The sequence below is a fragment of the Malania oleifera genome, chromosome 13 (genome assembly GCF_029873635.1).
Source record: "Malania oleifera isolate guangnan ecotype guangnan chromosome 13, ASM2987363v1, whole genome shotgun sequence".
In the NCBI taxonomy this organism is placed as follows: domain Eukaryota; kingdom Viridiplantae; phylum Streptophyta; class Magnoliopsida; order Santalales; family Ximeniaceae; genus Malania; species Malania oleifera.
Window position 1 is genome coordinate 20,805,113 of NC_080429.1, and position 62,767 is coordinate 20,867,879.

Sequence of the window (62,767 nt, forward strand, 5' to 3'; positions counted from 1 at the left end):
TATAACATTGGACTAATTTGCCTCTTATCTAAGTTTGCTCAACAAAAGAATCAAGCACTCAACATAATGCCCAGGAAAATTCAATATACACTCAATTCTATTGTGCTTGCATATTCTAGAACTTCTAACTTGCCACATAATCAAAATTAACGTCTTTAGAGGAAAATTTGTCCTCTACAGTAGCAATGACAGATGGCTCTAATTGCCAAGTGATAAAATGGCTAGGTATTATCGTTAACTCACTTGAATTAGGTAAGGTGTCGCTTTGAGAATCATATATGAAACTTCATAGGATGAGAGGAAACCCTTTAGATCCTTATATTCATTCGTGCCAACATTAAATAAACAGGAGATTCATATTATCAACATCTCAAAGCAAATAATGGGTTCTTTAAATGACCATTCATGATTAATCAAGAACATATTCACCTACACTCAACCGTGAGTGTAATAACCCCAAAAAATTATTATACAAGATTAGTGGGGTGATTCCAAAAAAAAAATAAAATTTTTTTTAAATAATTAATTAAATTTTAAAAAATAAAAAATAATTAAAATTTATTTTTATTTTTATTAATCAAATATATTATTATTAATATTAATTAAGTATATTATTATTATTATTATTTTATATTTTATATATATATATATATATCTAACCATCTTGAAGCTTCTTTGAAGCTTCAGGATCCATTTGAAGATGCAGAGAAGCATCTTCTGCGCAGGCCACCACCCCCCCCCCCACAGACACTCTCTCTCCTCTCGTTCTCTCTCCCTCTCTCCTCGATTTCGTGGCGGATACTCGCCTGTTCGAAAATCGAAAGATACCGCTGGACTCTATTCTCCGCTGCCGTCATTCTACCGGAACAGATTGGTTGTAGGAGCGGCATAGGCGTATCTCCTGGGGTAATCTAATTTCCCTTTTTTTCTTAATTTATTACAAATTATAAGCTCGATTGACGATCAGACACCACCACGAGAATTTAGGAATGATTCTCTACAAATCTAGCGGAGTGAATTTCTCGTGGGGCTGTCGTGGTTATAACCTCAAATTTGGGATATGGGGGTTATCAAGGGGTTTATTTTTAATTAATTAGGATTGATTTAGAAATGCTAGAATATTGAGCACTTGAGGTTGAAGTAAAATTTTAAAAATTTAGGACCCCGGTGAGCGTTGCGGGTGTAATTTTGGGACCCGCAGGCATAATTTGAAAAATTAAGTTATGGTGTTAAATAATAGTTTAAATGTTAATTTGGGGTATATGAAGCCTAGGGAAAGTTAATTGGGTATTATTTTGGGGAAATGAGTTAATTAATCTAGGAAAAATGCAAATTGCAGGATTTGAGTTTCGGGCGCCAAGGGTGTAGGATTTTGGGTCGAACGAGACTCTCAGTAAGTCAGCTAAGGAGAATAAATTACAACAGTATTTTTAGAACTACTATTTGAATTAATATGTGAAAATGAGCATATGATATTTTGTTTGGAAATTATTATGATGTAAATATCAGATAAATTGTGTGGCATTTGAGTAACATTAAATTTTGATATTTTGGTATGTGAAGTTAATATGTTAGGAATATTATATGAGAACTGTGTGGCATATGACGTGTGTTGAAAAATTTGAAATATAATGATGAGTAATTTTTTAGAAAATATTGAAATGAGAATTATTGTTGTGATTAGTGGAAAATAATGAAATATAGTATTTATATGTGAGTAAAACTGATTTGCATGAAAAATGAGATTTTGCAAATTGCTGAAATGGGTATTTTGTGAAATGTTGAAATACATGAAACACGATATATACTGTTATGAAATGATGAAATGTGCACAGAAAATGATGAAAACATTTATGTTGAAATGAACTGAGATATACTGATATGAGATTAATTATGTATATTGATATGGAAATATTGAAATGTGAAAATGAGAACGTGAATTCTGAAACGTATATACTGATATATGATTGATGATATGCCAATACCGCATAATAATTGCGGGTAGGTGGTATTCCTTTCCTACTAATGTCGTTGGGGAGGTATGCTCAGTATGGAAATTGTGTGGTGAAGTTCCTACTGATGTCGTTGGGGAGGTATGTTCAGTATGTGTTAGAAAATGTGTATTCCCAAAAGGGGGGGGGGTGAATTGGAGTTTTAAACTTTTTCTCCTAGGTTAATCTATCCAACAACAGTATATCCACAGCCTAGGGTCTGTCTATGCAATTTCCAAATGCGTAAATAAATATAATGTGGAAATTAAGTCATACGCATCATTCACATAGTAACATACACGTACGGTAAATATAAAGTGCGGAAATATAAACAAACACACGATATGTTATTGGGGTTCGGCCAATTGTGCCTACGTCCCCGCCTCTAGCTCGCAAGCCGGAGGATTCCACTTATAGCTCACGTAAGGGTGGAGTGGCACCGTTTACAACAAGGTCAAATTAACACAAGGCTAACCTCAACCATAACCAGGTCAATTAATGGGGCTGACTTCAACCTACACGCCTTAACAGGACGACGCACTTAGCTTTCCTAACCGGGTCTAAGCCAATCCAGGACTATTCCAGGGCTAGTCTCCCTCTTCAGGCCCGTGCCTGGATATACAACAAATGTGTATATAATCATATGGTATAGTGATTGTGCTTTCGTGTAAAACAGATATGTACCCAAATGCAGGCAATAACATACACCATAATATGATTCAATATGTAAGTTCAATGTGGTCTAAATGGTTCAACTCTCAAAGGTATTTTCTATTAGCGTAATGCATACGTGAGAGTGTCAAACAAGCAATCCTTGTATCACAAGATATTCAACAAATAAGTTCACACAAAGATGTCAAGTCTACAGTATTTCAATCAGTAAGATATCTCAAGCATGTTGGTATTAAATGATGTATATGCTTGGTTTGCAATGTGTAATCTTTATATTCAGCAAATAATATATGAGTGAATGAATATTGCTACAAAGACCACTATCACACAAACAAATATTTCTTCAAATGTATTTATCGATATATAGCACACTAGATATTTGAAGATGATTTTGAAGAGATTTTGCAAACAAAATACTATATGATCTTCTCAAGATATTGCAATGAAAGTGCAAGCTTAGAAGATCTAACAAGGTCTTCTTAGGATAGACTTATCAACAAAGCCCCCTAAGAATCCTTAGGCTTTGCTCTCTAATAAAATCATGCCAAACAAATAGAACAAGAAGAGCAAACCTATTCAAACACACTCAATCCACTTACAAATGATGTAGGCAATGATAGAAGGCAAGTATGAGTGATTTGAGTAAGAGAATGAGTAATATAGGATTTTTATTTTTCAGAGAATTCTTCCCTAATCAAGGTGGCTAATCACACCTAATTTTCTTAAATGAACTTATATATATAGACATGGGAGAAAATATGACCATTGAGGACCTATTGGGTATTATTAGGAAAGTTTAATGATGTTTAAGACATTTTAACCCTGTTTAAAAAATACTAACTGCTGTAAAAAATCAGGGCAACTCGAGAGGTCTGGTCGACTAGAACAAGTTCGGTCGACCAAGTCTCATATGGTTCGGTCGACCAGGGAAATATTGAACTAAGGGCTCGGTCAACCAGGAGAGGGCGATTTCTCAATTTTTCGAGTTTCGGTCGACCAGACCATTTTGAACTGGCTGGTTCGGTCAACCAGATCGCTGGGAATTCTCCCGAGGACCCTCCGGTCGACCAGGTAGTTGTAGTACAAAAGTGGTCGGTCGACCAGATGGTCAAACTTTTGACCCAAGGAGGTTTCGGTCGACCAGGGCCTTTTGAACTACCTGGTTCAGTCGACTAGGTGGTCAAAAAGTTGACCAAAAAGGGTTTCGGTCGATCGGGGCTTTTTGAACTATTCTGGTTCGGTCAACTAGGTGGTCAAACTTTTGACCCAGGAGGTTTCGGTCGACCAGGGCCTTTTGAACTAACTTGGCTGGTCGATCGAAAGTGCACCATGTGTGCATTTCGGTCCCGTTTCGAAACATACAAGCCCTATTCAAGTACCTAACAAACAAATGTGTAAATGTGTGTGTCCTATTGTCACTTGAGGTGCACTTTGAAGACACCAAAAAAAAGTCCGGTGTCGGTTGACCGAAGGGAAAACCCTAAGGTCTTTCTAAAGTCCATTCTCATTCATGGTTTGTTTGAGCTTACGTAGGAAATCATACATGTGATGTGTTTGAGCTTATTACAAACCAAATACCTACTTACTATTACAGACCAATATAACTATATTACAATGTTGAATAAAAATTGGTCTTCAAGCTTTTCTTGCTTTGTGCACATCTTAATCTTAACATTCTTAGTTCCTGCACAAAAACTCAAACACTCATTAGATACAATGAGTATTTATCATAATCAAAACCGGGCATGACCAATAAGGTCAACAGTATGAAAATTGTGTGGTGAAGTCCATACTGATGTCGTTGGGGAGGTATGCTCAGTATAGAAATTGTGTGGTGAAGTTCCTAGTGGTGTCGTTCGAGAGGTATGCTTAGTATGGAAATTGTATTGTGAGGTTCCTACTGATGTCGTTGGGGAGGTATGCTCAGTATGAAAATCGTGAATGTGTTGAGAGTTGGAATTATGTGATCTATTGTATTATGTAAAGTACATAAATGTGAATTTATGTATACATAGATATGTAATAAGTTAGAATGAGAAATGATTATGAGAAATGAAATAGTGTGTGTTTTATAAAATAAATAATTGGGGCGAACTGAAACTCTCCGCCTGAGGGCTTACTACGTAAGGTGAGTGCCCTAATAGGTATCAGATGTGGCCATTCCTGACAGTATAACGTGTTAGGGTAGAGGGAAGTTACATGTATGGGCAGGCAATCTTCCCTATTCTTAGGAACTTCGCAGGTAAATATGTGTGTTAGAAATAAATAAACTTAAGAAATGGTTTTAAAGCTTATAAAAGCTTGTATTGTATATCTATAAGATTATGAGAATATGTTTATTAGCATATTTTCCTCAGATGAAATGTTGATTTGATAAGTAAAGTGTGTTCTAATTGAACTCATATGGCCACACACTGTAAATAATTTATTCCTTCTTACTAAGATGTATCTCACCCAAATTATCTAAATTTTTCAGGGAATAGGAATAGGCCAGGTGATATAGCTCTGTGACCATAAGGAGCTGAAACCCTGACATACAGGGTGAGTTTTTGGATTAGGGGAGGGGTAATTCCCCTAGAGTGAGTTGTTTTTTAGTATGGGGTGGTGATGTTTATACATATGTATGTTGATACTCTGGGTATTGTATTTTGACTATTATGTATATACCATCTTCCACTGTTAGGTTGTATAAATGAAATAACTTTTTACCCGGTACCCAATGCAGATCAGGTCATATGAATGGTAATAGGGTTGTTGATGTGGCCGATTTATATTGAGGACAAGTGAATATTTATTTATTATTGTAAAAAAAAAATTTGTACAAAAATCAAGGCGTCACAATGAGCATCAATGTTTTTGTGATATGCAATTTGGTTTCGAGCATTCACAAATTTTATGGTTGACTGAAAAAGAAGAAAGTTTCTTCTTATACTTTTATTTATCCATTGTTGAAATATCCTTTGTATAAGAGTATCTATCCACACTTCATTATCAGCTCTCAACCCTTGATAAATCAAATAGAGCTTGATATTATAAGAAATTATCATTCATGAATAAGTATGAAACTAATCTAGGCAAAACAGATGGTTTGGTTCTACACCAAACCATCAACGAAAATCAACCGAGAAGGTTGATGCTTACGTTCAGTACCACAGTTTTCTCTTAGTATAAAATCTTCCAAAAACCCTCAAATGTCTTCAAACAACACTAGTAATATGGCTCCCAAAACCAAAATAGGAAGTTCCTTAAGGAGACAAGACAAGGAACCTATTCGAGATTCCACTCCTCTTCCTCAAACTCATGCATGAAAGATTGATAAATTTTTTTTGAGGAATGGTCTATATGATTTGTATCAAAGGAAGCATATGCACAATTCAAAAAGGATATATCCAAGAAGAATGTTATAAGAAGCAAAGTCACACTAATAAAATTCCCAAGGATAACTTTCCAGTGTTCATAGACAAATTTAGGACTATAGGCTAGGAGTTCCTAATGACCAGGACAGTTTGGTAACCCCCCAAAGGATTAATGCTCGTCTCACCAACATAAAAACTAGTCTTAATATGCTTTTAGGGCATTTTAAGCTAAATTTATTGTTCCACTCTTTTTGATGATGATCAAAGGGGGAGACGTAGGTTGGTGTTGTAGATTGGTTACTATAGGTAGGTGTATTAAGTACAAATTTGATGAAAGTTCTACTCGTTTGATGTTTTATCTTAATGAACTATCTAATTTTTGTACTGAGCGTTATAGCTCCAATAGATATGAAATATCTAGTTAAATGATTTAATTGTTCCTTATATGCATATAGTAAGGGGGAGTAAAATTTTCATCTTATTCAATAATATGCATAAATTAAGAGGGAACTTGTAATTATATCCTGTAAGAACACCAACGATGTCATCATCAAAAAGAGGGAAATTGTTAGCCTTGGTGGTTACATGATCTTAATTGTTATGTTTTGATGATAATAACCCATTAGTTCTAGGTAAATTAATATTTGCATATGTGTTGGCTTTTTTAGTCCAATCCCTGTTTTGATGCTGACAAACCATCAGTATCTTATATTTGCATTTAGTGTGTGAACAGGTTTTCATTTCGGCACGAACATAAGATACCGAAAAATGGAAGCCAGCGGGGACATAAAGCTAACACATTACTGGCGAATTCCATGGAAAATGAAGAGTAAAAGAAGAACACATTTTTTATTTTAGCTGTAATGCATTTAATTTTCATATCTCTGGTCTGTAATAATGCATGCATCTGCATGATATGGATAAAATACTTAGAATGACCATAGACAGACCCTAGGGACCAACACACTTCACAGAAAACCTTTTCCTAAAAGACTAAAATCATACAAAATATTTAAAAATAATTTAGGGTCAATTTTGGGGCAAAAACAGGGTCGACCGACGTTGGATTTTTTGGCTTAATTTAAAAGCCCGGTTGACTGAATCCTTGGCAGTATAAATGCCTTGGTCGACCGAACCTAAGCCTGGTCGAACAAAACCTCTAGTTATAATCAATTCGATCGACTGAACCACTGTTTGCCTATGGAGTCAATTCTTTGACTAAGCCTAAGTCGACCGAACCCACCATGCACAAATTAGCTTGGTCAACAGAACATGTCAGAAGTCAACATATTGACTTTGATTAGTCGACCATTCTAAAATGAATGTATTATCCTTGGTCTACCGAACCATAAGTGTCTGACTCCCCAACTATTCAGCCGACTGTTTGTGTAGTTCAAATTTGCCACGGTCGACCGAACCATATGAGCGATCAACTGAGCCTAAGCCATGGTCAACCGAACATACAAAGGGATCAAAATCGCCCTGAGATGGTCGACTGAACCTATAGTTCAAAATTACCACGGTTGCTCGACCAAACCTTTTCCTCGGTCGACCAAACCTCTTGGGTTCCAAATTTTTTAAAAGCTTAAATGTAATTAACTTTTAATTAAACAATTTAAAAAATACCCAACGTATCCCCAACAGTCATAATTTTCAGAAAATCTATAAATACCCCTTCATTATTTTAGATTAGCAACTTTGATTAGCCTAAATTTTCTCTCAAATCATTTGTTAATCAAAGTTCCCTCAAATTATTTTTATTGTAAAATTCTCTTCTTTGGGGCAATTTTTTTCAAACAAAACTCTCCAACTCTCTTTCACTCATTTATTTCAAAAATTCTTTTGAAGAGAGTATATTTATTTTTGGACATTTATTTCTATATCCATATGCATTTACTATCACTTTGCTTTTATCTTGAAAATTGTTTTTGAGAGTTGCTCTATGGTTTCTTCCGATTATTTTTTCTTCATAAACATTTTTTGGAAGAAATTATTTATTGCACAAATATTTCTTTGAGCTTAAATTTCAGATTCTCCAACTATTTTTATTTGCAAAAATCTTTGTTAGAGAACATATTTCTCATTTATAAATATTCCTATATTTTTATTTGTGCAAAAATTGTTGAAAAGCAAAACCCTAGGTTCTCCTATATTGTTGAAAGTTTCTCATTTATAAATATTCCCATATTTTCAATTCACATTTGGAATCTCGAGTTAACAATGATAAAAACAAATAAACTTGATGTTAGGCGCCATAATACCCATCTAATATATATTCCAATACAAGCCAATTTAAGAGTCAACTTGTAAACTAAATGCAGCAGATGGTAAGAGAATAAGGCCAACAATGTCTTTGACTAATATGATACATATAACTGAATATGAGCTACAAAGGATAACAAACGAATTTATCCTTATATGATAAGCATATTGACACTTGAACTGTTCAATATGAATGGTGCCACTTAGCAATTTTCAAATTTTGAATCAATTTTGGGATGTTTTTGCATTGCTTGCAGCAGAGTTTGGGAGTTATAGTTTTCAAAATCACAGGACAGATATAGAATTATAGCCAAAAGGGATGGAAGTAATTTATCCAAAATAGAACCATGTATAAATATGGTTTTAAATTTCAACAAGTCAAAATTTCTACTACAGTTTCTAGTTTTCACCATCATCAAACAAAAAAGGTCAATTTTATGTTACAAAATTGCCTTCAAGATGTCCACAGATCATTCAAATTTTATCAAAATCTTGAAGCATTAATGGAACTCATCAAAATTTTAATCAAAATTTTGAATATGAGACAATATTTCATAAAAATGAGAATTTTGAGTAGAAATGCTCTCTAACGTTAAAACTCAATATAGTAAATGTCATGTTAGATATCTTCCAATTGTATAGAAGCTTCAATAATGTATATGTAAATTTAACATATTCAAAGAATTTCATTGAAATGATAGCTTGAATTAGATGAAATTTTTCAGTGTTTAAAAAAAATAAACTTGATTTTACAAGATTCTCTGTTTCAAAAAAACATTGAGACTTTTGAGAATAAATAAATGTCTACTTTAGGTTTTGGGTTCTTTGAAATTGCTTTACTCATCGAACACCTTGCTCATATTGAATTACAATTTCACCAATTCAAAGACATGACGCATATATTTTCAATTTAAGTTTATAATTATTATTTTTTTCATCGAATGATAATATTTTTTTGATCTTTGTTGTTTCAGAAAACTCTATCAGTGTTGCACTTTTTGGATGCATCATCCTTGTGAAAGCATCCTCCTTGTGGATGTGCTTATGCATCCTCTCTACGGATTCAACCTCCTTTTGGATGCATCCTCCTTGTGGATGCATCTTAGTTTTGGATGCGGCTTCCTTTTGAATGCGTCTTCGTTTTGGATGTGTCCTTCTAATGCATCCTCCTTATGGATTCATCCTACTTTTGGATGTTGTTATCTCTAATTACTTGATATGGTTGCATAATGCGTACATGTTTTTTTTTTATTGTTATCATAGTTGTATATCATGTTTAGTTGGGAAATTTTCATATGATAGATATTCATCTTGTACAGATGATAGCTTTACTTGTTAGCATTTCTGCATTAAGCGGTGGTTAGGAAAGCTGAAATTTGACACTTGTTTGAGATAAAATGTGCACTTAGTTGGGATAACACTGCTATATTCGGGAAAAAAAAAAGTGTAAATGTATGTTATTTGAATGTTATGTGATGGTCACTTTAGATGAATAAATTGCCTAGAATTAAAAGTGTGTTGATGCATATTGTTTTGAATAAAGAGTGTGTTTGTGCACCTTATGATCATGCATACATGTAAGACAGCATGTGTTAAGTATTAAAATCCTTATTTGAATAAGGATGTGTAGAGCTTGTGGTTGCTCATTCATGTCCAAATGCCAATATGAATAACAATACTATACTGAACTCAATACTATCCACTGTTCTCTGCTATTTATATTCTTAATTTAATGGATAGATTATATATTGTGAATTGTTGATTTCTATCTGATTGCATGATAGTCTATAATGCCTCTTGCATGATGGATGTAGTTGATGTGTATTGCAAGCTGGTAGTGGATATAGGTTCTCATGTGTCTTGTACTGAATTATAAATGACTTATTTGAACTTATCAAGCATAAGATTTATGGAAAAATATCCAATTTACAGATGACATGCTCTCAAAATTTCTTTAAAATTTTCCCAAAAAAAACCATGTATAACGATAATTATGATAAAATGAATGTAAAATATTTTTAAAATGATGAGTGAAAGTTAAGAATCATAAGAAATGAGACAATATAGGCTTAATTCATTTAAAGAAGCATTCATTTATATATTTTTGGTCCGATAAGCCTAAAACATTCATTACCGAACCTGAATCATTGAAAACATTAAAAACACTTGGCTAAGGATTTGAAAATTAGAAAAGAACATAAGTTGAATATATACATAACTCAGAGGGAGCATCATCTTCATAATTCTTTAAATTAAATGTTCTCATCATCTCATAGCATTCATGTCCATATGCCTAGATGAATAACAATACTACACTGAACTCAATATTATCCACTGTTCTCTGCTATTTATATTCTTAATTTAATGGATAGATTATATATTGTGATTTGTTGATTGCTACCTAATTGCATGCTAGTCTAGAATGTCTCCTGCATGGCGGATGCAGTTGATGTGTATTGCATGTTGGTAGTGGATATAGGTTTTCGTGTGCCTTGAACTGAATTATAAATGACTTATTTGAACCTATCAGGTACAGGTTTTATGGGAAAATGTCCAATTTACAGACGGTATGCTGCCGAAATTTCATTAAAATTTTTCAAAAAAAAAAATCATGTACAACGATAATTATGATAAAATGAATGTTAAAATATCTTTGAAAGGATGAGTGAAAGTTAGGAATCATAAGAAATGAGGTAATGTAGACTTAGTTTATTTAAAGAAGCATGCATGACTAAACATGCCTAAAAGACTTTAAACACTATCACAAAAAAAAATAAAAAAAATAGTGACATTTTATAATAATAATAATCTAGAAACTAAGATTTCTATTTATCTTCTAATAAAAGCAATGGTGGATGGTGAATTATTACCAATGCATTTTTTTTATTATTATCTTTTGTCGCCAAGAAAATTAATTGAAATCAAGCAAACTATCCAAGAATGATTTATTGAAAACATAAATCAAAATTCATAACTGCTAGAAGTGCTTTCAAGAATCAAGATTATTAAGAACAACCATTCCATATAATTTTTTCAAGTTGTATACAAATTCACAAGATGCAAAACACATTGCAAGTAACTTATCACACTTGTACACCAAGCCAAATGAACATGTTTAAGCCAAGTGTTAGAGGTTGATTTATTGTTTAGTTCCTACAATAACTAGTCAAGAATCATAGAGGCTATACAAAATAATACTCACGGGAGATATAAAATTCCCATTGAAACTGAATGGCTACAATGCATTTTACAATAAGGACATTTATGGTTTGGAGAATGTGATTTCTCCCTATACTGTTTGTGTTTTCTGAAATTGAAGGCAATGAAAAATCTAAAGAATAGTCATTATGTGATTTCATTAAATAGTCCCCTTTCTAAACATCTTTAGTCAAAGTAATTTCTGCAATTGTACTGAAACTTCAGATGGTATGAAAAATTTAAGGTAGTGCACTGATCAAGGGGCAATGTGCAAACACCCATGGTTCACAATCTTTGAATCCCATATTTACAAGTGAAAAGCCAAGCAACAGGCGAATGTCATGGTGATGCATCAACATAGGGAAGACAATAGTGCAGCTGATTTTCTTGCTAAAGAAGGAGAAATGGGAAACAATGTAATTTATGAAGAACAACATCTTCTATCACGTTATCTGAAGGGTATCCTACGGATGGATAGGTGGGGTCTCATTTCCGTTCGTCTTTAGTTCAACTCTAGAGTTTCGTTTGGTGTATTTCGTTTTGTTTTTTGTTGTTTTTATGTTTTTATCTCCTTTGTTAGTTATGTTTAATTTTATTTGTCCTAGTTTTGGTTGGTTTGTTTTAACTTATAACCACGGTATTCCTCTGCCAAAAGTGAGGTATATTAATAAATAAATAGAGGTGCCGCCCTCTTTTAGAAAAAAAAAAAACAGGTATAATGCATAAAAAGGTAGGATGCAACCAAGTCAAGAAAATAATAAAATGAAAAAGAAAAAAAAAATGAGAAACAACTGATAATAAATTGCAACTCACGTTACTTCTCCCACAAAATCATCTTGAGTAGCATTATCGTTGTCCATGATCTTCATCCTGAGTTCGAAGACCTCACTAGTTATAGTGAATACAAAATTCTCATTCCATTTTGGCTAAGACCCTTGCCTGGCCTATATCAGCCCTTTGTATATAACAGTGACCAAACTTGTATAATATACATTACAATGATCACTTTTACCATTAAGCACATTGCTTAAATGTCCATTGTAAGTACACTTATCCAACTATCAACAAAAATTGTTTTCACTTTCCTTCTATAATTTCTTAGGCATAAATTCAAACTGATTGAAGACCCACCTGATGCAATGCTGCTTCTCTACTCCTGAGTACGTCAAAGGAGGATGACATAAGGATTCATGTTACCTTCTCGTAAGCACCTAACCTCATCAAAAGGGCAACAGATGACTCAAATATTAGACATAAATTTATTTAATTAGAGATTAGGGTAGAAGGACAGACTAACCCCATGTCCTAAAAAAATTAATCAACTATTTGAAAGGTCTTAAACACCATCATAGAAAAAAAAATTATAAAATAATTGTCATGACTAAAGATGCCTAAAAGACTTTAAACACTATCACATAAAATAAAAAAATAAAAAAAAAATGATAAAACAACCTCCATAACTAAAGGTGTCTCAATTTTAAGATAATAATTACACGTATGGTTAATGAACAATATCAAATTCTCGGTGGTTGATTCAGCTGCTTTGGCATTTTCTATTATTGGTGTTCTCTTCAGTTTTTTTGTTGATTTGTTGGCTGCTCACTGTTTTTATTGCCTTGTTGGTTTCCTGTTTTGGGTCTTCTTGCACTTTTGTATCCTCAGGTCTCTGACTTTTTTTTTTTTTTTTTAATGAATTCACTTGGTTTTACCTTTCAAAAAATTAAAAGGTAATTACACATAATATATATACATATAAAAGTAGTTGCAAGTATAGTTGTGTGTATTTTCTCATGGTTATTCAAAAACCCTTTCATTCCTTCGACTTTATAGGCTATCTTTCAAGTGTGCAACTCAATGGAAATATGTGAACTTAGTATTTAGCTTTAAATACTGACATTATTTTTTTTATTATTGATATTACTACTGTACAAATTGTGTAATATGCATGATTATGAAATCTTTGCGAATTTGTTATATCATATAATTATTTTTCCTAATTATACTGAGCTTCAGCTCTCTATTTTTATACTAATTTTTTTTAATGACTCTAATTTGTAGGGTTCGCGGCTATCATAACATCAGTACGATGTCGTCCATGCATGCACTACAGTCGTCGGATGCAACTTTTGATTATTTTTTTGTAATTTTATTGTTATTTGAACAAATGAATTTTTTTTATTTTAATTTGAATTTGTTCTAGTATTTGTATTTGAATTTTGAATATTTTGAAATTTTTTTATTATCTGAACATATGTTATTTCTTTATTTTAATTGAATTTGTATTTGAATTCGAAATTTTGAATGATTTACGAATTTTGTAGTAATTATGGTTTCAGGTTATATATGCAAAAATGTAATTACAGATTTTTATAGGAATTGATGATTAAAAAAAATTAGTATTAAAATTTTTTTAATTTTTCTAATTATTAGTGAAGGATTCAAATTCGTCACTAAGAGTAGAGTATTAGTGAAGGATTCAAATTTGTCACTAATAGTAAGGTATTAGTTACGATTTCTAGATTCGTCAGTATTAATATAGTATTAATGACGAATTTGAATCTTTCACTAATACCCTACTATTAATGACTAATTTGTAATTGTCACTAATACCCTGCCATTAGTGACGAATTTGAACTCAACCAATCTAGAATTTATAGTGACGGTATTAAGGTTTTAGTGACGGTTATAATCCGTCACTAATACTCCATTATTAGTGACAAAATTTTATATTCGTCACTAAAAGATAATAGTAACGGTAGATATAGCAACTATTTTAAAATCGTCACTAATACTCATAGTGACGAATTTATAAGTATTAGTGATGGATTTGATCCTTCACTAATACCCTGATTTTTTGCATTGACAAGTTATGTTTTATTTAGAAAATTACAGACAGTTTTATCAGTTATGATTTATGTATTGTTTATATTTATCACACATTAATACTCATGTTACAACACACTAATGTAAGTTTATTTCCTTTACTGAGAGGTGTCTCATCCAAACATTATAAATATTTCAAGAAATCCAGATAGAGGGGCGGATAGAGCTCCGCGGTAGTAGAGACTGATTTAGCTACCCTGTTAAAAGGGTGAGTTACTGAGCTAAGGTCAGATGGGCTTTTGGAGTGAGACCCTAGGGGTACTTTTGGGACATATATATATACATATACGACAAATTTAGTAGTACTCTGGTATGGTTTCTGGTGTTTTATGGCATATATATAATTTTATGTGTTCTGCTGCTTAGGTATCAGAATTGTATGACAGGTATATCCCTGGTATCCATGGGTCCAGGTTGATCATGATCTTGATAGTCGAGCGGGATGATAGAGTTATTATTATTATTATTATTATTATGAAAAAAAATTTATGGTCAAATAAGCAGGTTGTTACACATCAATACTAAGGTTATAATTGATTTATAAAATTTTTATTATTAAGATCGAATAGAGTGAAATAAGATTAGAATGCAATAAAAATTATCTAGGATATAATAGTTCAAAAATTAATAAAATGGTAACTTGTGTAAATTTTTTGAGAATTATTATAGCTTATTTATTCTAAATTCTAGATTTAAACAATTTTTTGCATAGTCATTAATTTACATCAAAATGACGACATGTTTCTTTTTATAAGTTATCAAAGTTTTATGTTAGGTTCATTGTTGACGCCCCATTTTGTCTAGGGCTTATATAACACAATTGGGCAAAATTTATACAATAAAGTGAGAAAATACAAAGAAAAAATAAAATTATAGGGAAATTAAATTTTTTTACATTGAAAATGAAAAAAAAAAAATAGAAAAGAAAAAATTGAAACAAAAACGCTAGATTTTCCATGCTTGCACCAACACACACATAAATGAATTTTAGTTAGAAAATCAAAATTGAAAACTAGTTAGTTAATTAAGATTGATCGAAAAATTAAAATTGACTAATCAACTTAATTAACAAATTAGGTTTAAATTTGATTGATTAATTTAAATTAATTAGTCAATCAAATTTAAGTTAGGAATTAGAAGCAAACCTATAAATAGAGAATTTTTTAGGTACATACACTAAGATTGGAAGATAGACACTGAAATTGAGACACACAAGGAGAATTAGAAGGGAATTACTTATTGGAAAATTGAGAGAGGATTGTTGAAAGGCTGAGTGGATAAGATTGAAGAAATCAAAGAGGTTTGAGGACTGAAGAATTTGAATTGTAGCAGGGGCTTGGAATTGAAAGGCTCAGTCAAAGAAGAAGAAAGGATAGCATAAGATCATAGGCATGGAATTGTAGGGCTCAAGCGAAGAAGAAGGAAGCATAAGCATAAGAGGTTGGTTCCTTAAATTTGTATTATTCAACATCAATTTCAAGCATGATTTATAGTTTAAATTTGAATAACTTTTCTTGAACCAAAAAACAAAGTTTCAAACCAAAGTCAATTTGAAAAGAATGCAACAGAATAATACAAACAAATTCGAGTATTTGACCCGAATTTAGAATTGCCCAAACCCAAATGCCCAGACCACCCAGACCCAAATACATATACCTATATCCGGATCCAATAAATTGGACCCAAGTCAACTTGACCCGAATCCTATTCAACCAATCCAAAACTTGGACTTGGGTCCATTGGCCCAAAACCCAAAGCCCAAAATTCAGTAAGGTTGCAGCCCAATTTTGAGTCTAGACCCAAATGGGTATGGTCCATTTTAAACTCAATTGGCCTAGAACCCATTAACCACGAATCAAGCCTAACCAATCTTAACTTGAGCTAACACAAACTCAAACCTAACCTGGGTTAATGTAAGGTCAACCAACCCTATTTTGTTCCTCGGAAAATGCAAGAAAACTAAAAAAATCTTATAATAACATATCAGAAATAGGGGGTTAGTACTCATTTTTGGAGTTTGGATCTGTTGCTCTTTGTTCCTATTTTTGAATCAAAGCCTGCAAATGGAAAAAAAAAAAAAAATCCATATGAGAATGCAAAAGAAGAGAAAATATAAAGAGACAAAAAGAAAATAGAGATAAGAGAATGTGAAAGAAGAGAAGATAGAAAGAGGAAAAAAGAAAACAGAAAGCAATCTATAGGAGAAGTGAAAAAGAGAAACAAAGAGAAAAAAGAGAAACTGAGAGAGACGAAGATTGGTGAGAGAGAGAGAGACGGAGAGTTGTGAGAGAGAGATCTAAAGTGTGGAGTAAAGAGACACGAAGAATGGTGAGACAGAGATGAAGAATGGTGAGAGAGAAACAAAGAGCAAAGAAAGGAAAGAGAGAAACTAAGAAAGACAAAGAGTGGTGAGAGAGAGATCTAAAGTATAGAGTAGAGAGATATGGAGAGTTGTGTGTGTGTGTGTGTGTGTGTGTGAGAGAGAGAGAGAGAGAGAGAGAGAGAGAGAGAGAGAGAGAGAGAGAGATCTACATGAGAAAGTGAGGGAAAGAGAGAGAAAATAGAGAGAATGAAAGGAAGAGACAAGAAGAGAAGCGAAGAAAAGAAGAGAGATAAAAAAGGGGTTATATATATATATGTTAGTGGGACATGTGTCACTATCCGTACGGTGACATGTGGCACAATTAGAGCTACGTATCCAGAAGGCGAAGCGGCAAAATCTTGGTCGTCTAATCTGTACGTTTTCTCTGGACGGCTAGATCATTGCCATGTCAGTGATCCACATCAAATCCCTAGAGCTAACCAGGGCACACCACTTGGCGAGTGACGTTATGATGACGTCACCCTGTTGCAGAAAATTTAAAAAATATATATAAATGAAAATAATAATAAAAAAAATGCCACATATATGTCACCACCGATAGTTGACATGTGGACCACTCTTCTCAACTAGGTTAGATCCAATTCAAATCGATTGAGTCATTGAACTAACGATTCATTTATTTAATTTTAAAATTAATTTTTCAAATTAATTTGAAATTTTTAAAAATTGGAAAAAATAGTAAAAATCAGCAAAAATATTTTTAAAAATAAATAAAAATTATTTGATTTATTTTTACTCTGATAATAAAAAATGGGAAAATAAAAATACTAAAAATAAAGAAAACTTATTTAAGAATCCTAAAAAATTGCAACAAAATGTTAAAAAAAATTTAAAATTATAAAAAAAATTGAAAAAATCTAGGAATGTTTTGAAGAGCTTTTTTTTTTTATTATCAAATTTGATGAATTTACTTTATTATTATATGTATATATTATATTTTTGTGTGTGTGCATCCCAATAATTAAACAAAGGGTAAAAGTATTTTATACCTCACCTATATTAGTTTTGAGGGAGATTATCTAATAAGATCCCCTTCTTTGGAGGTCTTAATTGATATTCCTAAATCGCACCTTATTTTTTTACCTTATTTTAAAATTTTAATATTTATTTGATTTTTTAAAGGAGTTAATTAAATACCATTATATTCAATTTAGGGATAATTCATGGTTAATTAGATACCATTCATAGGACGGACGTGTAGGGGGTGCTAGTACCTTCCCCTTGCATAACTAAACCCATGATTCCAACTCTAGTAATTAAATGCAGGTTGAGACTATTGGTTGCTTGGCCTAAAGATTAGTCTAGAGATCAATTAATAAGTAGTAATTAGATGAACTAACCGCACCTAGGTAAATAACAGGTTAATGGTGACTCTATTAAACTTATAATATTATTATTTCTCGTTATTCTAGATCCTTATCCAGGGCGTTGCGACACTCATACTATTCTTAAGAATAATCTATTGTAAGCCATGGTGTAACATTTTTTTTCCCATCAAATGAATCACCACAATGGTCCAGGCTACAAAATTGCATGTAATATTTTCCCCATCTTATACTCATTCTCACTCCTTTCAATATTGAAATTAAGACATCTAACATCAAATTAATTCTCAAACTTTATGGATTGGTATCGAGGAATGGACCATTCCTTCGATCTAACATATTCTTTTATCTTGAATAAATTCAAGTTGTAATATGGCATCCATCTATGATTAATTGCTTCATTACAAATCCTACATTAGGAACCAAAAAAAGGGAAAATAAAAAATAAAAAATAAAAAAAATCCCAACCAACCATCACCGGGTTATCAGTATTACACTTCCAACCACCAATACACCCTACAAAAAGCCTACACTTTCCAACACTAATCCTCAACTCTCCTTGCATTTCCTCATTTTATTAGTGAATAGCCTCTGGTCACCACTCTAAATTAACTGCATTTTCTTCAGATACATACCATGGTACGTTCCAAGCCTCCATTCTCAGCTGCCTTTTTCCTCTCCCTGCACCTTCTCCTCTCTGCAGCCCTAGTCCCTGCGCACTCCTGCGGCACTTGCACCGCCGGAGGTGGCAGTTTCCCCTACGGGCCACCGGGTGGCCAAATTCCCGGCTCGGGATCCTCTGGCGGCGGCAGTGGCTCCCCAACAGCAACTTGCCCACGAGACGCCCTGAAACTGGGAGTGTGCGCGGACTTGCTGAATGGGTTGGTGGGAGTTGTCATCGGCACTCCGCCCACCACTCCGTGCTGCAGCCTGCTTGCAGGCCTGCTCGACCTCGAGGCCGCGGTTTGCTTGTGCATTGCCATTAGAGCTAACATCTTGGGCATCAATCTCAATGTCCGTCTTTCCCTGAGTTTGATTATCGATGCTTGTGGGATGTCTGTTCCCCCTGGCTTCGTTTGTGCTTAAATTGATTGGTTATTAAGTGGCTATTGTTATCTAGCGAGCTGTTTAATGACTGTGTTAAGTGGGTTTAGGATTGGCTTAATTGTATTGGCGAATGTGAGGAGTAAAATTTGTAGTGTTGACGTGAAATAAGTCTGCAAATTAAATGGTGCAGCACTAGGTGTCCCTTGAAGGTGTCATTATTTCTATATGCATTTATTTGAAAGTTCGATCTTATGGTTTATATATATCACTATCTCTTACCAGCATTTTTATTATTTTTGTTGTCTTAATGTGGAGCATTAAAATATTTTTAATAGAAATAACTCTTTTAATTCTACGCTTGGGAGTATGGTTTTTATTCTTGAATATCTGGATAAAATATAGGATAAGATCGTATTGAATTTCTTTCAAATTTACGTAAATTTAATTCTAACTCTCAAAAAATTTATGCTCCTCAATACAACTCAAGTTACTTGTGACAGCTCAGTAATGAATATTTGTGTGTATGGGATCATTGATGAACACCTTAATGCTTTGAATTCACAAAAAAAAAAAATGAACTCCTAACATTAATTTGCAGTTCTTTATTGATAGACAGAGTTTGGGCCCTCTATATCTCACTTGGGATTTAGCTAATTGATCTAAAAGAGTTCGAGTCTCTTCGTGCCATTCGGTGTATCAAGCACATAAATAAAACTATGAAACCAATATAACTCTCTAGCCAAGTCTTGTCAAAACCTTATTAGCAAAGATTGATCTCAATCAAACATGCTTATTTATATTATAATATGCCCTATGTATATGTATGCCCACAATTAGTATCAATAGATGAAGAGGGTGCGAGTCAAATTATGCAATCTTTCTTCCTCTCAGGTTTTGCATATTCATTTTGACTAATCTTGGGAGTACTCTATTTTGTTCTTTAATATATTATGAGGTAGCATGAATTTTGAACCTTAAATTTGGATTTGGGTGGGTTTGGATAAATTTTAATATAATTTTATATTAAATCTTATCCAAATCTAATACAACTTCAAATCAAAAATCTTTTCAAACATGAGCTTTTTTCCCCCAAATTCTATTGAATATATTCTATTCTCACCTTGTTTTGTTTTGTATATATTAAAAATGGATCCATATACATCCTTCACTATTCTTATTAAAAAAAATTATGTATTCATTCTTGTATGCATGCATCGTCATATCTAGGGGATAGCTAGCTAACTAAATTCTCCTAACAAATTTGTGCATCAATAACTAAGTTGAAGAAACGAATGTACGTCGTCCTCATGTGAATACGAACTATCCTAAAACATAAATTAGATTTAAAATATCAATGTTATTTTTAGATTAACAGACTTTATTTGCCATTTTGTTAATGAAAATTTAGAACTTTATAGATATAACAGAAAAGTTGAATTACTTAAGTTTTGATACAACACTAAAGGAAATTTGTTAACTTGAGAATTGAGAGTTCACCTTAATTACATTTTCTTTTTATATTATAATTTTTTAATCTCAAATCAAGATCTCAGATCGTTCTACAAGCTAATTAGTCAGGCTCCTTTTGCCACCTAAGCCCTAAGCCTCAAAGTGAAAATATCAAGTGTCAATTCAATACTACGTCATCATCACAAGTAGTACTGTAATTTAGGTCAATACAAATAAGACAATAATATTAATATTTCATAATTTAAAGATTACATGCAGCACAGTAATGACAATCATTGAGCGAATAGTACCAAGTGATTGAGACAATCACGTGGGAATGAACATGCATCCAATATTTCCTCGGTCACGAGAGCCCCCTTAATCTACACTATGTGTGTGTGCATGTGTTATATGTGACTTAGCCAAATTTCTAAGAAAATCACATATACCTTGCATTGTCAATTGATATTTATAAAATTCATGTGACCTGACATCCGTGCATCTTTAAGCTGGACATATATAATGATATGTGGAGGATTTCTTGTCAAGTAGAATTAACTCATCCGGCAAAGCAAATAAAGCATCTCCATGTTCGATGCTTAGCCAATACAACATAAAATTTGAACTCAAAAGTGAACCTAGCTCTGTCTGCCACAAAAGAAAAGGACTTGAAACTTGAAACATGGAAGCCTGTTCAATTGTGTCAACTCAATTTTCCTTTGCAATCAAAGTTGCATGCTCTATTTGCCTTAATTTTAACACTATCTCAAAAAGCTGTCGTCAATTAGCACAATAGATCAATTAATGCATCACCTCACTCTCCAAACATTTGGTAAGATTTCAATTCTATCAACTTCATTATTTGCATGTGGACCCAAAGTCTGAAACTAAAGAAAAGCCCTCGTGAACTCTGAGACCAAATTAGACGAACAAAGAAAGGAGCCCTTCTGATTTGTGAACTTCCTTATGAGGTATATGTTGGTGTCACCTTACCACTGCTTTTGATTTTTTTTTTTTTTTTTAAACTATCATTTTCCTGCCTAACTAAAGTATCTCTCATCTAGCACCTCAAGACAAAATTAATATTTGAACTCCCTGAATTTTTTCGAGCTCGGCAGTTTCTCGCTTCGACTCTAACTAGATAGTACCTTGGTGGCTAAGTTTGTCCTAAATAGACTTCCGATATATAACTTAGGTCCAGTATGAATCTTTAATTAATCAACTCAAAAAAAATTTAATTTTAAATTTTAGTTAGATTTTTTTTATTTAGTTCTTTTTTTTTTTTTCAAGTTTTAAGTTTATTGAGAATTCTGAACTTGTGCATATAGTTGTATTTATATTAGTATTTAAAGCAAATTGTCACGATCACACATCGGATATGTATTAAGGAGATCTTGAACTTATAAGGATGGTTCAAACTCCAAAGGTGCTTTTTATAAGACAAATTTGAGAGGCCAATGCGTCAAAGTGGACAATACCTCATGTAAGTTGGGTTCAAGACCATTACACAAATCAAGATAAGTTAGACTACAGGTAGGATGATAATGTGAGAGGGGCAAAATCAGCATATCAGGTAAAAAAGAAGCTTTGAAAACATGTATAATTTCAATTTTGGGAGGAATATGTAGGAAGGGATATGAAATGGCGATACAAAATTTATTTTAAAATATTTATTTAGTAGCTTAAGTTTAAAATTAAGTGTTTAATTTTTAACATAAAATTTTGGCTTTAAGATCCACTAAGGTAGCATTTGGTTCACAATTGGAATCGGAATCAAATCGGAATTTACTGGAATCGAAAATGGAATGTCAAATTCCTCTCTCATATTTGGTTCGGTAAGGAATCAGAATTAAAATCATATTATAGTGTTCGGTATATATTGTTGTGTTGGGCACTCCACTTGTGCCAAACACCAATACTACAACTATTGCTATTGAATATATAAGAAATTAAAGTAATGTATAAATTAATAATAAAACAGTAAAAAGAACAAGACAAGAAATTTACGAAGTTCGGTATAAAATTACCTACGTCCTCGGGCGCCGATGATCAATCCACTTCTTCTTGATAAAGTACAACTTTGAGGTGTATTTTACAAATGAAGAGTTGAGCTCTTTATATAGCTTCAACCTCAAGTCTAAAAAACACTTCTCTCTAATGTGGGACAAATAATATAAAAAATTCAAAACAACCTTTTATACTAATGCGGAACTATTCAACCAATGTGGGACAAAAAATAACAAATCTCCACCTTGACGATAAATTCAAAAAAAATTTCAGTCACCGATATTTTCTAAAGTTCCACATCATCAGCGTCTTCCAAAAGTATACAGACTTGCAGGATATTGATCAAGTCCAAACAATGTTTGAACTTGATTGTTGTCACAATCTTGGTCAACATATCTGCGGGATTTTCAGTTGTAGCAATCTTTTGAAGAAGTATCTTGCCTCCATCAATAATATCCTACATAAAATGAAACCGAACGTCGATGTGCTTCGTTCGTGCATGGTAGACTTGATTCTTTGCTAAATGAATAGCACTCTAACTATCTCAGAACACAACAATGTGCTTCTGAACAATTTCCAAATTTTCAAGTAAACCCTGCAACCAAATAGCTTCCTTAACAGTCTCTGAAGCTGCCATGTACTCTGCTTCTATTGTGGACAAGGCAATGGTAGACTATAAGGTAGACCTCCAACTCACTTGACCATTAGCAAATGTGAAAACATATCCAGTAGTTGATCTACGTTTATCCAAATCACTTGCAAAATCCGAATCCACATATCCAACAATACATTTATCAATAGTATTATTTTTCTCAAATACTATACCAATATCAATCGTATTCATAATATATCTCAAAATCCATTTCACAGCTTGCCAATGTCCTTTACCCGAATCATGCATATACTTGCTTACCATACTAACAACTTGTGAAATATTAGGTCTAGTACAAACCATTGCATACATCAGACTACCAACAACACTTGCATAAGGAACCTGTGACATATACTTACGTTCGTCATCTGATTTAGGAGATAAAGCCGCACTAAGTTTGAAATGAGGAGCAAGAGGAGTGCTTACTGGTTTTGACTGCTCAGACATGCCAAAACTATGTACTACCTTCTTCAAATACTATTTATGAGACAAACTAACTCTTCCTCTCATTCTGTCTCTACGTATCTCCATGCCAAATATGTTCTTTGCTTCACCAAGATCTTTCATCTCAAACTTTTGATTTAACAGACTTTTCAACTTGTTGATTTCTTCCCTATTCTTTGAAGCTATTAACATATCATCAACATACAAGAGTAAATATATAAAAGATCCATTTTGTAGCTATTCTTACTTTTTTTGGTTGATGTCAAAAGGGGGAGAAGTTTTGGACAAAAATTGAGCATAGTAATTGATTTTGAATTATGACATGATTTGATATTAAGCTAATCTTGATATATGAGAATGATATTGAAATTGATTGAGAATTCTGATATGCTTATTGAAATTGATCTTGATATTGCAAATATTATTAAGTTGATACTTATTGTAAGGAAGAGCTTTTTTAAGGCTTACTCATTATTGCTCCTTATTTGTCATTATCAAAAAGGGGAAGATTGTTTGCCTTACAAGGCTTAAAATCTTATTTTGATGATACAAATCCTAGGAACTTAACATATTTCGTTCAGTGATGATATTTCAGGATTCAAGTATGTGAATACAAGGTCAAGTGCACACAAGGATTATTGAAAGTTTATACTCCAAAGAAAGAAAATCTCATAAAGCTTATACTATTAAAGCATGGATTCAAAGATGATTTGATAAAACTTAAAGTAAATTGAAGTTGGAAGTCAAAATAAACTGAAGCAACCTAGGCAACATGAAAATATGCTTTTTAACTCTATAAATACATACTAAACCTAAGGATTTTATACACCAACAAATAAGAAATCAGTTATTGTTCAAATTCTTCCACATTCAAAGAGTTCTTGCTAAGCATACTTTGCTGAAAGCTATTGCTATGAATTTGCTTAATTAAAGCTTGAGGTTTTTGTGCTTAAACTGAGATTTTTCAAATCTAAAGAACCCCGATGATATATTCTTGAGCTTCATCTATTTATATTGATTAATTTCTGAAGTATATTGTGCTATAACTTGTACTAATATGCTGTTGAAGAGAGTGTCTTTGTACACCAAATTTGTTTCTTGTTTTTCTTGATGGTTCAAGATTGTTGAATCGTTGTACCAAACGTAAGGTATCACCTAGAGAGAGGGCTCCACCCTAGTTGAAGAAGGGATTGTAAAAGGCTGCTCCTGCCCGCAAAGGAGTATGTAAGGTTGCTTTTACCCGTAAATGAGTGGTATAGTAGAATCCTTAGGTGTGTTGCCTAAGGCAAGGACGTAGGCAGGTATAGCTGAACCTCGCAAAACTCGTGGTGTCACTCTCTTCCCTACTCTCATTTAATTTCTACTCATATAAACTGCGTGGTTGGATTTTAATTTCTGCTTATATAAACTACGTGGATTGAATTTTAAATAAACTAAAAATTAATTTGACTTTGGAATTGCAGAAACCGAAAGGGAGTACGTTGGTTGATCAATACTTATTGCGGAAACTGTTAGAGAATACGTTAATTGGTTAACACCCAAGACTCATTAATTGAAAGTTTATTTAAATTCTGAGTTTTTGGAAGAGTGTTCGAAATTTACATTGTGCTTAATATTGAGAAATAAAGTTTACTAATATAGGGTTTTTTATCAGTTACATACTTAAACTCTACTTTGAGTTACTAAATTGCTGAATCTTAGAAGCAGTGCTAAATTCATTCTATATTGTGGATTATGTTTTGGTTATCTTGGTTGGATTGAATTAAATTGTTGAAAGGGTATTCAAATTGATATATTCATTAATAAAGGTTTATAATCAAATAAATTTGCCGCTTAACTTTTGTTTGTAAATCACCTTTGTATGTGCATTTGATGAAACCGAAAAGAGCTAAGAAAAAGTAAATTAAAAAGGGTATAAAAAAATTTTAAAATCCCAATTCACCCCCCCCCCCCTTTTGGGAATACACCTTCCTTTTCATATTGCATATGTACCAGGTGTGGGAGTTGATGAGGCTTCTAATGAGGAAGAGGGTGATAAGATGCTGCAAGGTGATGTATCTGTTGTGTGTGAATGACATGTTATTGGATGGGAAAGCTTTGATTGAGATTGATCACTTGGGAACTTTGTTGAAAGGTTTTGACATGAATGTGTTGGGTACGGCCAAGAAAGGTCTTGGTTTGATGATTTGCATAGACAAAGCTGCAGGGAGATAGGTATTATTTTAGGGTGGCTTTGTGGACGGAACCGCAAGGAGACTTTGTTTGTCATCTCAAGGGGATTCTTTGGAGAATCAATGTGAAATGTCTACCGCTCGGTACCTAAAGATAGGTTGTGATGTCATGGATATGTCCCCATGATAGTGTAATGGAGTGTTTTGGTAGGCAAAAGAGTGGACCGTCATTTGTGAGATTTGTTGAAGACTATCGTGATAGAAGGCTTGCAACAGCTTCTATGTTTACTATTGAGGGAAGGCATTTCTGGAAGCCTAGGGCGCAGTCTCAGGTTATTGCATCTACAACTGAATCGAGGTTCATGGTAGAAGCTGAAGCTGCCATTGACAAGTTCAAGTGGTGTTGCTTGGATTTGGTGTTTGTCTCCAGTTGCTAGACGGGAGGTGGTCCCATCCTAAAGTCCTAAGTTCAAGGTGGAGCAGTGGGTTCATTTTTTTCAATTTTCTCCTAAGGGGCGTATGTTCGCCAAGGTGGAGTTTGTTGTGAATTGTAACTCACATACTGAGTGGATAGCATACACAAAGGAAAAGCTTGAAGGAAATCAGGATGCAACATTGCAATAGGGAGAACCGTCGATGGTAGGCCTGTAACTGTCAACTGTTTAGGGTAGTGTTCTATTCTGTCTGAAACCGTCAACGGTTTGGCTCGGGATGCCCATCATAGATTTCAAAATTTGAAAGATGAACATTAGTATGGTTGGGGTTGGAGGGAAAACCTCCGGGAACTCTATGTATATTTATGATATATTTAAAGTGGTTGATAGTTGTTGAGAGAATTAAGAAGATTTTTGTATTGCTCTTGTAATCTACACAAGAAGATAGTGAATCCTTGTCGTTTGCTCCCGTGGATGTAAGCATTGTCAAATCATGTAATTTCTTGTGTCTTTGTGATTGTTATTGCTTCCTTTAATTTGTTGTGGTTATGGATTGTTCTGTATTTTTATCATTAGATTGCAGCAGTGTGTGTTTTGATCCTTTACTTACAAATATATATATATATATATATATATATATATATATATTCCGTTGTGCATAATTGAGGGTTTTACACAACAAAAAATAAATTCTTTCATTTTTTTTTTTTGTCTATTTCAAGTTTTTTGGTTTCAGATGGAGTCTTAAAGGTAATTATTTTCCAAATGACTCTTTAATTTTATGATGTAAGTATGGAATTTTTAGAGCCATATATCTAGAAAAACATTACATGTAAAGTGCCTTTGTAAGGAACATGTTTAGAAAGGACTAGGGGTGGCAAAATATGTCTGAATCCAATGGGTGACCTATAACCACCTGTTTAAATTGGGTTTGAACCCAACCCATTTAATAAACAGGTAGGCGGGTTTTGATTGGGTGCCCGCCAAGTGAGATTTTAGAAATATCACAAAATTCTTATAACATTAGGTCTTTAAAACACTCTTCAAAGGACTTATCCTTTTGTAAAATACGAAAGGATAGATTTCTATCTTTTTGGCAAACCATAAAATAAACCTATGAAATTCTTGAAATCTTAAGAAAAATTTCTGAAACTTTTGAAACTTCAAGGAATGTCAATGTGATAGCTTTGGTGTATTCCCAAGAGGGGGTGTGAATTGGAATTTCAAACTTTCCTAGGTCAAATTTAAATCACAATTAGTATTTCCCAACCTAGGGTCTTTCTAACAATTAACTAATTTAGCAGAATTCAAACTGAGCAAGAATGTAAAGCAATTGAAACAATCTCAGTATTTCTGAACCATTCACCATAATTAAAATGACAACATTCAAGTGCGTATATTTAAGTGAGGAAATTAAATGCAACACAAGAAATGTTATCGGGGTTCGGCCAATACTGCCTATGTCCCCGCCTTGGCTCACCAGCACAAGGATTACACTATAGGCTCACTTAACAGGTGGAGTGGCACCTAATACAATCAGGTCAATTAGCACAGGACTGACCTCAACCTTGACAACCAGGTCAATTAACACAGGGCTAACCTCAACCTTTACAACCAATCCTTACAGGATTAAATTACCACCCTCTTAGACCACGCCTGGAATACAACAGATTTCACAATACAAATAGTGTACAGTGTATGCTTCTTTAACAAGCAGATTTGTACCAATATCAACCAATCAATGCATATCAATAGTCTAAGTAAATGTAAGCTCAGTGATGTGTATCTTTATGTAAGCAACACTCAATAAGATATGATAACAAGTTTGCTTAAGAGTGTTCTAATCAAGCTATATCTTTGAAACAAGTTATATTAAATTTCAACAACAAAACAAAATTTCAAAGATACTAATCAAATAATCAAACTACCTCAAAATATTTCCTTCAATAAAATGAGTACAAGAGTAGTTTGAAAAATATTATAGCTTGTAGAAAATATTTTTGCACAACAAAAACAAAGTTATAGGAGTCTTGCAATGACAATGCAAAGATCCTTAAGCTTGTTAGTTTATCCTAACACAAGATTTATAAAGTTCAAATCTGTGAGATAAAACTTAGCCAAACTCCCCAAAATCAATGTCAAATAATCAATCAATATTGTAGAATATTAGCAATATCTAGTAATCAAAAGTACAATCAATAAGCTCTCACACTACTAAGATGCATCAAGGGAATGAAGATATGAGAATATTTGAGCAAAATGGGATTTTGAAGTAAAGAAGATTTTGACTAATAAATGAACTCATATTTATAGACAAAAGCCAAATTATAACCGTTTAGGATATATAGGAAATTATTAGAATTATTTTAAAACAATTTAGCAAAGTTAACCCCGTTTAAAAAATTTAATCGCGGTAAAAAAATTGTCCAACCTGAGGGCACTGGTCGACCGAACTTGAGGTTCAGTTAACCAAGTGACAAAGTTCGATTGACCATGCAAAAAATGAACTGAGAGTTCGGTCGACCGAACTAAGGGTCTTAAAGGCGATTTTCCCAAATCTGTGCAATTCGGTCTACTAGGTGATTTTGAACTAGATGGTTCGGTCAACCGGGCAGTTGGAATCTCCCACGTGGGGGTTCGGTAGACCAAAGCGTTGCCCATATAAATCTGGTCTGTCAACCGAGTGGTCAAAACGTTGACTCGATGGGAGTATGGTTGACCAAATTGTATGAACTTGGCAAGGTACGGTTGACCGTGCTATGGTCAAAATGTTGACCTTTGACTTGTTTGGTCAACCAAATGCTTTTACGCATTCTGGTTCGGTTAATTGAATATGCATTTTTAATACATTTCGATTCTAATTCCCTTATACATTAACCCTATTCATATAAGCACATATGTTTATGCATACATGTGGGTTCTAAGGTCTTTCTAGATCTTTTTGAACATACAATTTAACCTATATACATGATTTGCAGATAATTATTACAGAAATTTTCTCCTAATTACTATTATAGACCCTCATTGAATTAAAATGAATTATAACATGAAAATAGTTTTCAGGGTCTTTATTTTCTTCAAGTCCATGTGCATCATATAGAAACCTTCAATTGATCTTGCACATAATCTCATCAAACATTAAGTATCAAGGTATTTATCATAATCAAAACGGGATCTAACCTATAAGGTCAACACAATATCTTCACGTTGAACCCCTAAACAGATTAATGTATTTTTACTCTTAAATTTATCCTACAAATATTTGCTAATGGCAACTATTATTAATAAGCAGTTGGCACAAACCCAAGCTCCTCAACTTCACAACCTTGCCCCATAACACAATTGGGCATTTGGGCCTCTTCACCCAAGGCCCAATTCCCAAGAGACCAACTAGCAAAGCCCAACCCTAAAACAACATAGAAAACTGCACCGAAGGTGCCCAACTACCAAATTATACTCCTTTTTAATACTTTATACGTTTTACTTTGCCTATAGAATTGTTAGTCAATATGGTACATGCATTTCACGAAATTGTTTGTAAATAATAATAATAAAGAGCATATTTGGGCCATAAGGCTCCTCATTTTGTGAGGATAAGAAACAATATACGCAACATTACCCATACTTTTATGTAAAGAGACTATTTCCTTCGATTCAAACCCTTGATAAATCGGTTGCAAAGGAACAACCTTACCGTTGATCCAAGGCTCGCTCTCCCCTTAATTTATAAATATTAAAGTTTGAATAATTTAAAATTATTTATAAAAATTAATTTTTTTTAAAAAAATTATAAAATACAAATGTTGATATGAGATACTAGTATAACCCAATGTAAATGTAGGAACATGAAAAACCTTAAAAATTTAAGATTGACACAAATACTCTAATTAAAATTATGACAAATATTAAATTTTAATATTTACATTGCATTATAGATAAAAAGAACTTTTCATTATTTTTAATTTTATAAAAGCCCCAATATACGAATTTTTTCCAAGAAAATATTAATAACTTTATTACAATTTTTCAAATGTGTTTTGCCACCTAAATTTTTTTTTAGTTTATTTAATGATCAATTAATGAGTTTTTAAATTTTAAATAAATTTTAAATAAATTTTAAATTTATTAATTGGGGGTACATCTAGGTTTACAAATTATATTTTAGAAATTGTATTATTATTTATGTAAATGATGTTAAATAGTTCACAATAATTTGTGAAAACATCAAATACATTTACCTATTTTATTTTAGAATTTACCTTTTACAGTTGCATTTATTTTATTTTTTGAATGAAACGATTTTTTAGGTCCAAATATTGACCTCTTTTACAAATAAAACTTTTAAGTGTAGATTTATCTAATATTATTGGATTTTTTTTTGAAATACATGTTTTACTTCTAATTATATTTTTGTCTAAAAAATTATTTACACTATGTGCACACACACATATATACACACTACTTTCTTTTCTGTTAAATAGAATTTCTTTTCTAGATTTGAACTTTAACATACCTAAAATAGATTATATAAATGTAAGTATATCTAATTTTTATTGGATTTATTTTCATTTAGAAATATTTTGTATTGCTTTTAAAATATAAATATTTTTGCTACAAAATGATTTATTTTATTTATACTTTTATTAATTTATTATAAAATAAATATAGATGTAGACATCTATATTTAATATTAGTTTATTTTATTTTTGAACTAAACAAAAGGCTTTTTTTTAAGTTCAAAAATTTATTTTTAAACATTCTAAAATGTAAGGTCATCTATTGGTTAAATTTACTTCTTTTAAATTATTTGATCTTACTTTTAAAAGATAAAATTAAATCTATTAATAAAATGATTTACACTATCTATACTTCTTTATTGTATAAAAACTTTTCTTCTTGTTCCCACGGACATGACTCGATGGAAAGGCATCAGCAAGTAAGAATGAGTATTGGAGGTTCAATTCCAGATAGATACACTCACAAAGCGAGTGGTACCTGTGGATGGTGAGAGCTTATTCTATGAGCCAACAAAAACTGTGGATGATGAGAGTTCCCTCTGTGAGCCAGCGGAGACCGTGAATGGTGAGAGTTCTCTGTGAGCTAAGAGAGACCGTAGATGGTAATGGAGATGTGTCCCAAGGGTTGGGTTGGCCGAACATCCAACTGATGCACAGAAGTCGTGTTCGCCGAACGTCCAACTGATGCACAGAAGTCATGTCCGCATTCCGGACTTTATCCTAATCAGCAAGACATGGGGGCGGAAGACGTTGATCCGTAAGTTTGATATCGCACCAAGGGTCCAAAGGGCTCGTTGGTGGTTGGAGTTCTTATGTAATAAAAAAAATTTCTTCTTTTAGGAATATTGATGTAAAAAAACATAACGTTAATTTTGTTTACAAATTGATTTAAAATTACTTCTAGGAGTTTTTAATATTTATTTAAACATAAGGGTATTTTCGTTCCTAAAATAATTTACACTGTTGTACTTTTATATATACTATAAATTTAAAATGCTTATTTTTATAATAAAATATTAAATATTTTATATTTATCAAATTATAAATTCAATTATTCAACACAACTTCACCGGACGAAATAGTAAACAAAAATTATTCTTAGAATTACTTATCATCCGTTCCCAATTTGGGGAAAAATAAGTTCTTTGAATCTTTGGACCAGGCAAAAGCCTCCGACCATAGGCCGCACTCCTACCAGGCCTAGCGTGTTTGCTACGCTCCATAGAGGCACGTGAAACAAAACACTTCACTGTTTTAAAACAGCTGGCTGTTACGTTCATTCTCTTCTGGTTCCTGTTCCCCACCTTCAGCCCCTGCGATGAACTCACAGAATTGAAGCTTTGGCTTGGCATTGGCAATGCTTGCTTACTGCTTTCTCCCTCTCTCTAGAAGCCTTTTTCGTCTCATGCTGCCTCCATGATCACTCGTCTCCGCCTCGACATTGTTCTGGTACGTTCCTCTTGATGATGCGTTCTTTATTTCCTCAATAGATTTGTTATGGTTGCTTGTAATTTTCGATTCATCAGTTGATCATGTTCACGGTTTCATTCGTACGCGTGCTTATTCTTTCTATTATTATGATTATGATTGTATCATTATTATTGGTTTGAAATGTGTATTTTTGGCAATTAGCTTTTGATATTGAGTGCTTCAGGGGTTTTTGATTGGAAACTGTTCTTTGGCTCCGAACGCTTTGGTAGGCTGTTTCTAAAATATAGGAAAAATTAAAGTTAAAAAAAATATTCTAAAGTTAATTTTAGGATTTATAAAATGGTTTACTCAGTTAAGCCTACAGTTTTTTCCTTTTCTTTTTAATTTTTTTTTTTAAAAAAATTTGGATTGAATCAATTATTCAACTTAGTTGAGGACTTTTATACACGTGCTAGAAATACAGATATCAAAATCTATAAGCTAAGGGACACAGTAATATGTTGTCCTTGCGATGAAATTTGCCCCCAAAAAGAGTCCGAGTATCGTGCTTTAATAAGCATTTGTATCTGTTCGGTACAAATTTTCAGTGATTATTTTGAGAAAGAATGATGCGAAGCTACATAAATTTGTACGTGTGCAAAGATACAATCAATGCCTTATGGGGTCCAAGTGGGCTATCCATAAGGTAAGCCCATAAATTACAAGGTGTGAGACACACTTATAGACACATTTCTTCACTTCCAATATGGAGCTATCTTTCCCCATATATATCTTTAAAATGTGGTAAAGATAAAGAAGAATCAATCATATAAATAGAAAGAGTCATGAAGAGTCGTGACTTTTTTAGTACTGAATTTAAAGATACTCTTATTCTTATACAGAAATTTCCATTAAACCTTTGTGCCAAATAAATTTATCCCCACAAAATGCAAGTTTAAAGACATGCTTATTCAAGACTAACAGAAACAAGATTTCTCCTAACTGTTGGCACATGCATCATTAGGAGACATAATTATTCTAGAAGTGTGCAGTAAGTCCACTATTCCTTTGCCTTTGATTGCAGCGGTTGATGAGTTACCGCTGTACAGCACATTCTCATCTTCAAGAATATCACATGATAAGTTCATGCTTCTGTTCTTGCACACATGCCTTGTCGCACCCAAATCAATTCACTAAGAACCATCATCCTGCAAGGTATTCGCATCAGAAACTATGTCACATACTTTGTTTTTTCTTGTTGCTTTCTTGTACAGTTTTTCTTATCTTCAAGATGTCTGCACTCGCTCTTGCAGTTACCCGGTTTCCCGTAATGGTAGCATAGACTATTTTTCCTTTTATTTTGGTCTTTGAAGGAGCCTGCACCTTTTTTTCCTTTACTATATTCAAATTTTTGGGAATTTGTGGACTCTTTTCCTTCTTCCATCATAGGCATTGTCCCTCCTCAATTCAAAAAATATGACATGCCAAATCTTTTAGAACTCTCCTTTAATCTTTCAACTTAAGGGGAAGTTTATTAATAATGCACGCCAAAATCTGTTCATCCATATGCATATTCAACTGTTTCATTTGTCGTAAGATACATTGAAGTTCATTAAATTGCTCGTTTATAGACTTGCTACCTGTCACCTTATGATTAATGAATTGGGAAGATTGAAATTTCTTACTTGATGTTTTTAGTCATGTAACATGCTCTTAGAGTTCCATTCTCATTTTCATGTTTTGTTTGACATAAAATAAATTGTCTCACACAGTGTTAAGAATGTGAACCCTGCCTATTTCATCATCATTTTTCCAATTGACTTTAATTCTGATTTAAGCCAATGTCTCATTCTCACTCTTCATCAGTTTTGGTGTGTTGAGGACATAGTCAACTTTTCAGTAGAAAATAAATTTTCTTCTTGCATCGTCTGAAATTGCTAACATTAAACCTTTCCAATTTAGCTAGTCTATATTTCATGATGGGGTGATGCAAATTTTGAGTCATTTAATCTCATCTTAAGATTGTTAGAATCATTAGAATCATAGAAATAAAATGCTCCAAGTCATGATCATGCAGTGATACACACCCCTTGAGATAAAATTTGCCCCAAACATCCAGCATGCAAACAGATTCTATGGTGAATTGTCTTTAGCATATAGTGGAGCTCAGCTAATGCTATTGGTTGCATACAGATTGAATGTCTGAAAACAATACTTTTTTTAAGATGCATAACTATTGATTATTTTGAGAAAGAATGGATACTATGAGATAGTACATGGAGAATAGGGAAGAAGAAAAAAAAATATGGTTTTTGAATTGCTTGCTTTGTTTGCATAGAAATCAAAAACCTAATCATGAATTGTAGTGTGTCTATGAATTCAAATTAACATTCATTTTTCTGTAGTGTTGTGCCTTTATGAATTTGAAAGTGTAGTGTGATTTTGAAAACCCTGCTGGAAAACCCATTCATTTTAAAAAAATTTCCAATGTATCTCCACAATTTTAAAAAATGCATGAAAAAAAAATACATGCATACATTTATATATATATATATACATATCAAAAGTGTAATGCGATTTTGAAAACCCTGTTGGAAAGCCCATTCATTTTAAAAATTTTCCTATATATCTCAATTTTCAAAAATGCATAAAAATATCTAGTAAAGGCAGAGGATGTTTTGTGCAGTGAAGTTGTGTCTTTTGACTTAAACCACTACTCAGTGGAATCAAAACGAAGTTAATTGGGTAAACTTGGTAGACTTGTCTTTGAATTAAACATTTTTAGACTAATTGAAATAATTTCATCTGCCCATCTCGGTGTCATGGGCATTACATGTTGTGATTTCATAGTATAGTTATTAGAAAAAATTAAGGATATTTGAATGAAACTAAATGGCTTTTACAATTTCTATGTTGTGAGCAATACATTTTTGCCACTTGCAGCATTTGTCTTCAGATAGTTTGTTCTACCATTACATATTCTTCACCGACCCCACAGGCCAAAGGCAGCCTCGGTTGGGTCGGGGGGGGGAGTAGGTTTGAACATTATTGAGGAAATAGGAAGTTTGGTTGAGAATCCACAACTTTTTAGAAGTTTAAGTTTAAAGTAATGCATCTATGGTAATATGAGTGCTCAATATTCTAAATTAGAAAGAAAATTCTGCTCATATGAATAAAATGATATCTTTATGCATATGCAATATAATTTGCATTGCATTATAGTAATGTATTTCATTTATATGCCAAAATGTGTGTCCCACATGCTCTTAAATTTGGTATGACAGAGGCATGCAAGGTTATGATTTTAACCCAAACAATGATGTAATGAGTCCAATGACATATCTTCAGTGAGAACATCACATAGAAGATGCTTTGAATCCAATTTTTCTCTCTCATAAAGTTTTTCTTTCTAAATCTGATTTTTACTTTTTTTTTTTTAATCAAAATATACAACAACAACAACAAAACCAAGCCTTAAGTCCTACTAGGTGGGATCAACTATACGAATCATTTTTCGCCAATTTATGCAATCATGGACCATTTCTTTTGACAAATTTAGGGCTATCAAATCCTTACTATCTCATTCCAAGTTATTTTAGGTCTACCTCTACCCCTTCTACTGCCCCTCACAATAACTAACTCACTCATTCCTCACTGGCCCACTATGCGGCCTATGTTGCAAGTGCCCAAACCATCTGAGTTGTCTCTCCCTTACCTTATCTTCTATAGGAGTTATACCTAACTCACCGCGAATATGTTCATTTCTTAATTTATCTTTCAGTGTTATACCACTCATCCATCTAAGCATTTTCATTTCGACAACTTTTACCTTTTGGATATTCTATTTCTTCGTCGCCTAACATTCTAATCCATAGAGCATAGCTGGTCTTATAGTCATCCTATAAAACTTCCCTTTTAATTTTAAGGGTATTATATGATCACAAAGCACACTTGAAGAACTTCTCCATTTTACCAAACTTACTTTCACTCTATGCATTACATCCTCTTCAATTTCTCCTTTAGCTTGCATATAGATTCAAGTTCTACAAGTGCTATTGATTTCTTCATCATCAAGTTTAACTTTGTCTCCAATATTCCTCCTACCTTTATTGAAATTACATTTTATATGTTCTGTCTTATTTCCACTTATCCTAAAACTTCTAGATTCCAAAGCTTTTCTCCATAATTCTAGCTTAGCCTCTACTCCACCCCTAGTTTCATCAATCAATACAATATTATCTGCAAACAACATACACCTTAGAACTTCATTTTGGATACTCTTAATAAGGTGATCCATTACTAAAGAAAAAAGATAAGGGCTCAAAGCAGATCCTTGATGTACACCTATGGTGATTGAAAATTGTCTAGTCTCTCTATCTATAGTCTTTACACTAGTTATTACTCCATCGTACATATCCTTAACGACATCAGTATACTTACTACATATACCTTTTTTTTTTTTTTTCTAAAACCCACCATAGAACTTCCCTAGGTATCCTATCATATGCATTCTCTAAGTCAATAAATACCATATGCAAGTCCCTCTTCTTTTCCTTAAACTTTTCTGTTAATCTTCTTAATAAATATATAGCTTCTATAGTAAATCTCCTAGGCATAAACCAAATTGATTTTTTGAGATCTAAGTCAATAAATACCCTATGCAAGTTCCTCTTCTTTTCCTTAAACATTTCTATTAATCTTCTTAACAAATATATAGCTTCTGTAGCAGATCTTCTAGGCATAAAACCAAATTGATTTTCTGAGACTTTTGTTTCTAGTCTTAATCTTTATTCAACTATCCTTTCCCATAGTTTCATCGTATGACTCATAAGTTTAATTCCACGATATTTATTATAATTTTAAATATCTCCTTTATTTTTGTATATAGGTATTAAAGTGTTTTTTCTCCATTTTGTGGCATTTTCTTAGTTTTTACAATTGTGTTAAATAAATTAGTTAACCATATAATTTCATCATCACCTAAGCATTTCCAAACCGTCGTATAGCTTTTCCTTTTTTCACTTTTTTAGTACAAACTTAACTTCTTTAACTCTAAATTTGGGAATAAATCTCATAATTTTAGTCTTTTCCTTATTTGTCAATTCTAAGTTTAAGCCGCCTATTTGGTTTTCATTAAATAGCTTACTAAAGTAGTTTCACCATCTTTCTTTTATGTCTTCTTCCCTAATCAAGACAATATCATCCTCACTTTTTATACATTTTACATTACCTAGGTCCTTACTCTTTCTTTCTCTAGCTCTAGCAAGTTTAAATACGTCTCTTTTCGCTTCTTTTGTATCTAATCTATCATACAAATTATTAAATGATCTATGTCTTGCTTCACTAATAGCCTTTTTTGCATCTTTTCTCGCCTCTTTATACTTTTCAAAGTTGTCCATGTTTCTATATCTTTGCCATCATTTTATGCCACATTCTTTTTGTCTTTACGGCTTTTTGGACATCTTTATGTCATCACCATCTTTCTTTGCTACTCGAGAATCTTCCCCTTGATTCACCTAAAATCTCTTTTGCAATCTTTTTAATAGAGCTAGCTATCCTACTCCAAAGAGTATTTGTGTCTATCCCATCATCTATAGACCAATCACCATCTTTGATCATTTTATCTTTAAATTTTATTATATTTTCTCCCTTTAAGTTCCACCTAGTTCTCTTACATTGATTTATTTTATTCTTTCTCTTCCATTTTTTTAATACATATATCTAACACTAGGACTCTATGTTATGTGCTTAAGTTTTCACCTAGAATAGCTTTACAATCCTTGCATGATAAACGATCTACCCTCCTAGTTAAGAAAAAATTTATTTGACTTTTATTTTGTTCACTTTTTAAGGTTACTTAGTGTTCTTCTCTCTTCCTAAGGAAGTATTCATTGTAATAAAATGATATGACATAGCAAAGTCTAAGATCATCTCCCCAAGCTCATTTTTATCTCCATATCCATATCCATATCCTCCATGTATCCTCTCATAAACTTTATTATCCCTTCCAACGTCTCCTATGAATATTTTCTTAGTCCTTAATATGCCTTGTGTAATACAATCCATATCTTCCCAAAATTGTCTCTGAAGATTTTCTGCTAAGCCTACTTAAGGAGCATAAGCACTAATGATATTTATCATCTCTTGGCCTAAGACCATCTTGATTTTTATAATTCTATCCCCTACTTTATTTACATCTACAGTGCTATCTTTTAAGTTTTTTGTTTACAATAATTCCTACCTCATTCTTATGTTTTTCTTTTCTAGTGTACCAAAGTTTAAAACTTGATTTATCAATATCTCTAACTTTCTCCCCCACCCACTTAGTTTCTTGAAGGCATATTATATTAATTTTTCTTCTAATCATTGTGTCCACAATTTCCATGCTTTTTCCTATAAGTACCCCTATATTCCAACAATTTCCATGCTTTTACCTATAAATGCCCTTATATTCGAAGTTGCTAATCTAATCCTAGTCTCCTGAACTAACTTCTTTACCTGCCCACATCCAGGATGATGTAGGAATTTTCACATATTTGACACTGTACCCGGGTGACAACACGGCACGTCGCTTCAGGGCGATGACCTAGGCCGCCCTTGCCCACTTTTCGCTACACGTGGGTGGTACAAGTGTAATGCGTCGCTCGTAAAGGATGCCCTAGCAAATATTCAGTAAGGATTCATGTCATAATGATCTAACAAATTTTACGCTAGCTTTAGCTATGTATTTTACAGTTCGATTAAAATATTTTTACCTTTTAGTTCTATTTGTTTATGTTGGTCATTTACCCCCTTCGTATTGACTACTCAATGAATTGAACCTGAACATCTGGGCCCCATACTTGCACTGTGATCTAGAATGAACCGCACTTTAGGTAACATTGCTACCAACTTGCACAAAAGGATGCCTACAAAAGGATACAGTGAGCACCTTTTTTTTCTGTTATCTTGCTCTAGGTGTCAAAAATTTTGGAATGGAGTTAGATGGGGAGCCAGCATGGGAGTATGTGCATGCTGATTCTTGTATTTTATATACTTATGATGTTTCACCTACTTTTCTGAATGATTAAGACTTTTATGTTCTTAATTTAAACATTATTAATCACCTCCCAATTAAATCAAATTGACCAAGTTGTCTTTTTTTTTTCATAAATGAATAAAAAAATTGAATCATGATTGACTTCTCAGTATCATGCTTTCAGTCTATCACCACATGTTGAGACATGATTATGCAAATGTTGTTAATTGATACACTCTACATTCACTTTTCTGTTAGTTTTTTTTTTTTTTTTAAGCCTTTGTGTACTTGTGCTAATGTTATCATTTGGAGCTTTCATTTTATCAACACTTATGATGTGTATATGGAATTTTGATGTGCTGTGTGTTTGTCAACTACCTAAAAAATTAAAAGAACTTTATAAAACAGCTATATAACTAGTTTTTGTTTAATGGATTAGCATATTTGACAGCTAAGAAATAACATATTTAAAAAAGTAGATATAGTTGAAATGAGAATGTTAATGTGGATGACCAATATTTTAAAAGGTAAAGGCATGAACTAGTCTTCAGCAAGTTAGAAGCAGCATCTCTAGAAGATAAAATAAAATACGGTGGGTGGTTGAGATGATTTGGGCATTTGCAGGCAGACAAGATTGTGCACCGGTGGCAAAATGTGGTTTAATTAAAATGTTGGCTATAAAGGCGGTGCTAGAATGTTAACAATATGGCCAATTTAAAGAAGAGTAAAGTATCCAAGAATTGGTTGATTGTTCATTCAAAAATTTAAGGATAGATAGGAGGCCAACTATTACTTGATTCTAAATTATAAAAAAACTGCGAGATCCTCAAGGGGCAGCTTATTGGTTGGGAGAACCAGGATAAGTGCCTTCAGAAGTATAGGTCCTCACTTCAAATCTCACTGCATGAAAATGACTCCTTGGGGCCACCCTAGGGCCTTTGTGGCTGCTTTATCCAGTGCCATTAGTGGGGTACTACAAGCAAGAGCCTGTATTAGCTGGCTAATTAATACTTAATAGTGACGCCCTCTGCCATGAGAAAACAATTAACTACAAATGTCTTATTGCATTGTATACAAAGTTTCGGCTACTTGTGATTCTAAAAGTTTCCAATTTTTTAATGCAATATAGGTGTGGAATGGTAGTATATTTTTCTCAAATTGGGGGCCAAGCCTCGGCCCCAGCATGCATCAATATAGATCTGCCTCAAAAGAAGGTTAGGAGTTGACCTAGAAGATTAGAATAGAACTTGGATGGAGGTAGTAAGAAAGAATTTGACGGCATTTCTGACTTTATGGGATGTTACCCTAGATTGAGGCAGAAAAAGATTCATATAGCTGACCCCATCGAGTGGGAATTGAGAATTTGTTGTTATTGCTATTGTATTAGCATCAATTATGAGTATGTGTGTGTATGCATTATAGAATATAATATAACATTTTATCATCATTTGTGGGCCAGTCTTCTTGTTTTTGGCTGGTGTTTGTGTTGTTTGTTTCTTAAATATTAGGGTTAATAAATGAACTCTTGGATTATTTTCTTTCATGGTTGGTTTCAAATGAGAGAATGAGGCATCTTTCTTCCCTAGTCTTACAAAATATTTGGATGTTGTTCTTGTTGCACAGATACTATCGGTTGTATCTGTAGCTTGATCAATTTGTGCACTTGTTGAGTGATTTGAAATTGATCTAGCTTGAGAACTAGAGGGCAATGTGTTGGTATGCGGATAGGCAATACTGTAATAAGACTTGCATGGAATAGACATAAAATGGGGTCAAATTGAAAGTAAGATGGTTAGGATGTCACGTCCATATTTTTGGCTCGTGACTGGTCATGACTCCATCTAAAATCCAATCAAGTCACTAGGCCTAGGCAAGAATTTGTTTTGCAAAACCATCATTTGAAAACAAGTTAGAAACCAATTAAGAGTGAATATATGTTGAAAACACTAGGTACATACATATATTTCATAAAGAGACTAAAAACCTTTTACTTTCGGAGAAACTTTTTACATTGGGTTGTACTTTACATACGACATTTTTCACATTTCCTAATCTACATGCATAACCGCCAACCGAATACATGCTTAGTATCAACTTGTAATATGTGTAAAAAATGGCAGTCTCTTGGAGAATTTAACAAGTGGAGCTCCCCTCCAGTTGAACCTGAAATTATTAGGGAATGGGGTGAGCAACCACAAGCTCAGTGGACATTCTTAATCCCCCCTTATTCAAATAAGGATTTCAATGCTTGACATATGATTTCTTACATGCATGTACAATCATTAGGTGTAAGAATACACTCTTTATTCTAGGCAATATGCATGTACACTCTTTATTCTAAGCATTCTCATCATCTAAAATTTCCATCACAAAACATCCAAATAGCATTCATTTACACATTTTTTTCAACATAACAACACTGTCCCAACTAAGTGCACATTTTATCTCAAACAAGTGCCAAATTCCAGCTTAGCCAACCACCGCTTAATGTGGAAATACTCTCCGGAGGTTAGGGCCTTTCACACCACAATATGACAACCATAACAACACACAATGCCAACTATTTCACACTAGCAATTTAGCATATGCATGCACAACCTATGCTATAGCAAGTAAAACCATTATACTTATGAGATGAATATCTATCAAAAGAAAACTAACTAGACAAATTATGCAGCTGCAATAACCAAAGAGAACATATATGCAGCCATATCAAGTAATTGGAAAACAAGCCTAAACCCCTTATTAAGATTCAATTCCATGCAAGTTTCTGCCCCTTATTTCCTTTGAATACTCAAAATCCCTAGGTGAATAAATGAAAATTAAGAACACCTACCTTAATTTTCAGCTTCCTCAAAATTAGTTTAAGTTTCCCTATGATTTCCTGTATTTTCTCCTGATTTTCTGCTGAATTCTCTCTCTCTCTCTCTCTCTAGAACTAGGGTTTACAACAGGATTTTTTGGTATTTTTTTTTTGTGCTAAGGCTGTTTTGTAGGGCTAGAAAGGTCAAGACAAAAGCTACTTGCTGCCAACTGCTTGCCAAGTGTCTCCTTCTAGGCTAGAAACATGGCAGAACTACAATAGCTGGTGGCAACAAGGAGGGTCCTGCAGTGCTGTCATCTATGCGCTAGGTCTCAGCTGCTGGTCTTCAGAGCTGCCAGGCGGCTGCTGTTGGTTTGTAGTGCTGCTAGGTGTCACACTTGGTTTCAGCATGCCCCATCTTGTTTTTCTCCATCATAATAGAACACCTACATACACAGGTGTCGTGGCAACAACATGTGAAGGCCCATGCGGCACTAGTATTAGTACACAAGCTTAACTAGTCAGCCGAAAGTAAACCACACATTCACCACACAAACAAGTTCACAAGCATGAAATATGAATTAAGTGGAAGTAGTAAGAAAACATGAAAGTCAACATGAGGCATGTAGTAAGCTGTAAAGCAACGCAATTCATTTCTTACATGTCCATAGGAAATGTGTGCTTAGCGAGGTAAGGAAGTAGGCTAAACACGATTACAAATGGCTAGTGATTTGTACATGATTGATGAACACTCTCCCTCCCCCTAAAAAAAAGTGCTTCCTACTCCTGCACTAGGACACTTCATTTTAACCAAGAAGTTATGCTCCTCTTTTGACAGAGTTATCCTACTCAAACAGTAAAATCTACACTAGTATTTACATTGTGGTTACCCTCCCAATGTGGAAAAGACAAGTGATCACAAGAAAGCATAAGGTCCTGAACAAGCTTCGTGCGCTTTTTTGTGAATACTAGAATCGAAATTAATCTAATCTTTGTTTGCTGTTCACTAGCTAATTTTGCAGCTCTTTGGGACATGCATGATTCATGTATCTATGTAGTAATTTGGTGGGGTTTTAGGACAGTGTTTCTTCTTGTGTGGATGCAGATTTGGTGATTAGTGGGGTCACTTTCCATATTTTTGACCTTGTGTTTGCGAGTTGCATGCATGTTGTTGCGAATATGAAATAAATTGAATATCAATGAATAAAATACAACACTTCAGAAAAGGAGAAGAGAAGGAAAGAAGAAGGCTGATGAAAAAATTAGAGGGAGAAGCAGCACTTGGCAGTCCTTGATAGTTACATACAGCTCTAGGAATGTATTTTATAAATTAATAATAAAAATATGTGATGGACAATAATACCCCTATTCACACCACCTAATTGCTAAAATGATACATTCTCTTTTGTTGAGGCTTGATATACATTGTTGGCCCACAAACCAACAGCTTAAGCTTTTAGGTAATGTGGTTTCTTAACATGCTATGAGCCATGGTTGCCACGAGGTCCTGGGTTTTTTATGTTTATTGTAATTTGTAAGTTTGTTAAAAACATTAACATGTTCCCTATATTGGTGCAATTCATTGTTGCTTATCTCTCCACATGCAATTAGGCTGCAAGCAAAGGAAGTGTTGAGGCTTAACATAAGTTATTGGGCCACAACCTCACAACTTAATCTTTTAGGTTAAATGGCTGCTTAACGCCTTCTAACACTCCCCTTTCAGGCTGGGAGTGTAGAAATATAAACTCAAACCTCAACTTGTTACAACAACTAGACAAGGTGGATTTAGATAAACCCTTCGTGGAAACATCTACTAACCAATGCCTCAGATTCCTCAAATGGAGTCCTCACAATTCTTCAACAAAACATCCCCCAAACTACATACTTCTTAAGTCATGTACCCCATTCCTGTACACATACTACAACCCAAATCGCACCACATTCCAAGTAACTATGGTTTTTGTGGCATGATAATGCTGTTTTGATGCTGCTTGTATTTGTGATTTATTGCTTGTGATCTTGGGTCAACTGCTGTTTGGTGTCAGTTGGTGTTCGATGACTATTTCCTGCTCTTGCTTGCACTCACTTCTAGTTGCTGCCAGCCATAATGCCTGTGCTCTGTAGCTGCTGCCACGTTAATTGTTAAATGCCTGTTGTGCTTTGTTCTGGTATGCCCTGTTCTGTTTGGTCAAGTGATTCCTCTGAGGATGTCGTAACTTCATTTCTGCAGTCATAGCTGCCTAAGTGCTGGATCTTTGAAGTTCTGAAGTGCTCTTCTGTGCCAGTTTGTGCTGCCAATTCTACTTTGCTGTTGTGTTGTTCATTCCCAATACTAGTGTGTGTTGACTGTAGTGCATTGGGGGTGGTTTGATGGTTTCTATAGAGAGAGCTTCAGCTGATACTGTTAACATACAGATCACAGCCATCAAATGGATCCTCCAACTACTTGTGATCTTAGGCAGTGCATGTGTTGTATCCAAGTGTCCACTGCATTCTCCTCCATCTCCAAACTCCAAGGATATGAAGATTGGATGGAAGAGAATGACATATTTCTTATATTGTTGTGGAATAGCATGGAGCCATGAATTTCTGCAAATATGATGTTTCATAGGGTAGCCAAGGTTGTACGGGATGATCTTTGTGAAAGATTCTCACACGATAAAAGTTATATTCATGTTTTTTTACCTGTATGATAATTTTTTCAAATATGGGCAATAAGGTAGGTCCATTAGTTAGTATCGTAGCCCATGAAGGGTATTTGGGAGGTACTCATTATCTATAAACTATTTAGTTCTGACATTGAGGTGATTAAGAGGTAATGGGTAGAGTCCTTGGCTGTCAACTTTGTGAATGGATTGGGTCCTGATCTTTAGCCAATTCATGATCAAATTCATTGAATCCATGCAATCCAATGAGGCATGTGCTAGAATCTAACAAATCACTCAATATGTCTCTTGGTCTTCTTCTCAAGCTTATCCATGTGATAGTTCTGCCATCGTCAGCACTACCTCTTTTGTGGTTGAGGAGGTGTTAGAGGACAATGATGAGGATGATGTTTGGATGGTGATCATGGTAGAGATGGTGTATTGGGACAAGGAGTTCATTGTGGCAATTCTCGCATTTGTAGACATTTTAGTGAAGACAATGATAATGTTGATTGCTGTTAGAGTCTCCATGGATACTAATGTGGGCCAATAAGTCTGTCGCCAAAGTGATTCTACCATTCACACTTCACACCTCCTACCAACCCCACCGAGGAGTTGAGTACATCACTTACCATATCCTAAGAGGAGGATAACAATCTTGTCCACATGGTTCAACAACTCCATACTCAGATCTTCTACATCTAGTGTTATTGTGGCCTATTCAAGTATAGCCAAGCTTCTTTGCCTCTTCATCCTCCTTTCCTTGGGTTATTTATTTTGGTGCCTCCTCCCATGTGGCATGTAGTCCTAATTTAGTTGATTCCTTGAAATCCACTACTTTACACTTTGAGGTTACACTTGCACCGATTTTTGGTGGTGGCAATTGTTAGGGATTTATACTTGAAAGACATGCTTTATGTAATCGGTTTTAGTATTTATTAATAACTTCAGTTATTCCATTTTAATGAGAATCTTTATGAGCAATGTTTGCCTGACATTATTTATTTAATGATTATGCATGTGTGTCTTTTATTCTATATAGTAGGTGATCTAGTGTGTAGAGTACGACTTATACACAGAAGATTAGATCATCAGTTTTTATAGAATATAAGTTTATTGTTCACGGTCTTAAATGAAATTTGACACACCATTGGTAGGACTGTAGAAACAGAGATAACTTTGAAAAATATAAGGAGACAAGAAAAAATTCAAAAAGGGCCGTTAGTGAAGCTAAATATAGAACTTTTAATAGTTTGTATGATAGATTAGGTACAAAAGAAAGGGAAAGAGATATATTTAAACTTGCTAAAGTTAGAGAAAGGAAGAGTAAGGACTTAGGAAATGTAAAATGTATTAAAAGTGAGGATGATATTGTCTTGGTTAAGGACGAAGATATTAAAGAAAGATAGTGAAGTTATTTTAGTAAGTTTAATGAAAACCAAATAGAAGGCTTAAACTTAGAATTGTCAAATGAGGAAAAAACTAAAAATATAAAATTTATTTGCAAAATTAGAGTTAACGAAGTTAAGTTTGCACTAAAAAAGATGAAAAATGGGAAAGCTATGGGACTAGATAACATCCCAATTAAAGTTTGGAAATGCTTGGGTGATAATGGAATTATATGGTTAACTAATTTATTTAATACAATTGTAAAAACTAAGAAAATGTTAGATGAATGGAGGAAAAGCACTTTAATACATATATACAAAAATAAAGGAGATATTCAAAATTGTAATAACTATCGTGGAATTAAACTTAAGTCATACGATGAAACTAGAGGAAAGGGTATGAACAAAGATTAAGGTTAGAAACGAAGATCTCAGAAAATCAATTTGGTTTTATGCCTGGGAGATCTACCACATAAGCTATTTATCTTTTAAGAAGATTAATGGAAAAGTTTAGGGAAAAGAAGAGGGACTTGCATATGATATTTATTGACCTTGAAAAAGCATATGATAGGATACCCAGGGAAGTTCTATAGTAGGTTTTAGAAAAAAAAGGTATATGTTGTAGGTATACCGATGTCATTAAGGATATGTACGATGGAGTAATGACTAGTGTAAGGACTATAGATGAAGAAACTAGAGAATTTCCAATTACCATAGGTGTACATCAGGGATCTGCTTTTAGTCCTTATCTTTTTGCTTTAGTGATGGACCAATTGACTAGGAGTATTCAAAAGGAGGTTCCATGGTGTATATTGTTTGCAGATGATATTGTATTAATTGACGAAACTAGGGATGGAGTAGAGGCTGAGTTAGAATTATGGAGAGAAACTTTGGAATCTAGAGGCTTTAGGATAAGTAGAAATAAAACAAAATATATGAAATGTAATTTTAGTAATGATAGGAGGAATATTAGAGATAAAGTTAAACTTGATAATGAAGAAATAAATAGCACTTGTAGATTTCGATATCTTGGATCTATTATGCAAGCTGAAGGAGAAATTGAAGATAATGTAATGCATAGAGTTAAAGCAAGTTGGGTAAAATGGAGAAGTGCTTCAAGTGTTCTATGTGATCGTAGAATACCCTTAAAATTGAAAGGGAAGTTTTATAGGACAGCTATAAGACCAGCTATGCTATATGGATCGGAATGTTTGGCGACGAAGAAACATAATATCCAAAAAGTAAATGTTGTCGAGATGAGAATGCTTAGATGAATGAGTGGTATAACATTGAAAGATAGATTAAGGAATGAACATATTCGTGGCAAGTTAGGTGTAGCTCCTATAGAAGATAAGATATGGGAGGGACGACTTAGATGGTATGGACACTTGCAACTTAGGTCAAATAGTGCACCTATAAGGAAGAGTGACTTAGTTACTGTGGGGGACAGTAGAAGGGGTAGGGGTAGACTTAAAATGACTTGAGAGGAGATAGTGAGTAAGGATTTAATAGCCTTGAATCTATAAAAAGAAATGGTCCATGATCGCATAAATTGGCGAAAAAGGATTCATATAAGTGAACCCACTTAGTGGGACTAAGGCTTGGTTTTGTTGTTTTTGTTGTTGTTGACTATTGGGAATGGTACAGTTCTAACTCCTTGTGCTAGTACACTTTGTGTGTATTGAATAGGACCGTTTTGAGGTAATTATTTTTATACTGACTATATAAAACAATTAATACCTCATGGTTATTATGAGTGTCTATGCTCTTAATCCTGATATGATTATTAGACACGTGCATATAGTGTTTATTACTTTGATTCATAGAATAGTGAGATTCTTTATGGGTCAAAATACTCAGTGAGTTGGGTGATGACATTATGTGTATGGTGAACATTAATTATTGATGGAATCCATGTCCCGGTATTGGGATTGATGATACCCCATTGAGGAAGCTTATAAGTTTTGATTGTATCAAACCCTGCAAGTGGATTTTGAATCTGACACATCAAATAAGTTAAGTGGAAGGTCTCAGGGAATTAATATGTCAATTAATTAAATTGTCAGTAATTTAATTTAATAGACGAGTATCTGTAATCTTTGTGTGGGGAGATAAATAAGCATTTAATAATAGGAACTCGAAATTTAATTTCGAATATGACAGGGAGTGCAATTATAATTCTTTAGTGGTGTGAATTATAATTAATGTAATTAAGGATGAATCTGTGTTGGATTAGGAATTCTTAATTACGTGGGAAGCCTTAATCATATTTGCCCAGAGGTCCCTGCTGTAGCCTATATACACACGTTCCATTCAGCAGTTAGGAGAGACGAGAAAACTCTTACAGAAGCAGATGTTTTCGTGAGAGAAGAAAGTCCTAGCAGCCGCTTACGAGTCCACTCTCTCAGGAGCAAGACGTGTTCAAGGAATATAGTAGAAGATTCCTGGTCATCTTCAAGAGCTCGTTTTCGTACTTGTGGATTCGGGATCAAATCAGACAGATCTCGCAGGTATAATCCTAATAAGATAATTAGGGATTGCATGATTTGATAATTTTTTTTTGTTATCTGTATGCACTACAATCGGATCTTAGGGCTATTCCACAAGTCCCTTCAGCAATATCCTTTCATTTCCTTCTCTTCCTCTTTCCTCCACGTTATATGCGCCTAGATTCTATTGAGCCTCTTATCAAGTAATCAGTTAGCTGAATCTCACCACTGTTTTCTTGCCTTCTTTCCTTCTCATTGTCATTTAGGACAACTATACAAAGAAGATTGGTAGAGGGCTTAAGAAGGATGGTTTGTACCATTTTGATAGTGGTGGTAGTAGATCCAGTTCTTGTCATACATCTTCTTCAATGTCTTCTCTTGGTGTGTCTCTAGATCAATGGCATGCTTGAATCCATCCTTTAAAAATAACTGTTAGATTACCACTTTACCTAAAAGCTTAAGCTATTAGGTTTATGGCCAACAATGTATGTCAAGCCTTAACACTCCCCCACACGTGCAACTTGATTGCATGTGGAGAGATAAATAAATGATAAACAACATCCATTATAGGGAATAAGATAATTCTTAATAAACAAATTGTTGAGGCATAATATACATTGTTGGCCCACAACGTAACAGTTTAAACTTTTAGGTAAAGTGGTATTCTAACATGGTATAAGAGCAGGTTACGAAAAGGTCTTAGGTTATAGTCTTGTTGCCCGTGTTCATTGTTGGTTTGTTAAGAATTATATTATTCCCTATAATGGGTAGTGTTTATCGTTTGTTTATCTCTTCACGTGCTGTTGGGCTGCATGTGCGGGGAAGTGTAAAGGCCTAATGTACATCATTGGCCCACAAACTTTTATATCTTAAATTTTTTGGTAAAGTGGTATTCTAACACAAACAATAAACACGGGCAACAAGACTAGAACCTAGGACTTCTAGCAATCATAGCTCTTAGACCATGTTAGAATACTACTTTACCTAAAAGCTAAAGCTATTAGGTTGTGGGCTAGCAATGTATGTCAAGACTTAACAACTGCAACTAATTTTTCCCATGCTTACATCTATTTCTTGTTTTTATTATTTTGTGTCTCATTTAGCAAAACATAGTAGGACATCTTCTTCGTCTAGAGTAGAGTCTCATGGTAAATCACTATTTTCTTTTTATTCGTTCAGATATTTGTGGTCCGTGTAGGATTGATAATCTTGTTGCTCATCAATATTTTGTGTCCTTTGTGAATGATTTTTTGCATGTGACCTAGATCTATGTGTTAAAAGACAAGTATGAATTTCTTAATGTATTTACTCAATTATACCAAGAAATAAAAACTTAGTTCAGCATTAGTACTCAAATTTTTAGATATGATATTGCAATTGAATTTGCTCAAAATGAGCTTCGACATTTTATCGGAAAAAGGAATTATTCATCAAACATCATGTGCACACAGCATAATGGAGTTGCTGAACTGAAAAATATATATTTGCTTGACAAAGCACGGCCTCTATTCTTTCATGCGCATGCTCCTAAAACCTTTTGGGCTCTGCTCACCTTACAACTTACAGCTTGTTTCCTGCTTAACAGGATGCCTCTAGGGAGACAAATTCCCTTCCCTATCATGTACCCAGAAGCATATATATATTCCCTGTTGTGCTTTGTGTCTTTAGGTGTGTTGCTCATGTTTCTTGTATTGATTAGGGCAAGTTCTCTCCTTATGTATATTTTTAATCTTTTATAGAACATTTTTTTTGTTTCAAACGCATGCATGCACGCACATATGTACACATGGACTTGCATGCATATGTTCACATGGGCACAAGTGCATAAGCACATTTGCACATGCAAACTTGTAGACGCATGCCCATGCAGAAGCGTGCACAAACATTTGTCATACTAATGCACACACATAGGCATACACATGTTGCACTTGCATGCATGGATATGTAGGCAGTTAGGCTGGGCACTTGAATGCATATCTATGCATAGAGAAACCAGTGCTCATACACAAAATACATTACAAAATATAATTTTTTAGAGTAGAAATTCCTTCATAAATTTACATACAACTTGTTATACCAAAATTCTAAGATCAATAAGATGTTGGTTGTGAGTACACAACTACACATTTGATTTTAGTTCAAACTAAAATAAGATTTTGGACCTTTGGCTTTGGTTTCTCTTCTTCTTCTTCAACAATTTTCTAGGGCATGAATCAAGTTTCTTAGGGCATGTTAGGTGTTACCGTGTTAGTGTCAAAACTCACATGCTCAACATATTATTTGCCCTTTTTTAATTTTATTCTTGCAAAGGTTAGCCCACTCAAGCACAATCAAGATAAATCAGATTTGCAAAATCTGATTTCACACTTATGTGGCCAAAACGCACCCATTGGAAATAGTTCTCAATGGTATAGTGTATTATATAATTGGCAAAAATCCCTAGTTTAGGAATAGTTTTTTTTTTTTTTTAAATCAAGTTAGATATTTTCTCCATTTTTCCTTATATAATTACTAAAGTCTGTTTAATATCATTTTTTTCTTTTTTTTGGTTTTTGCTTTTGTACAGTGAAGAAACAAACTTTATGTTCTTGTAAGTTTTCAGCTATTTTCCAAAAACTTGAAAACCAAAACTTAAGGGACTGTTTGGTATCATTGTCAAAAATTACAGAAAAAAAAAAAAACCAAAAAACTAAAAATAGAAATTAAAAAGCTAGAAACCAACAACCTATTTGGTTAATATTAGTAAAACTAAAATAAATTTAAAAACTTATTAAAAATACTCATTTTTGTCTTTAAATCAAATAATATTATTAAAATAATACATATTAAAAAATACTATAATAAAAATTATTATAATTGTTTTACTTGATCCTTATACTTACAAATTTTATTTTGCAATAAAATTTTAATTGGAGATGGCAATTGAAAAATAGTAAAATTGGCTTTGTTATGTATATTTATGTTTCAATTATATTTAAATCCCTATGATCATTTAATCTTAATTATAAGTTAAAAGTGTTTAAAATGAATGACTTAATCCAAAAGAACTATTTTAGGATATTAAAATTTCTAGAAATAATTTACCAAAACAATTGAAAATCATAAAATCTGGTCTTCAATTTTTTCGCATACAGTAGAAAGCCAATAACAGGAACAAAAAATTGGCAATATAAACAAATGCATTTTTGTAATATGTTTCTTACCAATGCAAAAATAGACACAAAAAACAACAATGATATCAAACAAGACCTAAGATTTTCAATTTTTTTGGCAACCTGTTGTCAAAATACTTTAATATTCAAAATTAGATTTTGTAGATTAAATCATTCATTTTATACATAATTAAAATTAAAATTAAAATGACCACGTGAATTTAAAATATAGTTAAAATAAAAAATCATAAATTTCCAAAAAATTTAATAATTAAAGCCATTTTAACAAATATTTCTATCATTTTTTCTTTTGTCATTAACAATAAGATTGCTGCTGTAAAGGAAGTTTTAAAATAAAATTTTAACTAAAATAATTATTTTTTATTATAATATTTTTAATTTGTATTCTTTTTTTTTTAATCATCTATAATTCTTATCTGCTTCAAGTATGAAATTGAGTATTTGTTCAATCAAGTTTTTAGTTTGTTTTAGTTCTAAAAAAATTAACTAAACAGGTTGTTGGTTTTTATTTTTTAGTTTTTAATTTTCTTTCTGGTATTTTAGTTTTCATTTTCATGATTTTTAACAATAACACCAAATGGCCCCTAAAATTGCATTGCATGTATTCTTATCTTAGAAACCTCCATAATTCCAACTTGAGTTCTACTCCACCCTTTCATTATTTTCATTTAGACAATATGATATACAAACAACATATACCATCAAGGGACCTCATTTGTTCTAGTAAGTTCATCTAGCCACTCCCATGACTCGGAAATTGAAAAATTTTATACTTGGAAACTCCTAATTTTTGTTTAAAAGCACAATTAATCCTTATAATTTATTATAATTTGAAAAAATCTTATACTTGGTCCCCTAAATATATTCAAACTCCTGAGTGACCAATTAACTGATATTTGATTACTTGAACAATTTTTTAAATTGGCCACCTCACTCTTAAATTTTAGTTCCATCTGTATTTGTAAGCATGATTAAATGATGTGGTTTTTGGAGTGACTAAATGGTATGTGCTAATGTAATTAATTTGGCTCTGTTTTTTATTTTCATGTAAATTTGATTTGATGAAATAACTAACCATTCCATTCATTTCTGAACCCTCATGGATGTTATGGTAACTGGACTGGCTACTTGTGTTAGATTAAATTATGTATCTTTTTATGTGTATTTGTATATGTTTTATTCCTTCAACAAAACATACACATTGCTTGGTGTAAACATTAGATGGTTGCACATTTTCCCTCTTCCCAAGATACCAGCAACCAAGCAGCTAAGTGGAATGTGACTCGCGATGTGTATCTTGTTGAGCAACTGCTTTCCCACCTAACCACACTTTTGATACATAGGAATGGAATAGTATCAAGCAGAATGGAATTGAATTTATTACTTGATTTTGTCACACCTCAAATTTTCATTCCATTCCATTCCTACCACATTCCATTCCTCAGACTAAACATGATGTGACTATTGGTAGATGACCTCACTCTGTTTGGTAGGAGGCTTTGGTGGGGAGGGGGGAACTTGTGCTGCTTTTAATCTAATAATTTGGACATCTTATAATGTAAAGGTTCTTAAGAACCATTTAACAAAGCTAAAGGATCAGTACAACACCCTGAATAAGCTTATTGTAAAAAAATGGCTTTGGTTGGGATGATCTGTATTACATGGTAACTGCTGAAGCAGAGTTTTGGATGAATACATTCTAGTGTGTGCATTGATGATTTTAAAGGTTCTGCAATGCGCATATTATTTACATGAACTTGAAAAATGAACATACTTTTAATGTGCAGAAACATAGCAAAGCAAAACATTTCTGAGGGAAAACCTTCCCTTATACAATCGACTTAGCACACTGTTTGAAGGGATGGCCAGCTACGGCAGAAATTTGAAGTCAATGAAAAGCCAAGGAGTGGTACATAAACATTAAATGCACCAGAAAATGCACCTATTATATGTCATATCAGTCCCCGTGTCGCCGATGTGGATAATGATATAGAACCAAGTAGTGATGATGAAACCTCATCTGAACAGTATCTGCAAAGTAGAACCAGAAAGGCCCCTTTACCAAGTGCACATAGGGTAAGAAGGCATCATGAAAGTGATGGTGACAATTGATGAGATTTTTATAAGAATTTTTGGAAAGCCACTGTAAAATCTTACGTGAACAATGCTAAGCAACCAGCTCATCCTTCTCTGGATGATGGCTACTCTTATGTTGAATGCCTACAAGAGCTTAAACGAATTGAAGGCCTAGATATATTTGAGATTGTAAAAGTGGCATGTGATTTAAAGGATGAACAAAACAGAATTGCATTCATGACTTTTGAAGGACCAGCTCATGTTGGTTTCCAATGATTTTGTTTTAATTAAGATTGTGTTGTTTGGTCACTCACTTTTTTTTAGTCTAGTTAATATTTGCACTCATATGGTGAGGGGTTTTCTAATATTGGATTTTATGGTCACAAATTCCCGTTTACATTATTTTGACTAAGTTTCCTTTTAATTTATCCGTTGTCATGGTGTATATCAATTGAATCAAATTACAGACGTTTGTGAATCACAATACATCACTCAAACTAATCAGGTGTTGCCATGGGAAACACTTCGTATTCTGGAGGAGTTTGCATTCATCAAGTTGTCCTAAAGTTAAACTTGCTGATAAAAAATTAGAGAACTGGAAGCGTCAAGGTGTGTGTTTTGGACCTGATTTAGTTCTTTTGGCTCCCTTTCAGCTTCTTATGCTGCCATGCCATCCGCAAATTTCAAGGTATGTGTTTTGGACCTAATTTAGTTGTTTTGGCTCCCTTTCAGCTTTCTTATGATGCCATGCCATCCACATATTGCAATGCATGCCTTAAAATTAGCTTATGCTGATTATTGCAAATGAATTCAAAATTCATTTGATATTCATTTACTCGATTAGTATTCCTTGTAAATTTTTCTGTGAGGATTCTCAAAATTTTAAATTATTTTTATCACACTGAGATTGTGTCATTCCATATTTTTTTTCATAGCACTGGAGATGAGTTCATTCATATTCGTCTGAGAGTTTGAATGAGTTCCTTGTACTGTTGTACACCACTGCAGTTGCTTGTCATGCACATGTTAAAGGCCAGATGCCCTTAGGCCCACAGGTATATCAAATACTAAAAGTTAGGGACCTTAAAGAGGTTCTTAATATAAGCTATGTCCTTGGGCCCATTGTTAGGATTATGAACTCATTTTTTCAATAGAAAAAAAAAAATCCACAGAAAATTAAATCACCTCTCTCTCTCTCTCTCTCTGTGTGCAGAAAATTAATGGCTGCATAGGCTTGCAGATAACCCGAAACTAACCCTGAACACAGGCCATTCCCTTTAGTTCTCTGTCCATTTATTTTATATAATGCATTTGTGCTTATGTGGTGATTTCCTTACTTTGTTTTATGCTTTGGAATTTTTAGCTGAAGCTACTTTCCATTAAACAGCTAGACTTTGCCTTCACATGTGCAGTGTTTTATAAAGATTTAGATGGCCTACACTGGGAGTGAAATAATTGGTTCTTTAAATATGTAGCTTCTAAAGCAAACAAGCAGCTGATGAGGTACCAAACAACCTGCTTGTTACGACATAGTATTGTTATTATTTTTAAAGAATTGACCATATTATTATTATTATTATTCAATGTTAATTTTTGTGTTTCAGTGTGTCAAATTACTTTTGAATCAAACTTGTCTGGTTAGTTTATTTTCCCATGAAAAAACAAATTTAGTCCTCAAACCACACGAGGAAAATTGAAGGTTGTATCAGGGTAGTAGATTGTTGATCAAACTCCGCTTAGTACTCATGCGTGAATTCTGATTAGGACATTTCTGTTTTCTAATGCCAGCAAGTACGCGCATATCTCCCAAATTTATCAAGGCATGTCTAGCTGAAATTGCAGCATGCAATTTCACTCATCCATGGGATGGCTTTGATATTCACTGATCTCAACCATCTTGCATGGTCATTCTGACTTTCTATTGAAAATTCTTGGGGATTGGGACATGTAAATTATTTATTTTTATTTCTTTATTTATTTTTGTGAACATAGTGGATAGCTTTTACCTTGGTTTTTGTTCTGGGATGTCTTGTTTTTTAATTTTAATTTAATTTTATTTGTTTAGGGGACATTCTTGAAATGGTTGCATTCCTTTGTCTTGGTCTTAAGTGAACTCTACATTCCAACTACTCATTAATATATATATATATATATATATATATAGAACTCTAAATTATTAGAAATTGAAGGACTGTCAGTCATTATATTAATATAATATCTTTGTAATAGAGCCCTAGTCAAGATAACTTTCAGCATCTTTTTGCCCACCTTTTCTTTTTTTTATAATATCAATTTGTCAGTGACTTAGAAGGGGACAAGCTAGATTTGGTGGCAAGCACTGCCTACTAGCAAGAGCAAATGGTCAAGCCTACAATCAGGAAAATTCCACTCTGTTTACCCCATAAACGATCGTAGAAATTATACTTCTACATGAACCTTGTCTACATTTTTCATTCTTTCTATTAGAGGGTTTAGCAACTCATTTTTGAACATCTTAGAAAAGCTTAATAGCGTTCCTCATCTTTCTTTCAAATGAAGTTTTTTGAGAAAACCCGTTTCTAGAATTGGAGCAGGACTTCTGAAAAAATGAATATTTGCTTCCCTTTCGATTGCCAATGGACCTCTGACTTGGCAAGTGAGACAAGAATCTTATATGTAGTCTTGCACCCAATAGGGTGAATAAGGAATCCCTTGTTTGGTTATCCAACTTAATGCTTTAAATAATTGGTGAAATCTAAATTTTGAGCCTTAATTTAGAAAATAATTGGGAATGCACCATGTAAGACTAGTTAAATTATATCAAATGCTTTAGAAGGAAAATAATGGATTTTTCAAGTTCTGATAAATGGGAAGGAAGGGATCCAAAATGGAGGGTGGATTACTCTTGTTTTGTAGCTCAGGCCTAAGCCTCCGGATGGACAAAAAATTAGAGAACTCATCTGAGGACATATACTTGAAGAGCATCTACTCTCATTACAACTCTTCTTATATATGTTTCTTCTTTTACTCGCAATGTACAGCTGCTATTTTGATTATTAATGATATAAGATCATTAATTGATCATAGCAACAAAGGATATGATTTGTTTGAACGATGAAAAGATCAAAGAACTAGGTCAAGGGCTATTGTGCTTTGGCGGATGATGATGTGCCGGCACATAGTCTGTCATTACTGCATCATCTTGTGCATTACTATTGTTCGAGTCTATAGTTTCTTCAACAGGGGACCCAAATCTTAGCAGTGAGCGTGCTCGCCTTCTTGATCCCTACACAAGTATCTAGTAGTGGGATTATACTCATCATGGCAAATTACCATTTCTTTTATAATTACCTTCAAAATCATCATTCCTTGTTTTTCACATCGTCTATATATCTAAAAAAAGACTCATCCCAAATGCTTTGCTGCTGCTTGGAGCTTTCCAAAATTTAATTATTTTCCATCAAATTCCAATTATGTGCTAGTTTTGCATGCATTCGTGCAGGCACAAACATTTGCTGTTGTCACACTAGAGACATGATTGAAGAGATGGATCATGAGGTCTTGCAGCTTTTAGCACTCACTAAACATTAAACTTCAACAGCCCACTGTAAAACCACAGAAGTAATATTGTACAATTTACCTTTGTTTTTGTTGCCTTTAGCAAAACGGCGTGAGAGGACTCATCACCAATTTCACTTCCTGCATGTTCCATCCCCATCAATAACATTAACAATAATGATAAAATGTTAATATCAATGTTATGATGATGACAACGACCACTGATTGTGGTAAGGCTATGGATAAGATTGAAGAAAAAGAAATATTTGTGAAGTTAAACTTTCTAGTGTACAAAATTGAGATTGTAAAAAAACTTGTCTTTGAGATTGTTCTGCTTATATTGGAGAGGAAAGAAAGCAAAATTATGGAGGAGATAACACGCAAGAAAAGGGAAATAAAGCTCAATTGTGAGAGGGAGGACGTGTCCTTGGTCGAGAATAATCTGAGTAAAACCCTGGATTTTTGTTCTGCTTCTCATGGGGATTAGGAGACTTGTTTTGCACAACACCTGAATTAGCTCCTTTAAATTTGACGCCTGTCATTTCCTTGAGAAGAGCATGCAATTCCTTCAGGTTTTGAACGAATGCACCACTATGTGTCTTCTTACCAGTCATGCTTTCTCCATTTTCCCTTAACTTTTGAACCGTGTCCTTGTTGGCTCTCTGATCTGCCACCTGCACCTGAGAACAAAACATGTTTTGTCTCAGTTTGCAAAAGAAAAAGGCCTAGCGGTATAAATTATATATCAGTCAAAAACCTACAAGAAGAAAAAGAAAGAACGCAGAGAGAGAGAGAGAGAGAGGACACAAAACACCAACCTTGCTGGAAAGATGGGGTTGGGTGCCAGAAGCCATGTTGACGACCCTGAAACAGCGAGCATGACACGCAGGCATGGAAATGCAGAGGAAGAGAGTAAAAAGAAAAGACAGCATGGACATGAGGGAGGATCTGTAATTCCTAGACTTATATATGATTGTTGTTGAGAATAGAACTGAGAGAATGAGAACTTCCAATAACTAATTAGTGCAGCCTCACTATCTGACTACTTGTACACCAAAAGAATGAGGGGTTTTGGAAGAGGATGATGATGAATTAAATAGTGGTCTTCGCACCATATATATATATATATATATATATATATATATATATGCAGGGAAGAAAATGAAAGTGTAGGGTGATGACCTCCATCGGCTTGTCTCCTCTGGTTTTCACTTTTAAGGTACAGAAGTGCTGCCCCAAAACATAAAACGTACGGACAGATCCCTTTGGCAGGTACAATTAAACCCTCTCTATTTGTTTTAGCTTATGGTATATTATATTAAAGAAGTCCACGCTAATGATGAAAAGTCCATGCACGTGGAGCCACACGTGCATGCAGTTGTGTGGTATATATACACTATACAGGTGGAGTGTCTGGCGTGCCTAGCTACCATACACTCCTTGACTTTCTTTCTCACATGGTTTGAATTCGTGAGAGGCAATGACCTAGATGAAATCTTTGAGGATGTACAATCTTTTTAGTAATATTTGGAGCCAGTTAGTTTTATCTTTTTCGAAAGAGAGGATTTTTAATCCTATTCTCTATAACACAACATGTGCGAAGATTATTATAAGGTTATGCAGATGGACGAGGCAAATTGAAAAGAAAATATAAAAAGAAAAGGGAAGATAAGATAAAGAGTTACAGTAGTAATTTATGTTGTTTGATAGTGTTGCTCATATATTGTTTTGGTATTTTAAGACGGCTGGAAACCGACCAGCTCAGGTTCCAATGACCCAGACCAACCCGTAAAAGCTCTGCATCCTTGGTCCGCTCGCCGCGCTTGTCTCTACGCCTTCACTTCATTTTATTATTGAGGGGTAAATAAGATTGTTTTAGGATTTTTTCTTTGAAAAAAGATATATATATATATATATATATATATATATATTATAGAAGCATACACTAATATAATAGAAAAAATTAAAATTTATTTAAAGTAGAGAAACTGAAAAAACAGTAACATTTTAAACAAGATTAATGCTATTTTATATGAGCCTACATCCACCGCAAGTCCCCGTCTCATCTTCTCAGCTGCCATGACCAGTTCATGACGACGTAAGGCTGTGATGCTAAACTTTTTCTTTTAAACAAGTCCAGGAGAATAGATTGGTGGAAATGAAAGAAATGATATTCTCAACACTAAGTTTAAGATTATTACGCTTCAATTTTTTCAACAAATTGCTGCAAATATTAAACTCTAACCACCCAAAGATAGCCCACTCACTATACTCGGGAGTAAAAAAATTTAAACATTAAATTTAAATTTGTATTACTTTAGATAAAATGTAACACAAAATTTATTGCGCTGCAATCAAAAATTAAATACTTGAAAAAATTAATGCTCCTGATCACAAGTTTAATTATAACATTCTTGCCATATCATGTTTATAAATTTGAATGTTTATACTTTAATATTTGTGCATTTGGTTATGATAATGTATCTAAACTCTACTAAAAATCATTAAAATATTATTTACACAAAATAATTCACATACAAATTAATCATGTCTAGTGATAAATAACTTTGGATATTCATACTTTAATATTTGGCTCACTTAATTGTGATAGTACATTATTACTTTGTTCCAAAAATATGACTAAACTTTATGAAAAATTATAAAAATATTCACACAAAATTATTTGCATGCAATTTCGTGTTACATATTTACTATGATAACTATAAAGGAGTAGTGCATTGACATGGGATGAGAATAATGTTTCAACTTTTTATTAAAGATTGAAAGCCTTAGTATTTAAGTGGATACGATAAGATTCATTAATCAGGTGCTAAAGAGTCTCGCACACGTTCATATAAATAAAGAACTATATTATTACTTGCGGAATCATGATGATCATATGCTCATAGCACGAGAAAAGTCGTAAACTCGTAATATTTTACGACCGTGATGTCTAGTGCTTTCTAGAAAATATATATATTTTTTAAGAGAATTTTTTTTTTTTTTTTTTTTTTTGGGTTTTAATTTTTGAAGAGTTTGGAAAAAGAATGGAGTAGAGCAGAACATGCAGAGTGGTCAATTACAAATTACGAAGCAAATGAAGCCAGAAAGGGAGCAAATTTCCGACATGAGTGATGAGAAGGTGGCTTGGCTCCATTTGAGTATATTTTTATTAAGTAGGATTTGAGCTACAATCTGAGGGGGACCTCTCTCAAAATTATGGAAAGCTCTGCTGTTTCAGCCTTCCCATATTTCCAAAATAGCTGCTGGACAATCATTTTTCAACCTCTCTTTAGATCCCACAATCCTACTTTGTCTTTGCAATCTTCCATTACCAAACCTAACGTACTTTGGTAAGGAGAAGAAAATGAATTGAAAATAGAATAGAATGAGAAACTATATGCGAAATTTGTAAGATTACGAAATAAATTATAGAGGGTAGGCTTCGGATCAATAATAAGGTTGTTCTTTTGTCATCGATTGATTGGTCATCGGTTATGAAAGCAACCTTGTATATAAAAGTAAGAGGTTAAGAGGTAGGGTTCAATAGAATTTGGGAGTTGTCAACACCCACCAGTGTCATATCAATATCTTTTCAAAGAAAAGTTGTTAAATTTAGGCCGTCCAATTGTATCATATTTTAAATAACTTATAACTTGATAGTTTAAATTATTTTGAATTAAAAATTAATAATTGAAAATAAACTTTACTAAAATCTCTCATTCTTGAAAGAAACTTTAAATTTGGATTTGTATAAATTTGAAAAAATATGTGATATAAAATCATATTAATTTTTTATTTAATTTCATGCAAATTTAAATCTAATACCTAAAATTCATCCTCGGTGTCAAAGTCATTCAAAATTTAAAAATACAATTGAATATGTACACTATCCATCACTCACATCTAACCAATGATCACCCCATCCCATTTTAGATTTCTATTCACCACTAAGAAACATTAATATTTGTATAGGTTAGCAAGACCTTATTTCTCCAAAAAATAAATAAATAAACAAAAAAAAAAAAAACAAAGCAAAACAAAACAAAACAAAAATTGAACCTCTATTCATGATTTTTTACAAAAGGTCTTAGATTTTTTCCCCTTGCAAAAATATTCTCTTTGAGAACTCGAGTTTAGGATAGATAATTTTTAACTTCTTTTTTCAAGAACTTCGATGGAGCTCATGGCTACTTTTTTCTTCCGTAGAAAAAAAAAAAAAAGGATTGTAAAGTAAAAGGGCTGTACAGAAAATACTCATGTTTTAAAAATTGGAAAACACAATTTTAACACTAAATGCAACTATAAATCTAGTGAGTCAAAGTACTTCAGTGAAGTATTTCAAAACAAATACAATATCTCAATAATATATTACAAAAAAAATAATATTTTAAACATTTATTTATACATAATATATGTATATATATTTATCTAGCAGTCTAATTAATTTGTTACTAAACCATCAAAAGACGAGTCTAAAAAATAAGAATAAGAACAAATTTAAAACAGAACCGAACAAGCATTTACATTATAATCTAAATCCTTATTTATTACTTTGAATCTCAATTTTAAGGCGATCTATTATGAAGTTTAAGATATAGTATACAAATTCAAATTATAATTAATTTTCTATAAATACCATTCAAATCTTAAGCAAATGTAAGTGTAAATATTTATGACCCATAAACTTTCACTCTGTAAAACGAGCTTGAACATTCACAAGACATTTTATTTTAACTTTTACATTTAGAAAATAAAATGACTGAACAAAATCTTCTTAAAAAATTTGAAAGTACACATACGTCCATGATCTACATATTTTTATTTTAAAACAATTAAAATCAGTTTATAATTTTAATATATGTAATTGTAACATGATATACATACTTTCATTATGTTATATTCGCAGTATTTTGGAGCTTGTGGAAGGAACATAATACACATATATTTGTATGAAAAGTTCAGCTAGATTGAAAGTTTCTTTAAAGGACGGAATGGCTTTTTTTAAATTGTTTTTTTTGTAATTTTCTTTTCTATTTTCCTAAGAAATATCAGACTTTGTTAAAGAGATATTTTCCCTCTCTTGTTTGTAATTCTATCTTTATCTAATGAAAAAAAAATTATATAAAAGAAAAGATATACACATTACCATATCTTTTAGAAGTCTGAAGTAACTAAACAATTTTAACTAGGTAAATTTTAAAAAAAAAAAAAAAGTGAAATTTAAATGACGAGGTTTGCTCTAGAGAGAGAGAGAGAGAGAGAGAGAGAGAGAGAGAGAGAGTTAAAAATAAAAAATAAAAGATAAAAAGGAAAGTTTAAAAAGAAAAAAAAAAAGGGAAGAGCTCTTGGCCACATGGCGAGGTCTAGAGAGAGATGGTAAAAAGGGAACAAAAAAAGTTTAAAACAAAATAGAGGAACACGTGTCCCATAAATT

The 62,767-nt window shown here is 33.2% G+C and overlaps 3 protein-coding genes across 52 annotated transcripts; 2 read left to right on the forward strand and 1 right to left on the reverse strand.

Annotated features, from left to right (window-relative positions):
* Positions 1-18,332: 18,332 nt before the first annotated feature.
* On the forward strand, positions 18,333-19,380 carry LOC131146763 (14 kDa proline-rich protein DC2.15-like). Its single transcript, XM_058096534.1, has one exon. The coding sequence runs from the start codon at positions 18,707-18,709 to the stop codon at positions 19,154-19,156; it is 450 nt and encodes a 149-aa protein (XP_057952517.1). The 5' UTR covers positions 18,333-18,706; the 3' UTR covers positions 19,157-19,380.
* A 12,518-nt stretch (positions 19,381-31,898) lies between these two features.
* Positions 31,899-60,635, forward strand: LOC131146340 (uncharacterized). Of its 50 annotated transcripts, none has more exons than XR_009134351.1 (6): positions 31,899-32,240; positions 38,714-38,873; positions 54,447-54,481; positions 55,007-55,117; positions 55,206-55,296; positions 55,398-55,857. XR_009134351.1 is itself a non-coding variant. In XM_058095901.1 (5 exons), the coding sequence occupies exons 1-4, from the start codon at positions 32,208-32,210 to the stop codon at positions 55,158-55,160; spliced, it is 351 nt and encodes a 116-aa protein (XP_057951884.1). In that variant the 5' UTR covers positions 31,905-32,207; the 3' UTR covers positions 55,161-55,296; positions 55,582-55,857. The 50 variants fall into 50 exon arrangements, 7 of the variants coding, with proteins under 7 accessions (XP_057951884.1, XP_057951882.1, XP_057951885.1 ...); XR_009134348.1 differs by lacking the exons at positions 38,714-38,873; positions 55,398-55,857 and adding exons at positions 33,286-33,416; positions 57,275-57,600 and having other exon boundaries at positions 31,905-32,240; XR_009134337.1 differs by lacking the exon at positions 55,007-55,117 and adding an exon at positions 33,286-33,416 and having other exon boundaries at positions 31,905-32,240; positions 55,582-55,857.
* LOC131146339 (uncharacterized) lies at positions 57,579-58,281 on the reverse strand. The gene is made up of 2 exons (XM_058095895.1): positions 58,149-58,281; positions 57,579-58,010 (listed from the first exon to the last, which is right to left on the reverse strand). The coding sequence occupies exons 1-2, from the start codon at positions 58,266-58,268 to the stop codon at positions 57,732-57,734; spliced, it is 399 nt and encodes a 132-aa protein (XP_057951878.1). The 5' UTR covers positions 58,269-58,281; the 3' UTR covers positions 57,579-57,731.
* Positions 60,636-62,767: the final 2,132 nt, after the last annotated feature.

Bases quoted from the DNA above. Each gene is read 5' to 3' on its own strand.
- LOC131146763 (XM_058096534.1), top strand. From the start codon at position 18,707: ATGGTACGTTCCAAGCCTCCATTCTCAGCTGCCTTTTTCCTCTCCCTG.
- LOC131146340 (XM_058095896.1), top strand. From the start codon at position 32,208: ATGATCACTCGTCTCCGCCTCGACATTGTTCTG. The intron at 32,241-33,285 runs GTACGTTCCTCT...CTTTGATTGCAG, and splicing joins TCCGCCTCGACATTGTTCTG to CGGTTGATGAGTTACCGCTG. The intron at 33,417-54,298 runs GTATTCGCATCA...CAAACTAATCAG, and splicing joins AAGAACCATCATCCTGCAAG to GTGTTGCCATGGGAAACACT.
- LOC131146339 (XM_058095895.1), bottom strand. From the start codon at position 58,268: ATGTCCATGCTGTCTTTTCTTTTTACTCTCTTCCTCTGCATTTCCATG. The intron at 58,011-58,148 runs GTTGGTGTTTTG...TTTTGTTCTCAG, and splicing joins AACCCCATCTTTCCAGCAAG to GTGCAGGTGGCAGATCAGAG.